A 55,144-nucleotide genomic window follows, 5' to 3' on the forward strand; every position below is an offset into this window, starting at 1 on the left:
CAGGTTCATTTATTGATTGATATCAGAGAGGAACCCCACTTTTCTGCAGTAATAAGGAGGTGAGAATCTCACTGTTTTTGCTCTTCTCAGACTCATCTATAATATTGATTCCATTCTGAGCACTGTGGTTTAAGAAAGACAACATATTAGCACAGATGAGTTTGTCAGATTAGCTTTGTCTTGGAAGACACAGAGACCATGGCCTAGAGAGGAAAAGATGCTAAATAGTAAATTTTAGAGGGTGGTGGGTAAAATAGGTGGAAGGGGGAGAAAACATAATAGGAATATATTCTATATTACTGTGGGGAGAAAGAGTAAAATGGGGTATAGATCTAAAAGAGCAGTCACAGCTCAAGTGGGATCACTCCAAAAGAAGCTCTGAGCTGTAAGCACTTACTTATAGGTGCTTATAGGTGTTAGGTGGAGAAGCGCAAGTCTTGGTTGTTAGGACATCTGCAGTGGTAACTCAGAGGGGAAGACTTTCAAAGTGTGTGAGGAACAGGCATCTAGAAATTGCAGGAAATTATAAACTAACTTAGTTTTCCTATCTAGACTCCTATTTGGTCAACCTTTACCTAGTTACTAGAGGGAGGGGAAGGGATAGGGAAAGGGATAGGACAAGCTTAAAGGAGGCAAGCACTGAAGGCAAACCTAGATTACTGTAGTTTTATCTAAAATCAGTCTATTTTTTAGAGCATCCCCAACTCTTTACAGTATCTCTTTTTAGTCTTTTTTTAGGAACTTAAAAGTTTTATTTTATATCCAAAATTGTACTTTAAACATCAATTTCTTGCTACCTCTACATATTCTTTTTTTTAAATTTGCATTCATTTATTTTTAGTTTTTAACATTCATTTCCGCAAAATTTTGAGTTCCAAATTTTCTCCCCATCTCTCCCCTCCCCCCACCTCCAAACACCTTCATTCTGATTACCTCTTCCCCCAATCTGCCCTCCCTTCTATCACACCCCTCCCTTCCTTTATCCCTATCTTCTCTCTTGTCTTGTAGGGCAAGATAGATTTCTATACCCCATTACCTGTATTTCTTATTTCCCAGTTGTATGCAAAAACAATTCTCAACATTAGTTCCTAAAACTTTGAGTTCCAACTTTTCTCCCTTCCTCCCTCTCCACCCATCCCCACTGAGGAGACAAGCAATTCAATATAGGCTATATATGTGTAGTTTTGCAAAAGACTTCCATAATAGTCATGTTGTGTAAGACTAACTATATTTCCCTCCATCCTATCCTGCTCCCCATTTACTCTGTTCTCTCTTTTGACCTTGTCCCTCCCCAAAAGTGTTTACTTCTAATTACTCCCTTCTCCCATTTGCCCTCCCTTCTTTTTAGTTTTCTACTCTGAATACTGGCTCTTTCCAGCTTTTCTCCCTTTTCCTAGCTCTTCCTGAATTCCTCAGAGAGGAAGAAAGATATTTCTATCAAGTTAATCCCCAAATCAATATCTCTCAATGACTTTTGTTCTCCTAAAGAGTCAAATCTAAACTCTACCTGTTTGTCAAAGTCCTCTATGATCCAGGCTGGCTGCACATATATATCCTTATTTTTTCACTATTCTCAAGTATATTTCTACTCTAGTCAGATTGGTTTCCTTATTGCCCAATGACTAGAGCATACTCATTTCTAACTTGTTACTTTCACCTATGTCAAGGATTCTTAATCTATTTTGTGTCATGGTCTCCTTTGGCAATCCTCTGAAGCCTATGGACCTCTTCACAGAATAATGTTTTAAAATGTATTTGTTTTCAAATAAAACAAAATGCATAGGATTACAAAGGAAACCTTTGTAATCTCTCTGTATCTGCTGCCCTCTCTGGTTTCAACTCTGTTGAACAAGATGTCCCTCCCAAGATAAACTCACCATTGTACTGTTAGCTTGAATTGACTCCACCTCCCTCACCTACCTCTCCTCTTTGTTGAGAGGACTGAAAGGTAAAGTTCCAAACTCCTCCCAATGCCTTCCTTTTATAGAGGGCAGAAACTGGACTCTCAGATCACTTCACTTTGTATCTGCTACCCTACCTGGTTTCAGCTCCACAGAACAAGATGCCCCCACACCTGGTACCCCTTGGGGTTCCATCAACCCTCCTCCCCCTCTAACCTTTCCTCCCTTTTTTTGTGTGTTGTCTCTTCCTTTATATTGTAAGCTTGTTTAGGCAGGGATTGTCTTTTTGTTAATTGTATATTCCCAGCCCTTAGCACAGTGCCTGGCATGGTGTGAAGTACTTAATAAATGTTCATTCGATTGGAAACCAAAGGTTAGTGAAAATACAGATGTATTTTTTTCTATCCAAATTCATAAGCCCACTGAAATCTATCCATAGACTCCCTCAGCATCCATGGACCCCAAGTTGAGTCCCTGACTTATGTTTCCTTTGCCTGGAAAGCTCTCCTCTCTCACCTCTCCCTAACAAAATCCTACTCATCCTTCAAAGCCCAGCTCAACACCTACTTTTTCCATGTTGACTTCCTTAACTATTTCACTCTTTATTGATCTCCCTTACTTCTGAATTTCTATGATATTTACAGCACATATTTTATCATTTATATATATGATACATATAAATATATGTATATATATGATGTTCTAAAAATCTTAATGCAGTTTTAAGCTTTAATAGCTTAAATAGATTTTTGGGATACTCTGTACTTATATTGTTCAATGTTCTTGGTCTATCCTTCTAAGTTCTCTTTGCAGAATTTAATACCGTTGACCACCTTCTCCTGGCTCTTTCCTCCTTTCTGGGTTTTGTAACACTATTCTCTCTTGATTTTCCACTACTCTGTCTGATTGCTTCTATTTGATTTCCTTTGTTGGACCATCATCCCTAAGTATGGAAAGGCTCCATGCAGAGCCCTCTTTTCTGCTCCCTCTGTACCCCCTCTCTTGTTCACTGTATCAGTCCCTCTTGGTGACTACCATATCTATATATCCAATACTAGTCTTTTTTTTGAATTCCAATCTCAAATCACCGTCTACTGGATAGGGGCAAATAAGTATCTCGAATATCATATCCAAAACAAAATTGGATTATCTTTTTCCCTCCAATCCACCCACCTTGCTGCTTATTTGAAGAATAATTTCACTGTGCCCCATGCTTCTCATTCTCCAAGTCCCCTTTGGAAGATTCAAAATAAGCAACAAAAGTATATGCATAGAATTAAAATAAATTGCAGACTATATGGGGGTGGTGATGAATTTCCATCTAACATGCACCCCTTCCCAAAGGCAGAGAATTTCCCCAAGCCTCTGTGTAGGTAGAGAAATTCCATTCTGACAGTTCAAAAAGAAGAAATCGAAACACAGTTTCCTCCATTCAATTCAATTCAATAAACATTTATTGACCTCTTACTTTAGGCCAGGCACTGAGGACACAGACAAAAAAGAAAATAGTTGGTGAACTCAAGATACTTATAACCTTTTTCCTTACAGATGATACTTGTACTGAAAAGGAAAATAGTAAATGAAAAGCATTGGATTTTTTTTTTCCATTTTATGGGTTCCGCAGTGATTTCAGTGATCCCAAAATGCTCCGTATTGAAAAAGTCTCTTTTTAAAACAACAGTATTCATTCTCCTTGAGATGCTAATTATGGCTTCTAATCATGAAAGATCATGATCTCAGAAGAATTAAATTTAGAAATAACCAGAAGGGTAACTAAAAGACACATGGAAGGTCTAAGTAAAGATGGCTCACATTTGAATACCATTTCACAGTTTACTAAGTGACAAGTATTATTATTCCTATTTTATAGATAAGGAAACTGTCCCTTAAAGAACTTACAGCTTACATAGTACGGTCACAGAGCTAGGAGGAGGCAGATGTCCTGAACCCAGGGTTTTTTGTTTTTGTTTTTTTACTCCAAATCTCTATGCTGCAGAATATTGCTTTTTTTAAAAAAAGACTTTTCACTGGAGAAGTAATGTAAAAAAACGTCAAGGAGATATATTTACCAGAAAACGTGGTGAGTCATATATTGAAAATGAAGGACTGACAATCTTAGTAGTCTATTGGCATCTCTGTGATACTAAAAGGACAGGAGGGAGGCCAGTGTGTTAGATAAATCTAATAGGGTGAATTTATGGGCAAATGTAGTGATGAATGGGATGTAAAAGCCTGAAGGGATTTTGATCTGCACTGATAGAGTGCCTATAACAGTGAAATCATGTATATGCCAAAGTACCAAACTGCCTTTTTTTTAGATGATGAACATGTACACCTCTTCAATGATTTTTACCCGGAAATCATGACCTCATACCTTCCATGACTCTAGATCACTCCAAAGGGGAACAGTAGCAGGAGAATCTGTTCATCACAAAAACTAGGAAGTTCATTAAGAACTTCCTTAGAGAGGTGTGGATCACAAAGCCTCTAGTCCTACCCTCATCCCTATTTCTCTATCCTGTGGTCACTCCAACCCTTGATTTTAGCCCATTTTTATATATCTGGGGAAATATCATCAGGTGATTTTGAGACTGTCCTTTGTCTTCTTCCTTTCCTCAAGTACTCTGCCCCTCTCCATGTTGTTCCTACCAAACGATTCCCTTAGGTGGATCAAAGGAAGGCCCTCAAAACATTAGATAGGTTACTAAAGTGGTTGTGGGAGTGTTCATCAGATGAAACACCAGAAAACAAGGATCCCAGTAAGTAAGAGGGTTGGGTGAGCTGTAAGTCTCAGGGGAACGCCAGCATCTCGAGGAAAGAGATGCAACTTCTCCAAGTCTGGCAAAAAGGCCCGAGCATCCTCTAGGGCAGCTTGAGCAGCCAGAGTGAAGTTGGGGTCACCAGAGGTCAGAACATCAAAGACACATGAATGGAAATAAGCGTCTTCAACAGGTAGTCCTTCTTTGCACAACTGCCTAGCAGTATCAAAGGTCAGAGCCCCTCTTCGCTGTCTCTCCGACCGAGAGAGTCGCTGGCTTGGGGGACATCCCCCTACACAGAGCTGTAGATCTTGCTCAGCGGAGAATGCTCTAGCCACCTCTTCAGCCGCCCGGATGGAGAAAGAGAGCTGACCAGCTGCTTGCCGAATAATGATTGTTGTGCCAATGTAGGCAGCTCGAATCTCCACTCGACTCCCGGGGGCCTCTGCTCGGATGGTCAAACTTGAACCTCCAGGACGATCACCTCCATTGACTGATCCATCTTCAAAAGCTGCTGGGAGATTGTTCACTTCAGCCTGGTAGACTTTTTGGTCAATACATTCCTGCATGTTCTTGAATATAATGGTGAGCTGTTTGGGGAAGGAGAAGAAAGGTTCATTTCTGGTCAGCTTGAGCTTTCCTAAAATCACCCTCTTCCTCAGCCCTAAATCCATCTGTTCCATGTTAAAACACCCTAGTCCTCTTCGCTGCACTCCTCCTTTCTCCTAGGCGTCCCTGAATACCAAGCATCCCTATTACCAGTTCAAATCATTCATTCCTCACTCCTCCTCCCTACAGTCTCAATCTTAGCAGTTTCTATAGGTGTGAGCTCTTTTAGAAACTTCACCATCTAAATTTTTGTTTACTGAGGGCTCTGACACTTCCACTTTTTCTTCTAGATTCCCTGGACAAGGAAAGTGACAAATAAGAAGGAGTAAAGGGAGATGCTGGTAGTAAAGGGAGTCGATGAGAAGGTGTGGGACAAATAGTTAATAGTAGTAACGGAGAGGGAGAGTCTGGGAGAGTAGCCAAGAATGGAGGGAGGGAACAGCAAAGGCATAAAATTATGACGGAATAGCCAATGAGGACCAGAGTGGCTAGTGTATATTTTGGGGGCAACCATTGCCAAAGAAACTAATCAGTAAGTGGTTGTGCGGGTCGTGGTAGTGGAACTAAAGCTGTTCATAAGGACTGACTGTCTATACCCTGACCTTCCCCGTGGCAGTGGCGTTGGCTCCAGTGGCCACCGGGTAGCTAGTAGCCTGGACGAAAAGGAAGTCGTTGTCCAAAAGAGGCCAGGAGCCTTGGACACGGCACGTGTGGAAGTGGTGGTGGAAGCTGCGTACGTGTGGATCCCCAAAGGCGGCACAATGCAGGAAGCCCGGGGGACGACCGTGTAGCCTAGAAAACCGGCCTTCATAGTCACAGGGGTCTGGAGCAGGAGGGCCAGAAGAAAGGGAGGAGCCAGAGCCAGGAGGGGCGGGACCCTGAGGAGGGGGTGGAGCCGTGGGACCCTGGCGGGAGCAGTTGTGTTGGATCATCAAATCTTCTATCCCGTGGACAGCAGAATGGAAGGCCAAGTCCCCTCGGCAGGTACGCGCAGTACGCCGTGTGCAGAGCGCATAGGATCGCAGGGCGCGACATAGGCCACCAGAGTTCGCCCCTGGGCCCCGGACTCCACCTCCCCGGTTCCCTCCAGCAGATCCCCCACTTCGTAGGTTCAACGTGGATGATACATACTCAGCGTTGCAGCGGAGGATTTTGCATTGAGAGTGAGCTGGTGGGGGGGGGGGGGGGGGGAAACGGGAGGCGGGAGAAGAAAGGGGGAAAGGTTGGGGGGAGAAGGAGGGGGAAAAGATAGAGAGTGGAGGATTTTATTGTCAGAAAGGCCTCACTCTATCCTCAACCTAGCTCCCAACACCCCTCCCACAGTTCATTAGTAGGGCCCCAACCTTCCAAATAGCATATACCAATTGAGGACCACCTCTTCAACCTCGGTTAAACAGTTGCCAATCCCTTTGCCTTTCCCTATGACAGTTGGACAATGCATGTAGTTCCTAGTCTTTCTGCTAAAGAAGCACCCTCCCTCAGCTAAGGGATCTTGCCAGTTTCTCCACCCCTCTTTCCAGGGTCTCTCCCTTCCTCCTCCCTCCTCCTTTCCCCGAGTTCTCCTTGATCTGTGATATACCGGTTGTAGTCCTGAGTTTGAATGTGAATGATTGGGATCCCTCAGGCCTTTACTGTATCCCCCTTTCCCCTTGCCTCCCCCAGACCCTTCCCTAACCCTCCCCTTACCATGTCCACAGAAGAGCAGCAGAAGAGTGAGGGTGCTTAGTGAGCTGCCACGGGTGGACCAGAGACTTGGGGAATGGCTTGGTTCCCTCATCCCTATCCAGCCAGGTCCCCCCTGGTCCCCAGGTCTCTTCCGACTGCTGGCTGGATCCCCTGGAAGGGACCTCAGTCAAAGAGAAATCTGGTTGGGGGTTGAGGTGAGAGGAGCCAAAGTCTGAGTGAGAAGGGTTATAGGGGATATATAGGGAGGTCAAAGAAATGATGGGAGGTAGGAATGAGAGGAGAGAACTGGAGATTTAGGGCTTGGAGAACCTTTCTGGCACTGTGTCTTCCTCCCATGGTCACCCCAGGGCCCTTGTGCAACACCCCAGTCAGAGGTGGAGGGAGGATGGGGGGCGGGTGTTGGGATGAGGGGAGCAGAGTCCACTGTACTGACCCATCCCAAGTTGACCAAACAGTAGAGGGGTCAAAAGACAAATGACCAAGCGGACAGAGCTACTCTGTTACCCCAATGGGCCCCTCAATGGGAATACAATCTGGGAACATTTCAGAAACACAACTCATTTCCTTATGGGTTTACTGAAGACCCAGGTGACCTGGCACGCCCTTCATACCTGGATCAGGAGAATGAAAAGAAGGGATAAAACTAGGAATATCTAAGGCCTATTTTGAATAGTGACATGCAGATCAGTTTCTTTTGGAACCTAGATCTACTAGGTAGGTGTTAGCCACCTGTTATGCTTTCTCCGTAGAATAACAAGTGCAAAATGAGTGTGTAAATCAATTTTTTTTTTTTCTGATCCAACAGCTCCTTTGCTTTTCCTAATATTCCGGTAATGCTTCTCCCAACCACTAACCCCTTCAGCCCTGCAAATATAAAATAATCTGCTCCTCCCTTACATTCAATACCTTTCCCTTCCCTGCTTTGGTAAAACTAATCGCCCATTACTAATCTGGTGGAGAACCTGGGCTAACATTGGGGTGGTGCAAGGGAGAGATTGTGCAGGTGAAGCATAGACTGGAGAGAGGCTGATAATTGTGAAGGGAGGTCTGTAGTTGAAAGTTGCCTCTTACACTCACAATTCAGAAGCTCTTTGGGTATGCCTGGAGGTGGGAATAGGGTAAGGGGTGTCAGTGCCCAAATATCTGAGTCTATAATTAGCTTTGGCAGAGAGAACCACAAAGGTGGAGACTTAGAGAACACCCCCTAAACCCCACCAGAAAGTCTGAGACAAACAGTGAGAATGGAACAGGAGGATTTCTGGCTGTGAGACCCAGGTGATGGGGGAAGGGTAGTAAGAAAGGCTGGGTATAGCCCTTTATTCTTTCTCCTAGAAAAACATCCCTCTCAGCCAAGTCATCTTACTAGACAATTTTTCTTCCCCTTCCCCCCTTGGCACAGAGTCTTCTCTGCTCTAGGATATATCCCATGTAGTCAGCATATCAGCATGCAGTTCTCATGCCAGCTTGAGGAGATTGGGACTACCAGCCTATGTAGCCTAGAGGAACTGAGGTTGGTGTCCATGATTCTCAGCATTAAGAAAAATGCAAACCCATATGCTAACCAAAACTTTTTGAAAGAAGCTTTAACTTTCTAGGGACTTACCTTTGTATCTAGAGGTCGTGTCAGACTGTTATCCAGTTTTCCATCCAGTGTTGCCTACTGTCTGTCAGCTTTATCCAAGGGTCCCATATCTCCTTTTCCATGTCCCTTTTCGCTCAACTCCAGTACCGAGCCCTAGCTACAGGCTGTCTGAGGCCAAGGAGCTAGGAAAGATTTGGGGGGTGAGGAGTGAACATACAACGAAAGGGATGGACAGCTGGGGATGGGGGAGAGAGGCTAAGTTGAGGTGGAAGGAGGCCTGACCACTGAGTTGAGAGTTTTAAAAATAGCCAGGACCATAATTCTGGGGGGAGGGAGGGAGCAGGAGAGCAGAAAGATTTGTAGTTTTGTGTGTGTATATGTGTGAGTATGTGTGTGTGTGTGTATGTGTATAGAGATAACAGGGGAAGGGGTCAGATATCCAGTTCCATTCTATATGAAGCCCCAGTCACCATCTCATCCAGGCAGTCCTTAGGGATTTCTAAAACATAGGGTCTTGCCCTTGAGGAATTGGGGCAAGTACTTGGATATGTCCCCTTTGGATATTGCTACCTGCTCTCTACAGATGCCATTTTGGTGTGGAAAGCAGCTATCATTAAATAAAAACTACTGCAGGAGATAAATCCCTCCCCCAAATTCCTCAACCCCCACTCCCCCAAGTCTATCAAAGTAGGGCCAAAGAAACCAGCTGCCCAGAGAAATCTGAGCCTGGAGTTGATGAGAAGCTGGGGCTGTTAAAATCTATTTTCCCCTGCCCTAGATCCACATTTAGCTCTGGTCTGTGCAGCTGCTGTCTGTTCTCCCTCCCCACTTTCCTTCTTACTCCTCTCCCCATTATTCACCTCCCCCAATAAAAAAAAGAGTCCAGCTGAATTTCTAAAGGAAAATAATAAAAAGTGTGAGTATGTAGGCCAGGGGAATCTCCCTGCCTCCCTCTGCCACCAAATCACACAGATAAAAATCATTATAGTACTTCACAGGGAAAAAGTAAATTATTTTTTTCCTTCTGAAAGGAAATCATTGTGTCATAAATTCAGAGCTGGAAGAGACCTTACAAGTCATCTGGTTTTTTTGCCTCATTTTACAGATGAAGAAACAAAGCCAGAGATCTCTTTTCCAAGGTCGTATAGGTAGTAAAATGGCAAAACTCCAATCTGAACTTCGTAAAACATTCCACTTACTTAGTTAAAAAAATTAAGAGTTAGGAACATAAAATTGCAAAATGGTTTTTTTTGTGGCTAATAGTTAATGGAGAAAGAGAAGAGGGAAATTGGAATAGTAACAGACAAAAAGAGGTTTAAAAAAAGACAATTTCATGGAGTAGCAGCTCCATCTTATGGCCTTCTAGTATATTACAGCTCAATATTTATATTCTTTTCTGGTCCACAGGCCAGCAGCATATCTTTGTATTTCCCCTACTGACCAGAAATAAGATTAGGGGCTAAATCTGCCCTATAGGCCAGAGATTTATAACCCTTAACATGGATGATTGGGCTAGGCATAGTGGCAAACGTCTATAATCCCTGCTATTGGGCATGCTGAGGCTTGTGGATCTCTCAAGGTTGCGATTTCTCAGCAGTAGGAGGCTAAATGGATTGAATGGATCCAATATAATGAACCTGTAATAGTAAGGCGATCTTTTTAAAACCTCCCTGATTGACTCATTATCACATTCACCAAAGTGACTGTTAACAACTTTTTCCTCCCTCCTCAAATTTCTCTCTGCCATCTCAGCTGAACACCTTGTTTCATTCTTCACCCCAAAAATGGAATCCATATGTCAAGAGCTCCCTCTTATCTCCTCCTCAGTTTACATTACTGAGTTGTATTCCTTAACTACCCACCTTCATTTCATCCTTGTGTCATATGAACTGGCCCTTCTCCTTGTCAAAGCTAACCTATCTACCTGTTCCGTTAATTGAATTTTCATGCTATCTTCTTTAGCAAATTGCCCTCCTTTTCATTCTCACACTCTAATTTTCAGGGTTTTTTTTTTTGTTTTTATCGATTGGCTGCTTCCCTGATGTCTACAACATACCCATGGGCATCACCATCCTTAAAAAGTCCTTAGATGATTCAACCATTTCCTCCAGATATCATCCCATATTTTTCTCTTTTTCACCAAACTCCTTGAGAAAGTCATCTAATAGATGTTTCTACTTCTATAGATGAGAGAATATCCATGAGAAAAAGATTTTCAACATCATCAAATGCTGTAGAGAATTCAAAAAGGATGAAGACTGAGAAAAGGCCATTGGATTTGGCAATGTAGAGGTCATTGTTAGTGTTAAAAAGTTTCAAGTCAGAAGCCAGACTACAAGTTAAGTGAGAAGAGATGATGTGGGAGCAGTGAGTACAAACAGGTATTTAGGAGTTTGTCTGGGAAAGGAAGAGGTATAAGACGATAGCTTAAGGAAGTTGATAGGGTTAAATGAGGATTTCCAAGGATCAGGGAGATGAGCATATTTTTAGACAGGGGAGAAGGCAAAAGTGGCTAGGGAAAGACTGGAAAATTAGAGGTGGGGGATGATTGTAGGGACAATCTATGAGACCAGATGGGAAGGCAAGGTTGGCCTTGGCAAGGAGACTAGAGTAAAGGAGGAGACAATGGGGAAGGGAATTGTCAAGGGCTTTGAGAGTTCAAGGAGAGGAGAAGAGGTCAAATTTTCTCCATTTTCTCAATAAAATATGGGGTGAAATCCTTTCCACACCATGCTACCTGCTGCTCCAGCCTCCCCTCTGCCTCCTGGAACCTGAATTCCCAGGATTTGGTTTGATTAGCTTTTATTTTACTTAGTCTTGATCTCAGGCCTAGCATGCCACTTTGGGGCCATCTATTCTTTGCTATATGTACCCCTTAACCACTTTCCATCTCTAATTATAGACTATAAGCTCTTTGAAAGCACGACTATCTTACTTGATTGTATGTGTTGTTGTTTGTTCTTCATTATTGAAGAGGACCTATGACACCATGGGGTGATGTCCTAGCTTGTGTGTGAATTGGATTTAAGTGAGACAGAGCTGCACAAAGTCATCAGCCTCACTCTCTCTTCCACAGTCATCAAAGTCTACAGCCAGATAAAAGTCAACACATCCATGATGGCCAGGATATAGTGGCTGGGATGCACCTTCATGTGTTTGATGTCCGATCAAGCTCTAAGTGCTCTATAATGCTATGTGGGGCATTCAAGAAGGGTTTACCAAGCCCTCTTCATCCACCTTTGGTATCCACCTGCTACCAACTCTTACCTGTGACTCCAGGAAGCTGTTATATTCCCATTGACCAGCCTCTGCTGAAACTGAATCAGCAGATGGATTAAACCAGGTTGAGGGTAACCAACAGGCCTCAGATCTGTCGGTGAGTTACAGGGATGTCTACCCCAAGCATGTGAAGACTTCTCCCAGTGTAATGGAATAGGTTTGCATTTGTATAATCATCACTTAGCACAGAGCCTGGCACATGGAAAGTACTTAATAAATACTTTTTTATTCTTTCATTTTGCTGAGATAATTGGAGAATGGTATGTTGTAGGGGACTTGAGGAGAGAAGAGATAGTGGGCAGCAGTTTCTTTTGAGAATAGAGAATCAGTTAGGATTAAGTTAAAGGATTAGGGGCTCAGTTTAGTTTTATACCACATATATTGCCACTGTGCTAGCTCAGGTCCTTATCACTTTGTTAGTCTCTTTGTATTCTCTAATCTAGTCTTTAGAGTGGCCAAATAGATTTTCCTAAAGTACAGGTCTGACGACATCCATCCAAGAGGTAAAGAAGTTCTAGTGGCTTTCATTTAACTCCAGGATATCATACAAAGTCTTTTGTTGCATTTTTAAAGTCCATTGTACTGTGGCTCCAGCTTGTCTTTATCCTTTCTCCCTGGCCTGCCATGTTTTCCCAACCCTGGCTTCCTTCAAGGTCTTGCTTAAGTGCCGTTTCTGATGTCTGGATCATTAAGTTGCTTCTGCTTTCTCCTGCCCCCAAGAGAATGCTTTTATTTTCTTTTGGTGTACACATATTTCTGTGTATATATGTGTATAAATACATATATATATATATATGTATGTGTATATCTTAAAAAGACTATCTACAATAGGTGCCTCCACTTTCTCTTTTCTCATTTTCTTCTTAATTCCTTGCAATCTGGCTTCAACCTTATCACTGAAACTGCTTTCTCTAAAGTTACTAATGATCTCTTCTTAGTTGCCAAATTGAGTGGCCTTTTCTCTGACCTCATTCTCCTTGACCTCTCTGCAGTCTTGGGTGCTGTTGATCATTTTCTCCTCTTTGATGCTCTCTTCCCTCTAGGTTTTTCAGATACTTCTCCCCTTACCTATCTGACTGTTCTTTCTCAGTCTCCTTTGCTACATCCTCCTCTGGATCACCCTCTCTAACCTTAGATGTCCCTCAGGGTTCTGTCCTGGGTTCCCTTCTCTTCTCCTTCTATACTACTTTACTTGGTGATCTCATCAGCTTGCCAATTACTGTTTATGTAATGACAATTCTGAAATCTACCTATCCTGTTCCAACCCTTCTGTGACCCAATTTCACATCTCCAAATGACTTTCAGACATCTCAAACTGGATGTCCACTAGACATCTTAAACCCAATTTGTCCAAAATGGAACGTGTTACTTTTCTCCCTAAACCCTTTCCCCTCCCACCTTCCCAGTTACCATCAAGGGCAACATCGTTCTCTCAGTCCCTCAGTCTCATAACCTAGGAGTCATTTTGGACTTCTTCCTGTCTCTCACCCCCCCATATCCAATCTGTTGCCAAAGTCTGTCAATTTTATCTTTTAAGGTCTCTTGAATATGGCCCCTTCTCTCCTCTGACACTGCCCCACTGTGATGCAAATCCTTCTCGACTCACACTTGGATTATTTCAGTGGGCTAATGGTCAACCTCCCCCAAATCTCTCCTCACTTTAATCCATCCTTCCTTCAGCCACTAAAGTAATTTTCTTAAAGTTCAGATCCAACTATGTTATGCTCCTCAATAAACTCCAGTGAGATTGCCTCCAGGATCAGATACAAAATGCTCTGTTGAGCATTCAAAGCCCTTTCTAACCTAGCTCCTTCCTACTCAGACACAGTATTTAGTCCTGTAACTCTAGCCTCCTGGCTGTCTCAGGAACAAGATATTTTATTTCTTAGCTCAGAGCCTTCCTGGAACACTCCTTCTCCCTCCTCCACTCTGACTCCCTAGCTTTCTTTTAAATCCTTTCTTTTACTGGAAGCCTTTCCCAACTCTTCTTAATTCTAGTGACTTTCCTCTGTTAATTACTTCGGTTTATCCTGTATATAGCTTGCTTTCTGTATATTTTCCTGAATGTTGTCTCTTCCATTAGATTATAAACTCTTTGAGGGGACAAGGACTGTCTTTTTTGTATTCCCAGCCTTGTACCTTGTACTTAGGCCCTTAATAAATGTTGATTGATTGATAGTATATACAGTATGTATATACACACACACAAATATATAGATATGTATTTATATGTGTGTGTATATTTATAATCCCTGTCCCACTGATACCTGGAGAGGAATGCCCCACCCTTAGTGAGGGGAGAGTGGAGTTGGAGAAAAATGAGAGACCTCCAACCTTAGCTACTCCCCTTTGGAGCTCCTGGCACCTCAGACTTTTTCAGGACTTTTCAATCAGTGCGTCACTTTGGGTGCTTCAGACAGAGAGAGAAGAAAGCTTTGAGAGAGAAGAAAGAAGAGACCAACCCCATTTCAGGTTGCTGAAGGAAAGACATGAGAGGAGCAGCCAGGCTCCATCATGTCCCTATTCCCAGCTAACTATAGTAGAATTGTTGGGGAGTTTCCCCTTGGGTGAGATCTGACACTCTCTTGGTTGAGCTGAGTTATCTCACTTCCAGTGACAGAGTTCCTTGACTCTGTATTATTTGGTATGTATTCTGCTATATGCCTTCTCTGATTCCTGTTTTGCCACTGATGTGGATAAATGGGTATCTTTGCTATTCTCTCTATGTGTGAGGAAGAGAGAGATGACTAGTTTAGCTACACTATACAGAATGTGGGAGAGGGAGTAGTACACAATGAATCTAGAAATACAGATTGTGAAGGATTTTAAAAATTAAATAGAGAAGTTTGTATTTGATTCTACAGGCAATAAGGAACCACTGGAGTTTATTGAATAGGGAAGTGACAAGGTCAGATCTGTGCATAAAGAAAATGACTTTAGCAGTGATAATGTTTAATATAAAATTTTGGAATAATCTCTTTGTTCTCTCTGAAGTAAACTCAGAGAGTGCCTCTTCCTATGTCAGCAAAAGCCAGCCAAGGCCGACTCTACATTCTTTAGGAGACCTTTAACCTAAGACACTATCTTGAATAATGGGACGTTTTCCATATCTTAATATTTGTAGACATATACTATGTTATGGCATGTTAATGGTAAAGAAAACACAGACATCTTGGGTCATAATTTCTATGTGAAACTTTGTCAAACTCTGTTATCTTATTGTATTTACAACCTATGCAATTAAGAAATTCCTTTCTAATGGTCTAGTTAGTCACTTATGGAGATCGTAAATCTGAAGGACACAGAACACTTCTTTGTCCTAAAACATATTTAAGGATGCCCAATTCTTTGTATTGGTAGCCAGAACATTTCTGGCTCCATAATGCATTATGTTACCGTTTTCTTTAATAGGGAATTGATCAATTAATTAATTAAATCATAAAATGTATGCATTTAGCCTGTTGCCTTTCTTTAACCAAGTTTTCAGGTCAACAGCAGCAATGTGGAGCATGTACTGAAGTGGAGAGAGGTGAGCTAGGGAGACAAATGGGGAAGTTGTCGCAATAATCTAGGTGAGGGGGGATAAGTACCTGCACTATCTCTATGAATACAGAGAGAGGGACACATGCAAGAGATAAAGGTACAGAAATGGCAACATTTGACTGTGTAGGGTGAGAAAATTGAAGAGTTGAAGAAAACACCAAAGTTATAAACATGGGAGACTGGTAAAATGGTGGTATTTTTCATTGAAGTAAGGACTTTGGAAAAGGGGTGGGCTTGTGGAGAAAGATAATGAGGCTTTTAAGAATACATGTTAAGTTTAATATAGTCAATATTTTCCCCAATTACATGTAAAAACAATTTTAACATTCATTTAAAAAATTAAAATTGTTTTTAATTTTTAAATTTTTTAAAATTTCGAGTTCCCTACCTGTCCCTTCCTCACCTTCCCCCTCATTGATAAGGCAAGTAATTTGATATAGGTTATACATGTGCAGTCATGAAAAGCATATTTTCAGTCAGAATATGTTGTTTTAAGATGTCTTTCTGATACCTATTTTGAAATGTCCAATAAGGAATTGATGATATTAGACTGAAGCTCAGAAGATAGACTTGAGTTGAATATATAGATCTGTAAGTCATTGGCATAGAGATGAAAATAAGACCTATGGGCACTGATGATGTCACCAAGGCAGAGTATAGAGAGAATAAGGGCACATGATAGAGTCTTGGGGCACAACCATAGTTAGGAGGCAGGATATGGATGCTGAACTAAAAAAGGAAATGGAAGTAATAATCCAACAGGTAAGAAGAGGACCAAGTGAGGGTAATTGTCATTAAAAATCCATAGATTAAAGAGTATCCAAAAGGATAAGGGGGTCAACACTGACAAATGCAGCAGAAAGGTCAGGAAGGATGAGAACTGAAAAAAAGACCATCAGATTTGTCAATTAAGATATCATTTGTACCTTTGGAGAGAGCATGCTATAGGAGAAACAATCCAATTCAATAAGCCCAAAATGATAAATTATTTACAGAAAATTTCCTATTTGACAAGAATTGCTGGGAAATCTGGAAAGAAGTATGGTAGAAATTAAATTTAGGCCAATAACTTATGCCACATACCACAATAAGCTCAAAGTGAATAATTAAGTTAAATAACGAAAGTTTTGAGAAATTTATAAGTGAGCCACAGTGTCACAGTTATAGCTTGGGGGTGAGTTCTTTACCAAACTAGATCATAAAAGACAATATAGATAATCTGGATTTTATGAAATTGAAAGACAACCATAGAAAAAACTGCCTTAAATGACTAATAATAAGAGAAATGAAAATTAAAATAACTTTGAGGCTTTATCTCACAACCAACAAATTGACAAAGATGGCAAATGATAGAAAATAGTCATTATTTAGAGAGACAGTGAGAAGACAAGCACCCTAATGCACTGTTGGGGGAGCTATGAATTATTCCAACTATTAGGGAAGGCAATTCACAATAATATGAAGAAAAGGATTAAATGTTCATGCTCTTTGACCTAGAGATTCCACTAGGAGGCATATATCCCAAGAAGGTTAATGACAAAAAAGTTTAATCTACATCAAAATATTTATATTTCACTTTTTGGAATAAGCAAGGAATTGGAAACAAAGTGGATCTGTCCAATGAGGGGTAGCAAAACAAATTGTGGCATGTGAATATAATGGAATATTGCTACACTGTTAAGCATGATGAATACAGGGAAAACATAAACTGATTCAGAGTGAAGTGAACAGAGCAAAGAGAAGTTAAGAAACTATGTACAAGGATTGCAATGAAACAGAAAAACAAGATGTAAGCTATAACAAAAGATAAAACATGATATTGAAAAGCATTTTCAAGAATAAAGTGAATATAATTAGTACATTAGAAAGGACACCGTCAATTGAGAAAGATTCTTTATGTCACATATATCTATTAAAAACTATAAGCAATTAACAGAATTATATGAGACCAACAGCCAACCCTTTATAAATAAGCAGATAATTTTCAAAAAAGGACCATTACCAATCATTTGGAACAATGGGAAATGGAGGAGATATAAATAAAAAGGATATCAATAAAATGTATTTTTATAAAAGTGATGATCACTTGGAACTATGTCTCTAAGTTACCAAACTGTATGTCCTTTGATCATTATGAGGCCTACACCCCAGAGATCAAGAAAGAGGAAAAGGACCCATGTGTATGAAAATATAGCAGCTTTGCATAGTAGCCCCTAACTGAAAACTAAGGGGGTGTCTGCCTATTAAGCGAATGTAATGTAATTCTATTACACCATAAGAAAGATGAAATGGACACTGGAAACGTTTGTATGAATTGCAGAGTGAAGTGAGTAGTGATAATGTTTAATATAAAATTTTGGAATAATCTCTTTGTTCTCTCTGAGGCAAGCTCAGAGAGTGCCTCTTCCTATGTCGGCGGAGGCCAGCCAGGGCTGACTCTGCATTCCTTGGAGACCTTTAACCTATGACATATCTTGAATAATGGGTCTTTCCTTTGTATCTTATTATCTATAGACACATACTATGTTGTGGCATGTTAGTGGTAAAGAGAATATAGACATCTTGGGTTCTATTGAACATTGTTTGCCCCTTCCTGTGTCAGTTATCTGTTTAGGGCAGGAAGCCTGCCAGTCACTAGTGGTGGGATTTCCTTCCTTGTCACCAAGACATGTGTTTGCCCAGCTTGGAATCCCAACATTTGATTGACATTGCTTTGTTGGTTATCTTGTCTTGCTGAATTTGTGGTTTGCTTGGTTGGGAGGGTTTCCTCCTCATGGCAAAATGTACTTAAGACAGTCAATTTCTGTACTAAGGCAGCCAGTTCTGATCCTGGCTCCATAGCACTATGTAACCGTTTTCTTTATGGGGAATTGATCAATTAATTAATTAAATCATAAAATGTATGCATTCAGCCTGTTGCCTTCTTTAACCAAGTTTTCAGGTCAACAGTAGACTATTAAGAACAGTTTTTATACAGTGAAATTACAAAGAAAAACAACTTTGAAAGCCTTTAGGATTGTGATCAATACAACAATAAAATGCGAGTGCCGAGGATTAAATATAAAATGTGCTACTCACCTCCTGCCAGAGAGGTGATGGACTTAAAATTCAGAACGAGCACACATTTTTAAACATGGCCAATGTGAGAATTTGTTTTGATGAATTATGCATACCTGTTATCGGGGTTTTGTTTTGCTTTTTTATTGTTTAATTGAGTGAACAGTGGGATGACTATATAACCTATATTGTTTAAATAAATTTAAAAAGAAAAAAGTAATTTTCAGGAATTTTTCATGTATTTATTATGTCTAAAAGCGCCAACTACCTGAGTAATAGGGGAAAGCGCTCCCTCTGCTGGCCAAATTTAGATCATCTGAACTGTACTGGAACTTCTCGCTCAAATGAAAGGGAAAGATGCCCACCTGCATCATCACACATGAACTCTCTTCATTATCAGGAATTTAGGGGGACAGTGTCCTTTGGTCTTAGTTTCCCTCTTTGGACTCATGGGAAGGGCATGGGTTGATTCAAAATGAAGCCACAGATCTCTATGGCGAAAGAAATAGTTCAGAGTGTAAGTGACTACAGAGAGAATCTGCCACAAGGATGAACAAAGAGGAAGGTTCTAGGTAAGTCATGGTAGTTCTCATGAATGGACACTTCTTTACATCAAATTTCAAACTGGCCGACTTCCACTTCTACTCTATTTCTGCCTTTGGCCAAAGCAGAACAATCCTAATCTTTTCTACCTGAAAATCTTTTAAACACTTGAAGATCTCTCCTCTGTCTCCTCTTAAGGTTAAACATCCCCCTCAGCAAAAACTAGTGTCTGCCATACATAAATGGCTACTAGTTGGCGAGAGAATCCTCTCAGGGGAAATCTGAGGAAGAAACCCATTTTGTTGATAGAGGAGGAGATAGCGAGAGTGCAAGTTGTCTCTTAATTGTCTCTTCCGACTTGAAATTTTGTGATAAGTCGAAAATTTACTTAATAGCCTGCTTTACTATTCATCTTCCACTAGTTAATGAAAATATACGTCTACATCCAGGCCATAGAAATAAAGTACACAAGAAAGCAGTTTGACTTCCCTTGTTTTTTTTTTTTAACCCTATAGCGACATTTCCTATCCCAGCCCCGCTGCTTTAAATTTCATTTTAGCCTTTCAGCATAAAAATGTTAGACGGGACATTGGTTTGGCACGTTTCTTTTCCTGAACGCAGGGGAACCCTAAAGAGATTTTTCCCTGGGAGTCAAAGGGGAAGGAGGCAAGTTCAAAGGATTATTCTGCACCCATGGCAGCATCACCCTTTGGGAATCGGGGGGGGGGGGAGGGGGGGGACTCAGACTTCTAGCTCTAAGGAACCGACCGGGGAAAGACCAACTGGGCTACGGAAATGCAAAGCGAATGCTTAGCCCTGTTTCCTCAATGCTTAAGTTCACCAAGAATTTTCTCTTGCAATCTCTAGTCAAAAGTTTTTCCCATCCGTCTGTTGTCCACGTACCAATGACCCTCCTCCCCTCCCCCCCCTTTCTGGAGTCCCAAGAACTGCTGCAGCCTGAGTTCCAGTTAGATTCCAGCGTCAGGAATCACTGGAGGGGTAGAGAACGTCCTCAGGTTTTCCTTCGAAGCCACGCAGCTCCAGGTAGGCTAGACCTTGACGCGAGAACTCCTAGTTTTGGAGCAAAAACTGCCTTTTGGATTAACTCTCTGGACTGGAAAGTGCACACATACAGTGAAACGAGATCCTGTTGTATTCGTGCTACCAGGATGATATAAGAGACGATGCTGTCGGCTTCCCTGGTGGTCTAGTGGTTAGGATTCGGCGCTCTCACCGCCGCGGCCCGGGTTCGATTCCCGGTCAGGGAAATTGCACCTTTTAGGTTACTTTTCTATCTCAGGGACCTTCCAAGCACTGAAGGAGAGCGACCAAGTAACAGAGATCGCCAGTATTTTCTTCTACCTGCTGAACACCAGAGACTAGCAACAAAGTTTCCAAGACGTTAGTTTCAATGAACTCTGCCGGAAGGAATGACTGAAAATTGAGTAGTCCCACTTTCTGGCAAGACACCGATTACCGCCCGGCCTTAGTGCACCCTGATATTTCAATCCTGAAGTCCCGGGGAACCCCAAACCATAACCCGCTAGGCAATGTTAGACACTGCAAAAGACAGCAGATCACATACAGGGAAATTTTTTTTTTTTCATTTTTTCTGGAGTTACGAAAGCAATCGGGACCGGAGGAGAAGCTCTGGACACCCTGCGTCAGCCCCTGCTGCACTACTTCAAGCCCGAGGAAAGAGGGTCTCTGAGAGAAGCCTGAGAAAGGGAATGCTGAAGCTGAAGAAGCTATTTCATACTTAATTACATCCCACCTAGAAAAGGGAGCAGAGACGAAAAAACGCCAGTTGAATAGTACACTTCAAAACTAGGGCATCTAATCAGTTCTTCTAGATACTGCTAAGAGAGTCAGATCTACACTGTTTCAAAGGAGAGGCAGCATTGCTGACTCTCTCTCGTCTCTTGGATCAAATACAAAGTGCTCAGCTTAACATTTCAATCCCTTAACAGGCGCCAGCCTGTCCTTTTGGACAACCCCATCACACCTCACATTCCAGTCAAACTAATTTAGCTCTCCTAAAAATGCACCCCTCCCCGCCCCCTTTTCTCGCCTTTGAGCGTGTAGAACTGTACTCTTAGAACCCTCACTTCTAGGAGAATTCTTTACTGATACTGATAGCTGTTAGTACTTTCTTCCTCTTCAAATGATCTTATATCTGTTTCACGGTTTACATATTATGTCTACTAGAGTGGAATGTAAGTGATTTGAGGGTGAAGCCTAGATTGGTTTTTGTTTTGTTTTGTTTTTTGTCCCTTGTCTTCCTTTCCAGTACTTTATTTAAATGTTTGGTCGAGGATTAATTAAGCCTTTACTATAGGCTTAGCACTGTGCTGTAAGCATCGACATTACAAAGTAAGGCAAAAACTAATGCTATCTACAAGCAGTATACATTTTGAAATTAAATTTTATTTAACAAGATTTTATTTTCTCTCCTGTCCACCTCCACTGGAAAAAAATTTTAAAAAACCAGAAAACTTTTGTAACAAATATGAATCGATAAGTAAAACAAATCCCCAAATTGGCCTATATCCAAAGATGTATGTGTCATTGGACCTATTTAGTCTATCGCCTCTCTATTATGAGATGGGTAGCATTTTTCATCAGCAGTCCTGTGAAGTCATATTTGACCATTGCTTTGATCAGAGTTCTTAAGTAGTTCATTTTTACAACATTGTTATCATAGAAGATACCGTGTTCCCCTAGTTCCACTTCCTTTACTCTTCATCAGTTCATGTAAGGCATCCCAGGTTTTTCTGAAACCACTTTCTTCCATTGTTTCTTAGAGCAGAGCAGCATTCCATTATATTCATATACCATACTTTCTTTAGCCATTCCCTAATTAAGGAGCACTCCCTTACTTACCAATTCTTTGGCACTACAAAAAGAGTTGCCAACAATTATATTTGTACACATTCATTTTTTTCCTCTTTCTTTGATCTTGTTGGAGTATAGGCCTGATAGTGGTATTTGCTGGATCAAAGCATATATGCACAGGTTAGTAACTTTTTTTTAAAGCATAGATCCAAATTGCTTTGCAGATGGCTGGACCAATTCACAGCTCTACCAACAGTGCATTAGTGTGCCTGATTTCCTGCAGCTCCTTCAACATGTCATTTTCCTTTTTTGTCATTTTTGCTAGCCTGTAGGTATGAGATGTAATTTCATAGTTGCTTTAATTTGCATTTCCTCTAATTACTAGTGGTTTGGAATTTTCTTTTTCATATATATATTGATAGTCCAGATTTCTTCCCTTGAGAATTGCCTGTTCATATGAATCTTTGACTATCATTTGAGAAATGGCTCTTTTTTTCTATCAAAATTAATTTGAATTAGTTCCATGTATTTTGGAAATGAGACTTTTATTTGAGAAACTTGCAGCAAATATTTTCTCCAGTTAACTGTTTCCCTTCTCATCTTTGTTGCATTGGTTTTTATTGTGCAAAAATTTTTTAATTTTATATAATAAATATTGTCCTCTTTATCTTTGTTGATCTCCATCCCTTGTGTGGCCATAAACTCTTTCCCTATCTATAGATCTGAAAGGTAACTTTTCCTTGCTAAGAGCTCATGTGCAAATGAGAAAGATGAAGAGGAGATAAAACTATCCCTGTTTGCTGATGATATGATAGTATATATAGAAAATCATAAGGAATCAGCAAAGATACTAATTGAGACAGATACTAGCTTTGGCAAAGTTGCAGGATACAAAACAAACCTTCAAAAATCAACAGCATTTCCATATAATAATAATAAAACCCAAGAAACAGTGTTAGAAAGGGAAATCTTATACCAAGTAATTACAAAATGTGAAAAATATCAGATTGAACTATCAAAGTACACAAAAGACTTTTATATATTCAGCGCAAAATTACTCCTTAAAGAAATAAAGAACAACGTTCTAATGAGGAAAAAAATCTATGTAAATAAATAAGTATATTCAATATTTGTATAAAATAGATGGAAACTATTTCTTTGTTATTTGGTGAAAGAACAAGGCTGCAGCAGCAGATGGCGCCATACCTGGAGATTAGAAATATTCCTATGTTGAAATGGATTTGTGATCACATTGGTGTGAGTACGCTCTCTAAAGGTACACACTCCAAATGCTCCATTCTTGCTTGATCTGTGCACCTCTCCTCCATGTCCTCCCATAATTTCTCTAAAGGGATTTCACCCAACATTTTGGAAGAAAATGTTCTCCTCTTGTTTTCTTGAGATCTTGTGGATATCAATGGAAGACTTGAGTATCCCTTTCTCTTGCTGTATTTTACTAGCCTATCTTTTCACTCATTTAGGTCAGAGACTGGACCAGCAGCAGACAGCGCCTCCAGCCGGGAGCAGGAATTAGGGGACATAGGGATAAAACATCCTGCTGGGAGTGATAGTTATCTGGGGAAAGGCAACTGTAAGTAGAGTGTCTCATGGCAGAGAAAAGTAATGGCTAAATACTTTACAAAGGCATGCAGGACCCACAGAGTCCAATAGAAAGCAAAACCTAAAGGGAAACTTCCTAAAGACTGTAAGAAAGGAGAAAAAAAGTCCAATGGCTAGAAGCTGTGAGTTACCATTCTGATCATGCGTTCTTTATATGGGTGCCTCCCTCTACTACCTTTGTACTTTAAGATTATACTCACTCTTCTCACACACTGCATATATTTATTTGAGAAGGTTAGACTTCAGAGGGGAAGAGAATATTTTTGTAACTATTGTTCTAACTATACCTTCTTAGTAAATGTTTTTGCTAAAAACTAATTAAATTTACTGGATGATTATCTTTGGAAGGTATATCTATGTTGGCCTATAAATGACAGTACTACAAACTCTGTTGAACTTTGAGAATAGTAATAAGCTGAATCTGGGAAGTTAGGTGACAATATGAGTTGGAGTTGGAGAAGTAACCTTGGAAGGGGTCCTGCATATATGTTTACTTATTTATAATAAATACACAGAATATTTTGATTTACTGATAATTACAAGTTTTCCGGCAAAACTCACACACAAAATATTTGCAGTTGGAGCTTCTGGAAAGTGTAGGAGTTTGTTTTTTTTTTCCCAAATGGAAGGAGATATTGAAGATTCTAGAGAAATTAGATTGGAGAATCCAGGAACTTTGTAGCTCTAAAGGCAGTGACACTGTCAGTTGTGGGAGCCAGTTGCAAGTATAAGACACTGCTACCCTCATCAACTATAAAATCAAATAATGTGTATAATAATGTTCAATAATAAATAAATTAAAGAACACAATATAATAACATCTGGAGTTTTGTTTGGACTGCTAATGTGTTTAAGGAGTAATTTGCCTACATAGAAGTTGCATTTAGCCTGAATGTGCTTGCTTCTTGGTGCTGCTAAAACCTGGTAAATTCATTCACTTTCCACATCCTCGTCCCCATCCTTCTGCCTTCATCGATGACTGGAATACTCCAATCTTTTACCCTTTTGGAGTTTCCTGCCTTTTAGAAATTTAGAAATCTTGTTTATTTGTTTGTTTATTTTTTTTGTCTGTACCTTTATAATGAGGTTTTTTTCTCCAGATAAAGAAAATCTGTTTTTGTTGAATTTTGACAGTGGAATGGGAAGCAGAAACATAGTGGCTGGTGGAGATTGTTTTTCAAAGTGTGTTTTAGAACAGAGAGGCCAGTATCAGCTTGATCAATAGGGAGGGGAAATTATTTCTTCCCTAGTTTGGGAGCTCTGAGTTTACCAGAGTCTATAAATATTCAACATAATTAGCTCCCTGAAATATCAGAGGGAAAGGACACAAGTAAACCATAACACCAGAAAATGCTCATGTCTTTGGTGACATAAAGAGGGAGGGAAGATTTCAAAAAATATTTTTAAAGGTTAAGAGAGAGATATTTGGTTTCAGACTTAATAAAGAGCCAGTGGGGTTTATTAAGTAGTGCAGTAACATGGTTAGGTCTAAGCTTTAGGAAACTCATTTTGATAACTGTAGAGGACAGATTGGAAAAAAGGGGATACTTGATGCAAGATGATCAATTAGAAGGTTATAGCAGTAATCCAGGTGAGAGGTTATAAGGGCCTGAACTGGGCTGCTGTGGGTGTGAGAAGAGAGAAGGGGACAGATGGGATAGATAGGAAGGCAGATTGACAACTAATTAGATTTACAGGGTGTGAAAGAGTGACAAGTGAAAGATGAAACAGACAGTGAACCTGGATGACTGGAAGGATTGTGATGCCCTTAACAATAATGGGAAGTTTAGAAGAAGGGTATGGTTGAATGGAAAGATAATATAATGAATTCTGTGATGGCTCACAAACCCATCGATGCCTACTCACCTTGTACTACTCACTCTGTCCCACTCAAAATGAAAAGGAAGGTGCTAGACTCTTACTTATCTATCAATGCTGCAGAGCATTGTCTGCTCTGTGAGGAATATTTGCCATAGGTACAAAGTGGGGAGGCGGGTGTGGATATGCTGGACTATGTACATGTATATATATGTAATTTTCCTAATAGCACCTAAGATGTTACTACTGTGGGTGCTGATCCTGGTTAGATTACACATGGCCTTCCTGAAAGGCCTATGCCTGACATAGGGGAAAAAGGGGAAGGAGTTTGTAGCTTGAGTGGATGGATAGGAATAAGTAAGGGAATGTTGCAGGATACAAGTGTTTTGTGTCATAGATAAACCCCATAATTAGCCATTTTGGGGAAGGTGAAATGTGGCCCCTATTTCTGATGAGGTGCTTGTACCTAAATTAGATCCTAGCCCTAGGATCATACCTCTCCCCAACCCAAAGACCATATCTCTGGCAATAACTCATGAGTAGGCCCTAATGAGGTAAACCTTCTCTTCCTGTTACAAGAACAAGCTGACCTTTGTGGAATTTCCCTTGTATGAACAGGACTATCTTGTACCAGCAGAACTATCATGTACTGGTTGCCACAGTTACTGTATACAATCCAGAGGTCAAGCTATGGACATAAACTCCCACAGTTATCTTGTTACAGATATAGACATACAGACTTGCAGATCCCTTAGAAGCCTTCCCCCCTCCACAGCCCCCATGCCAGTAGTGAATGGTGCCTGTGCCCAAGGTATAGAAGTTGTATGGTACCAGTTAATTAGCGTAGTTGGCATACAATACACTAAGTTTTTCCTATATGAGCTTTGACATCATTCTTGTTAGGTTTCAAGTTCCCTAAAGAGTCTCTGCCAACTTCATTAGCATTATAATAAACATTTTGCCACTTGACTGGAAGACTGCTTGAGTCCACAGATTCTTTCCAGACAACTCTGTCCTGAACCTTGGTATTATGGGGTCCTTGCACCCCTAAAACTGTATTTCTACTTTAATTGTTTGATTATACAACTTTTGAGATTAGATCATGGTCTCCAGGGGACCCTGGCCTCCCACTGGCCCAAACTCCAAATGAGGTGTCTGAGGTCACTTGAGAATTAGCATTAGGCCTTTTTCTGAATTTCCAGGCTTTTGACTTCTAGGTATGGTGCCTGAGGCCAGATCCCAGGGAGATACTGGGTGGACAAGAAGGAGTTAAAGAATCATGAGATCCTAGATTTAGAGCTGAAAGGGACTGTAGAAGTCATTTAGTCTGACAACCTCATTTTGTAGATGGGGAAACTAAAGCTAAGAGAAGCTTCAGTCAGAGATGACTTTTGAGCAGAGATGTGCCATGACTTCATGGATGTATAAGTGGGATTGATCAGAGTAATTACTTGATGACATTGATTGAGCTGTCATCGCTCATGAGCTGTCATCGCTTTGTTTAGGGGTATCTGGTGACCGTCTTCCCATGAAGAGTATGGGCATGCCCATAAGAGCCTGGTTGAGACAACAGGGATCATGGAGCCCCTGATTTCTAGTGACTGGGACTGTTGCCAAGATGATTGGTTAATTTGCATCTAGGAGGACAGGTTTGGATTGGGGAAACCATTCTGTGTTGGGCAGTCTATAAAAAAAGAGCAAACAGACTATGTTCCTTCAGTCTTTCTATTTTCAGCACAGTTCTGTGCAGCAAAGAGTTCCTGAATGGGGGAAAGGAAACAGGGTGAGGAAGTCTCTGTGTTCACCCAGCATCCTCTCTCCAGGAAATAGAAATGTCTGCCTTAGGTCAGAAGTACACTGGAGTTACATATGCTTTCTTTCTCACAGCTTTCTTTTCCACTGTCTCAAAGACATTTCCTGAGAATGGTCTTTCCAAACCCAAGAAACAGCAGCTGAGGCAGACAGCCTTTGTGAAAAAAATCCATGTCAGAAGCAAAAGTGCTTGCCCATTGCCTGCAGGGTGGGGTTCACCTACAATGTTTTTTAAAAGCATTTGCTTGGACTACACATAATCAATGTTCCTGAACCTCAGCTTCTTGAATAGAAGAGCAATGGTGGTGATGGTGGTGGTTTGAGGTTCTTATATATGATAGATTAAAATGAGTGAGAGTAGGAAAACCTATTGGAAGATAGGCAATGTTCCCAATCAGTAACTCTCGGTATGGGTTTCAGAGTAGTGACTGCAATAATACAGAGAAGAGACATGGAAGAAATGTTGCCAAGGCAAAATCAACAGGATTTGATAATTGATTGGATTTAAGTAGAGGCAAAATGACTTGATGGACAAAGAGTCTGCGACTCAAGTCTAGAAAATCTGGGTTTCAATCCAGCCCCTGACACATACATACTGGTTGTGTGACCCTGGGCAAGTCACTTAACTTTTAGTGCCCCGGAGAAACACTAAGATTATAACTTAGTAGAGGAAATTCCTCAATTCAATGAAATCGAAGACCTGGTTTACTTAAAAGAAAAGTGAGGAAATGGAACGAATGAAAGGAAACCCTAAAGTTTTGAACATAGCAGGCTTTGTTAATAAATGAAATGAATGGTGTTTCTTTAGATATAATGTCAAGAGGAATAGTATTCCCCAGGATTAGGAACACAGCGATTAGAGTAATTATTTTGACAAGATTCTACTGAGAGAGCTGGGCAGTCACTGGCATCAAATTATTGAGCTATATTCTCTCTGGCCTCATCCAACTGAACTACATGTCATATATACACAGCCCCATAGTCACCCTCCACTCCTGAGACCACTTTCTCTCAACAGGGCTAGAAGATTACAAACTCACCGTACATCCCAAAATGACGTTCATCACAAGGGCAAAATGGTTTGGCTCAAGATTCTACTTTTTTTTGGTTCATTTTTTTGAAACCTACAAAATGAAGACCAACTTAAAACTGAAAACACCTTAGGGAACCTAGGCCTCTGCGTTATTGAATATAACTTAGAATCACTTCTTTCTTCAGGGCGTTGGTGGTATAGTGGTGAGCATAGCTGCCTTCCAAGCAGTTGACCCGGGTTCGATTCCCGGCCAACGCAACTTCGTTGTTTTACAAATTGACTTCTGTTCTCTTTCAGCAGAGCTGACATCACATGCAAAAAAGAAACAGATGAGACGTGTTTTTTTAACTGAACGGACGCTGGTTGATATAATGTTCAAATAAGACTGAGAGTCCAAGAAAAGGAAAGTACACCATCAGATATTGAGAAAGCACTGTGTGCAGAACGCTGGGCCAGCATTCAAATATCTGTTTCCTTCAGTGAGCTGCTCCCTCCACGGGTGCAGATCGCACTGAGAGAGTAGGTGGCCATCCAGAGTCTCTGGCTGAAAAATTAATCACCTTGCAGCCAATTTGGTGATGAATCTCCCTGAATTTACTAGGCTGTCTTGTGCTGCCGGTTCTTTTCCAGCTTGGTAGAATCTGCCAGTGGGTAGTACCTGTGGCTACAGATTTATAGAATTTAAGGACATTTACACTGTGCGATGAGAGGTTGAAATAATTAAGAAAACAGTTTTTTTTTTCCTTTCGGGAGATTTTTTAGCTGTTTAGGAAGGGAAAATATATGAGTCAAAAGGAATGAAGAACATTGATAAAGAAAGTGTATTATCCTCAAGTGGTAACCATTCATTTAGGGAAAACCGAGTGAAGGAGAAGAATTTCTGCTTCTTCCATTAGGGAAAGTTGGATTTTCTAATTAGTATTGGATCATAACGTCACTTCTAGGAGCCTTATTTCTTATCAGCCTTTCACAGATGAAAAGAATAAGAAGAATGAAATATTGCTATGTACTAGAAGAAGGAAAAGAGAAACTGACACATGAACTATGTTAGTTTTCAGGGAAAGAATTCTAAAACTACCAAAAGATTAAGATTCCCAAGCCTTGGCTCTGCCCAGGATGAGAGCCGAAGTGTGGAGTTTAGAAGGGAACCAGAGAGGAACTGCCAGGTTTAGCAGAAGGGAGTAAATTCTAGGTTGATGAAAGGAACAATTTAAGTCTTAGTCTATGATTAGGCAGGCTAAGATCTAGTTCCTCTTGTTTCTTAGTGGTCTAAGAAACCAGTGAGTACTGAGTATGGAATTTTCGTAGAAATGTTGGGGACCGTAGAAAGAAAAGCTATTTTGCTCATAAGATAGCATCTGTTCATGGTCTTCTGGAAAAAGAATTAGTGATAGAAATCGGAGAAGAAAAGAACAGAGATAACCTAGAAGAGAAAAAGAACACTTTTTTTGAAGACAATTGCTTTGAATCATGGTGAAAAACTATCCTTGCAAAAGTCTCGTCCGTCTCTTCAGTGGCGAGCCGTGATCGTATAGTGGTTAGTACTCTGCGTTGTGGCCGCAGCAACCTCGGTTCGAATCCGAGTCACGGCAAAGGGACTTCCTTCTTTTGTGTTCTGGCATCTGAAAGTCGTGCAAAGGGCTATAATATTCCTCTCTTACCAGTGTGAACTCAAATTTTTATCGACCCCATAGATATATTGCGAATTCGTATCTTACAGTGAAGAGTAAACTGTCTCCTCAGTCTCAAGATTTTAGAACGCGGAATAGTAAATAAAACCTCACTTTTATACTGTCTTAAGGCTTGTTAAAAGACCAATACACTTGGGAAAAAGGCAAAGCAGCAGCTGTTCGAGGTTCGGGTGGAGTTCAGAGGGGCAAGGAGCTACAGTAAACTAATATATAATTATATTCGGAGTGACTGAAATGACGAAGTTCGTTTTTGCAGATTCATTTAGCTTTCTGCGTCCCCCGTCCTTTTTTTTTTTTTTTTTGCTTGTTTTTGTATCAAAGCAAGGAGCACAGTGCCTGGTACGGGGTAAGCGTTTAATAAATGCTTGTTTCCTGCCTACCTGCTTCCTCTGGAAACCGCTTCAATGAAAGAACCTTTAAAAAAAGTATTAGAAAGCTTTAGGTTATTTGTACGACAATTAACGTCACGAGAGAGAATCCTCACCAGTGAGAAACTCCATTTTCCTTCCTTAAATTAGAAGCTTCACTTGTGGTTGGGCCCAGGAATATCTCTAGGGTCTCTCAATTCTTTTATCTTGCGAAAGCAGTGCCCCTTCTTAGCTCCTAAGTCCTTATTAAATGGTAACTGATGATATTAAATGGTAAACGGTGCTTCCATAAAACTCCCAGCGCTGGTAACTGATTAAATGGTAAATTCACTGAGAGCTGAGCCGGGATCAGGTTAAGCAGAACTGTTTGGGAGACTCGGGAATCAGGGTTCTGTGTTGGTATTTCCCGTCCCATTAGCCCCGTTGCAGCGAATGCTTGCTTGACCAGACCCAGATCCTGCAGAAGAACGAATGTCTTTGAAGGCCCGTGTTATTAGAGAGGGTGAAGCTGAGAGTACCCAGAGCCCTTCTGGACGCTGGTCAGTTTTCTCCGACCCTTAGCTCTTCCTTCCCATGTCTGGCTAGTGAACTGAGACAGAAATGCTGGCTCGCTCGGGAGTAAGGAGTGCAGGGAGTGACCCACGTCCTGGGAATCGCAAAACTTCCCATTCCGTTCACCGAGAGAAAGGTCTAGTGCGTCAGCCTTTCTCCAGCTCTCCCTCCTCCCAAGAAGAAGCTCCTCCCCCCGCCCCGGAACTGTGCTGCTCGGTTCTATCGCCCGATTTCAGTACCAGAGAATTCGCGGAAAGAGGAAGTGAGTGATCCCTGCGAGAACTGGCAAGAAAAGTAAAGAGGCAGAATTAACCCATTTATAGAGAATTCACTAAGTATGGGATGTAGAACCGTCCTTTACCCCAGATCCAACGCTCCTTCCCCGTTGGACCCAGCGCCCCCCTCTCCTCCTGCGAAACTTTGTCTTATTAAAGTGCGAAGGCCCAGGAGATCCTATTGGGATTTCCATAATTGGGAAACATGACAACCAAAGTATGCAAGAACCAGCATTATTCACTTTACGACCTGTTTCATTTACTTTCCATTAAGCAAATGCATTATCCCATGCTTTTATTTTCTTCATGAATTTTGAAGGAGACCCCACAAAAACTCGTCGCCCGGCTAGCTCAGTCGGTAGAGCATGAGACTCTTAATCTCAGGGTCGTGGGTTCGAGCCCCACGTTGGGCGCAAGAGAGTTACGTTTTGCAGAATTAAAGTTTTCTTTTGTGTTTGCATTAATAGAACGCAACTTTTAAGTGTCTAGTAGCGCTAGTCGTTGTGGTAGGTGCCGAGAATATATCGAAGAGTCTGTGAGACCCTCTGTATGTGGTTCAGTGATTCAGATTGCCAATGATTTATGTCCTCTCGTTCTGTGCGCCCCTTCTTCTGGTGCTCCCATAAAACTCCCAGTGCTGGAGAGTGGAATCTTTTTCTTGTATTTGCATGGCTTACTAAGGTCTGTGTGTACAAAGACAAAATCAGACTCTGCCATTAATTAGCTTACTTTAGTCCTGGGGATACCCCGTAAAAAAGAAAGACTTGGCTGAAGACGTGCACTTAGGCCGGGCCTTGAAGAAGGATTTTTGTTGGCTAGGAGTTTTTGTCTTTCGTGGGGGCGAGATCAGCACAGAAAAGCAAAGCAGTCTCTAAGGACTGGAATCAGGGCTCTTGTTTATTACTTCCGGTCAAACTGCAATCACACTTAGAGAAAGGAGTTTTGTTCGAGAGGGCTAAGGGCAGGGATCTGTGGGGTTCTGCAATAAACTCATGGTAGAGCATGGCCACTGGGCGGTGCTGTTAACCTTTCTCTTCTGGCGAACTCAACTCCTCACCTTTTCCTCAATGGAAAGAAGAGGAATCCGGAAACCAGGAAAATCAGGGTGCAGTCTTAGGGCTAATCAGAACTTTATTAAACTGGAGTATTTGGAAGCGTTATTCCTTTTGGGGACCTGCGACACTTTAGCTAGAAGCCCCACCTCACCATCACAATTTATATTTATGTGAACCCTGCGTTACTCTTTCTGGGAGTGAATTTCTACAAAATTCCTGCACAAGGGCCTAGGTTACAGGAGCACAGGGTTAAAGGAAGCTGGGGAAGAAAGAAGGCAACAAATTGAATTTGAAAGAATTCTAGGCAATGATTTTTCACAACTAAAGGTGGCGCACCTCTCTTTGACTCAGCGACTCTCTACTATTCTGTATCCTAAAACACATTTAATGTTATTCTGAGAATATTAAGGAATCCCAGTTTCTATGGGTAGCTTTTTTTTTATTGGTCAGAATGCGGAAATGAATCTTATAAGTAGCACCAAGGCTTTTTACAAGGTGGTGCAGTGGGTAGAGTGCAGGTCGTTGTCAGAAACTTGTAAATTCCAATTCAACTTCAGACAAGCTGTGTGGTTCAATATAGAAATCTTAATTTTCTCATCTGTAAGATGGGGATATAATAATGTCACCTATCTCCCAGGTTTCTTGTGAGGATAATAAGCATGTTGCCAAGTAGCTATCTATGTTTTACTTGGGGTTGATTCTCATTTTGAAAGGTTACATTCGTAAGAGGAACACCTTTCTATAAAATGAACTTCCGTGTCTGCTATAAGCCCTGTCCAAGTAAGATAGTCAACCTTATGATTTTTTTTTTATTTATAAGTGCCCAGATTGACTTGAAAGTATATTTGTGTTGACACATATGATTTGTAATCCAGTGTTGGTCTGTTTCTTAAATCTGTGGTTGCCAAATGTTTTTTGATCTTTGAACTCTTGCCAGTTAAAAAAAAATTTCAGAGAACATCTCTGTTCTAGTCTCCTGCTTTGGTACTTAAACTCTTGGGTTTGATGGAGGAAGACCTCGGACCCATTTTTCTTTCTAGGGTACTCCTGTAAGAGCCATATTCTCACAACTCGTGAATACTGGCCAGTGTGTTTCATATGTCATAGTCAGTTAGGAGAAAAAGTTAGCTTAGGGCAAGGGCAATTTCTAAAATGGCATAGTATAAACTGTAGCTACAAATTATTCTTTCCCATAAACTTGGGTACACTCTATCATCAATACACACTACATCTTTGAGAAGAACAGTTCATACTTCGTGAAGAAGATTCTAGTTTCAGGTAACTATCTCTGTATCTTTGTCTGTCTGGAGAATATGTCTCTCCTGGGATCTCTCCTGTCTGGACTCTTTTAAACTCTCAAAGTACCTTCTGGGTGGGTAGATCCATTGCTAGAGTCCATATCTGAAGAGAATGAGGAGGAATGAAAATTCACATCCCCTTCTCCTCCCTTCTCCTCCCCACGTGAAGAGTGGGATTCTTCCTATACAGCTGACTTTGATAGTCAATAAATATTTAATAAGTGCCCACCATATACCAGCCATTGTGCTAATTGCTAAGGATACAAAGAAAGACAAAAGACAGTCCCCATCCTTGAACAGTTCACAATCTGATGGGGCAGACAGCATTACAAACTATATATGTCTGTCTGACTCTCTCTCCCCCATATGTGTAGTGTATCTATATATCTCCAAGGGATGGACCCCCTTCCACCAGAGACCTGTTCCACAAATGAGAATCTATTAGAAAAGACTTGAGTGAATGAGATTTCCAATTGGACACACAATAACTCAGTTCAACCCAGAGTTCTAGATTTCACTCAAATGGAAATTCCCTATTAAAGTATAACAAATTAATTAACATATTAACTGTATGTGACAATAACTAAATCATTTAGTCTCTCAACGTCCCTAAATACTACATAAAACTAATGCAAATTAAGGTAGATCAGAGAAGATACTTTCATGAGAAATCTTTGGCGGCTAGGTAGTCGTGGCCGAGTGGTTAAGGCGATGGACTAGAAATCCATTGGGGTCTCCCCGCGCAGGTTCGAATCCTGCCGACTACGGGGGTTATTTTCCCTTCCTTTGAAAACTATTTACAAGAATTTATTTTACGAAATAGATATTTAGAACTTCAAACTGAAATAGGCACTCAGTTGGTTGGATGTTGCCCTTCGTCTTCGAAGAGGACAAAAATGATATCATTTGTAAAGTGAAATTTCAGTACGTCCTACTGTGGCTGATCAGACCAATATGAGTTCCGAATGCTCTACCACAGAGTGGGCACAGATAGTCACTTTGAATATTTGGGGTGGATATCCCAAATCTGCGCATCCTACGTTTACTTTGTGCTGTCTCAATTCTGCTTTGCTCAAAGAGCACAGCACCCTTTCTGATGTGGGCACGCCATGCCGAGCTGTCCTGTGCCAGTGTCTCCCATGTTGCACAATCAAATCCAAAGTTCTTGAGAGAGATCTTGAGAGTGTCCTTGTATCACTTCTTCTGGCCACGATGTGATCGCCATGCAAGTTCTTCATAAAATAGTTTTTGGCAAGTGTATATTTGACATTTGGACAACGTGGCCAGATCTTTGAAGCATAGTTTTAGTATCTGGTACCTTATCATGCCAGGTGATCCTCGGAATCTTCCTAAGACAGTTCAAATGGAAGCGATTCAGTTTCCTGGCATGGCGCTGGTAGACTGTCCATGTTTCACAAGCATATAACAATAAGGTCAGCACAATGTCTCTGTAGACCTTCAGTTTGGTAGTCAGTCTAATACCTCTTCTCTCCCAAACCTTTCTTCTGAGCCTCCCAAACACTGAGCTAGCTCTGGCAATTCGTGCATCGACCTCATTATCAATGTGTACATCCCTAAAGCACACCACCAAGGTAAGTGAACTTATCCATAGCATTCAAAACTTCTCTCTTTGTTCCAGTTGATGGTTCCACATATGGATGGTGTGGTGGTGGTTGACTGAGGACATGTGTTTTTTTGGTGTTAATTATTAGGCCAAAATTAGCACAGGCAGCAGAGAATTGATACATACTTTCTTGCATCTCCGCTTCAGAGGCTGCATTGAGGGCACAATCATCTGCAAACAGACGATCAGGCACCAACATTCCCTTCACTTTGGTCTTGGTTTGTAACCTTTTCAGATTGAAGAACTTACCATCAGGACGGTAGCTGACCTTGATGCCCCGTTTATTCTCATTGAAAGCATTTGTCAACATGGTTGAAAACATCATGCTAAAAAGTATGGGAGCAAGCACACAGCCCTGTTTCACTCCATAGGTGACTGGGAAGGCATGAGAGTTTTGTCCATTATCCAGAACCCAGGCAAATATGCCATCATGAAATTGACGTACATATATTGATGAACTTCTCCGGGCAACCAAATTTTGACATAATTTTCCATAAGCCATCACAACTAACAGTGTCAAAATTTCAGTCACCTTTTGTAGGAGCAATGGTCTCCCTACCTTGTAAACCTCAGCTGGAATAGAAAAGAAACAGCCTAAGTCAAGTGCTTAGGCACTCAGTAAGTATTAATTGAATAAAGTTCCTAGCCTGGTGAAATCATGGTCTCAATCAATGTACACTTGTGGTGTGGTGTGTGTGTGTGTGTGTGTGTGTGTGTGTGTGTGTGTGTGTGTGTGTAGAGGAAATAAATGCATCTACATTGAGCACTGATTTCCCTTTCCATTCCATATCATTCCATTCCATTCCCTTTTTCAGAGTCTAATAAAAACTTGAGATGATTCTCTCTAGAGATCCAGAGTTGCAGGTTAAATAAACAAACAAAAACCGAAGATGACAAAACTAAAACAAAAATAGGAACCTTATTTTTTTTAAAAAACAAAATTAAGCTCCCAGTATTGAACCCAGTCCATTCTGGTATGCGGTCTAGAGCTAGTGGGGTAGGAGAAGGCAAATGTCCAGGATCCACTGGGCTCAGGAGTGATAGTAAATTTGTTGCACAAATAATCTGTACACATACTCTGTTGCAGTAAAGGAAACAAAGATGGGAAAAGAAGGGGAAAAAGTCAGAATGGGTCAATATAAGGGAAGAAATCCTTGTTGGAGTCCAAACACTTGTAAGGGATAGGACCAGATCTGAGATTTCACTGACACAGGGAACTCTTCGATTAACTAACTTAACCCTCTACCAACACAGGTCAACACCTTCTCGGCAATTTATAGTTTTAAAGAGCTGTCTAAAGTGCTGAGAAATTAAGTGACTTGCTCAGGGTCACATAGTCACTAGGTGTCAGAGGAAAAACTGCATCCAACCCTTTTTGTCTGTCTCTCTTCCTCCTCCCCGCCATAAATGTATGACCAACAGGGGGAGTGCCTGAGCCAAGATAGGGCAGGAGCCCTGACTCTGACAACTAGTCAGCTGTGGCCTACATGAAACAGAGAACTCAAGCTTTTGCAAATGCTTTGGCTCTGATGTCCCTGATCTATTAGGTTAAACAGCTCCAAGAGAAGCCTGTAGCTCCAATATAAACTCAGGCAAATTCAGGACATTTCCAGCTTCCTGTTTATATAGGTTCTTCTTGGTATGTCTAAATTTCAACTAATACCGAATGTATTTGTTAATAAATTGCTAAATCTCCCTCCACTCCTAGATTGCAGTGAGGGGAAAATACCCATTCTTCCTTTAAGGATTTTCCTCTGTATGTCCCTCCCCCTATCCCTCTTAATAAACAAACTGATTTGATAAGTAACACATTTTTATAACAATAAAGTATAAAAGAAACTGAAAATTAACAATGAGAAAATAATTTGCCCAAAAGAAAGGAGATACTCTCCCCTCCACATTCTTTTGAATTGTGAGGGGAAAAGTAGGAAGCGAAAGACTGACTGTCAGATGGGATGGTATTCTGTTCCAGAGAGATGGGAAAAGAAGTTAATGGTATCATTAACTGCTCTGATGTTTTTCATCAGCCCCATGGCCTGTTGGTCATGGTCTGATCTTACTGAAATGTACCTGATCATTGTCCCTCTTGGTTTGTAGTTTTGTCTGTCTGTGTCACTCTGCTCTGCTTGACTCTTTTCCTTGATTCCATGTGGTCCACTCAGTTCTTTGCTCAGACAATTCCAGATATAGTCCTGGCTTTTCCGGCTCTATCCCAGTTGTTAGTTTTTCCACTATGGCTGCTGCTCCTTGCTCAACTTCCCTCTCCTACCTTCACTGGCAAAATAGCCTGCACCCAATATGACTGCCCTTTAGCTTTTCCTTGGAAATCTGTCCATGGTCAAGAACATAAGAGAAGAAGTGAGGTATTATCTCTCTGGTCTACAGGCAGATACTAAAGGGAATGACTCCAGTGAAAGGGCAGAGACTGGGGTATCAGAGGAAGTCAGAGATAAGGAGTCCTTTAATAGATCCACCAAAAGAGTACTAACTTCTTTCTAAATGTCCTGAAGGGATTAGGATGATTCACATAAGAAAAGGAGGCAGCTAGACTCAGGGTAACAAAGAGCACTGGGTCTGGAGTCATCTCGAAGACTCAAGTTCAAATTCAACATCACACTCTTACTAGCCTCATCGTCCGGAACAAGTCACTTAACCTCTGTTTCCCTTAAACTACCAAAGAAAGAAATGACAAAACACTCCATATCTTTGCGAAGGGAAACCCCATGGCTCCATGGGGTCATGAAGACTTGGACATGACTGAATAACATCAAAGAGAAAGTTTGATTACAGAGAATCCTTGAGGGGAGTGTTCAAAGAGAGACTGAATAGCTTCAGAAAAAAACAATTCTCCAAGTGCTGGAAGAAAGTTGAGTGACCATTGTTCTATTTAATGAAGCGAACTTTTAATGAAACCATTACGTAAAGTCTGGGCCCTGGCTCAGTCTTGACTACGAAATATTCCTTGTTCAAAAATCCTGTAAAGTGGTATTTCAAAGAGATGTGTGTGGAAAGATATCAGAAGATATGAGAACACTCTGTCAGTTCGAATAGTTCTCTCTGTGATGAGAATAAGGCTTGGATTACAATAATGATAAATTAAAATGTAAAAATATCCTTCTGCCTACAACAGAGTATAGTATTAATACTTTTCTTTGAGGGAAAGGGAATAAGCATTAATACAGTACCTTTTATATGCCAGGCACTTTACATATATTATCTCATTTGATTTTCACAACAACCTTGCATAGGTAGGTGCTATTATTATCCCCATTTTACAGTTGAGAAAACTGAGGCATAAACAGAGGTGAAGTGACTTGCTGCATGATGATGGAATTTGACCTAAAGTTTTCCTGCCTCCAGGTCCAACAAATTATATGCATTGTACCACCTGGCGTAATGGGAGTCTAGCGCATATGCAGAACCTATCAGTTTGCTTGACTGATGCAAGTACTCCAGAAGGATAATGCTTGGGAGGTATTTTGAGGAAAATCATGACATATGAAGAGTTTATATGATCAGAATTGAAATTGTTTATGCATGTGCCAGTCTTCCACTACATACATACATGTGTGTAATATGTATACATAAATGAATACATGTTTTGTATTAATACTCAAAGGTGCAAGCTGTGTAGGATTTGTGTGGTGCATTACACATCAAACTTCAATCTTTCAGGCTATGTACAACTGGACTCCCTCACCTTATTCACTCTGGACTCCTACAGTGGCTTATTAAATATAAAATAAACTGAAGAAACAAAACTTTTGCTCATCTCTTTATAAAACCCTTTAATCTCCTAGGTTTAAATACACATCAAAGTCCATACAATTCATTAGCTATAATAAATATATAAATATCTATAAATATATAAATAAATAAGATATAAAAAGACGTAATTATTTATACTGTTGGACGTAGGAGAGAGATAACAAGCAGTTACCTCTAGCAACTACAGCTAATGTTGATTTCTTAATTTTGGAAACACAATTCTACCATTAAACTCTCTCAGCATGCCAGTTAAAGTCTTTTCTCAAGAATTCTCCTCATGTGGAAAATGCCATCCACATCCAGAGAAAGAACTGCGGAGTCTGAATGCAGATGGAACTATACTATTCTCTCTCTCTTTCTCTCTCTCTCTCTCTCTCTCTCTCTTTCTCTCTCTCTCTCGTGGTTTTTCCCTTCAGTTCTGGTTCTGATTCTTCTTTACAGTGTGACTAATGTGGAAATATGTTTAATATGATTGTAAATGTGTAGCCTATATCAAATTTGCATGCCGTCTTGGGCAAAGGGGAAAAGAGGGAGGAAGGAAGTTTAGAACTCAAAAATAAAAGTGAATATTGAAGAACTAAAAATAAACAATAAATTTTAAAAAATAATTTTCATCATGTTTCTTCAAAAGATAATAGTTAAATTACTTCTCTCAGGAAAGTCTTGTCTCCTTGTTCCTCATTTACTATCTCTCCAATCACGATAGAATAACCTTCTTCTCGTAGATTAAATTGTAATTTCTCCAAATTCCATTCCCACTTAAACATATAGTAATGGCATCCAGACTCTGCAACATTAAATATGTATGTGTATATGTATGTATTTGTATGGACTCTGCGCACAGCGATTCACTCAATGTATAACGAATGATTGTTGAAGGTGGAGAAAGGGAAATGAGCCGGGAATGTTATAGAGCCAGTTTGATCAGGCTTTCCAGTCGATGTTTTAAATTCAGGGTGAATATTTTCACCTTCGAAAAAAAGCAAACAAATGTGCTACAAATGAGGACTTGAGTGATGGTTTGTGAATTGTCTACCATTAAGAAAATGAGGAAGAGAATGTTAGTAATGCCAGTTACACTTACAAGGATGTCGTTCATAAATTCCGCCCTTCCCATTCCCGCCCCCTACACACCTGATCCAACATTTTTTAATGAATATCCCTGGAAATGACAGCTCTTGGAGCTGCTGTCCTCACAGTTAGTTGTGAAGAAGGATGAATTTGAAATCTGTTCTTGCTTCTTTCATTCTTTTTCTGGAATCACATTTATAATTGTCTCCCTTGCCCACTTTCCCTACCTCACCTGTAGAGTTTACAAAAAAGCTTTGCCAAATTAGTCCGGTTCTTTTTACATCCTTAAGACAGATTACAGGAATTATTTACATTTTCTAGATGACCAAAGTGGAGCTAAATTGAAGGGTAAATGCACATAAGAGAACAGAAAGAAGGTTCAAAAGAAGCCCAGACAAACAGGACAGCTTCGAAAGGTTGTATTTATATATTTAAGAGAAAAGTTGTACATAAGTGAGATCTGGAGTTTTATGCGCAATTCTCTTTCTGTTTTACTCTGTATACTGAAACGCCCATTTTATTTCGCGTTTGTTAGGATCCGAATAAAAGGACATTTAAAACAACTTATATGGGTCAAGGGAACGGTTTGCTTTTTTTCGGTTCTCGGAGACAGAGAGGAGAATCAAGATTTTTTAAGACTCCCTAGTCCTTCACAACTCCAAAAGCAGTGGCCCGTACGGGGATCGAACCCGCGACCTTGGCGTTATTAGCACCACGCTCTAACCAACTGAGCTAACCGGCCCTCCCTAAAGCGAACTTGAAAGTTGAATATAAAGAGGACAGACACCCTTCTGCCGCCAACATGTGTGACTGTGCATTGTTGGCATTCTCGATAGAATCAGCTGAACACACCTTGGGGAATAGTTTGGACCCCGTCCCTCCCAGGCTCGGCTCAGTACAGCACTGGTCCAAGAAGCGCCTCTGAAAACGGAAGTCTCTCCCACTTCGACTCCAGCTGCTTTTCCAGAGCGGTCCCTGCGCAGCCTTAGCGGAACAGCCAACATGGGCTCGAAATCGAATCACCCCCATTCCACAGCCACCTCATATGCTTCCTCCTCCCCCTTACCCGCCATGCACACTTGCACAAAATACCACACCGATCTCTAGCCCGCTCTCACTCACACTCTCTCCCACAGGCCACTTCTCCCGGGCACCCCATCCGCACCACCCTCACTCCGGCTCTCCCAGGACTTGAGCTCTGGAAGCCAGGCCCTGTTGCCTCCGCGGCCGAGGTTCCGCACATATTGAGTGCTTCAGCCCCGCTGGGGAGAAGGCAAAGGAGAGGCCTGGGAAGTGTGGGAGAAGATAGATTTTAGAAAAGAGGTGACCATGAAAAGAGAGAGACAGAGACACAGAGATAGAGACAGAAACAGTCAGAGACAGAAACAGGGAGAGACAGAAGGAGGAGACGCACAGAGACGGGGAGAGAGAGACACAAGACAGAGATAGACAGAGAGACAGACAGAGACAGGGAGAAGAGACAGACAAACTGAGAACAAGGGGGGAGAGAGAGTAAGAGATAGGGAGGGAGACATAGAGAGAGACAGAGACAGAGACAGTGAGAGAGGCACAGACAAAAACACGGAGACAAAGAGAGAGAAAGAGGACAAATAGATACAAGGAGGGACGGGGAGAGACAGACACATACAGAAAGGCAGAGACATACAGAGAGAGTCATAAATGGCCTGACACTAGGTTTGTGACCCTGGGCCAGTCATTTAACTTTTTTGACTCAGTTTCTTCAAGTGCAAAATGTGGATCATAAAAACAACTACCTCTCAGGATCGCTGTAAGTATCAAAAGAGATAAAGTTTGTAAACATAGTAGTGTTCAGAACATAGTGGGCAATGCAATAAATGCTTATTCCCTCCTTTCCTCTCTTCTTCACTCCCTAGGTGATAAAGGTCTAAGGGGCTTGCTGTCTGTCATAGGCTGTCTCTTCTACTCAACTCATCCACTGTATGGTTATGATGCACAAAAACTTCTCTGTTTCTGTCTCTTGTGTGCATTCTTTCCTGATTTCAGATGAATGAATAGCAGAGATGGAATGGATTAGACTTGGACCTTATTAACTTTGAAAGGTTGGAAGAGCCACCAGAGGTCCAGCAGATGGAGTCCATAACAATCTTCAGATAGCCGAAGGAGCTGAGCCTAGTGCAGAGTCAAATTAGCTTGACTTAGCCCAGTAATAAATCAATCCAACATTGAACACGAGTGAATGAAAGACTTCTCTACTGCATAGGTCCTACTCAGAACTGGTCTTGCGAGGAGGAATGTTTTGTAATAACCATTTTAAAATTAGGTCCACTCTCCTAAGGACCACTTTAGAGAAACTGTGTGTGTTTTGGTTTGAGGGAATTTTGGGGTATTTTTCTTCTTGATAACAAATATCCCTTTGTAAAAGCTAGTTGGGGAAGTGAAGTGGCAGCGGATAGAGCACCAGCCCTGGAATCAGGAGGACCTGAATTCAAATCTGCCCTCAGATACTTGACACTTATTAGCTGCGTGACCCTGGGCAAGTCACTTGACCTAGATTGCCTCACCCCCCCCCCAAAAGTAAAAGCTACTTGATGTAAATTGGTTAGCGATATTGGAGAGATATTAACCGGTGATTGATACTGGAGTAGACACACCAGAATGGGAACTTATAAATGATAATATCAGAGCACCCCTTAGGGTTAGGAGAAGCTCAGGAGACGATGTACCTACCAGTGCAAGTGGGGTTAGAAGAGCAAGCACCAGAGTCTATGCACATGTAGGTGCTCTTCTGATGTAAACCTTGAGCCCTTTACACCTAGACTGCTGGAGGGATTCTTATTATGACATTCTCTAGCTTTCAGAATGACTTAGAGGAAAAAAAAACCCAAACTGTCCATTTCCCCATCTGTTTTAAGTTATACATCCAGTTTTCCATGTGTTTTCTTACAAGTCCAACCAATCCAATCCAATCAACATTTACTAAGCACCTACTATGTTTCAATTGCTGTGACAAGTACTGAGGATAAAACATGAACATAGGAGAAAGTTTTTTTAATGGCCTAGAAAACCTGAACAGTCAAGCCCAAGTGCTTTATCTCTTTGGGGAATCTCCTAAATGTCCATGGCTTGGTCAAGCCTTCCTTGATAAATTCTTACTTGGTTTCTTATAAGACTGAGCCTGCTTATCCTATTGTGGGGGGAATTTAAAATTCAATTCAGACTATGGCAGTGGTAGACATTGTTTTGGGAAGTTTTGAACGCCTTTTAGTATGAGGACCAAGAATAACATTTCCTGGAACTCCAAGGGGATTCTCTATGGCATAATGACCCCTGGAGAAATTTTAATGTGCCCTATATAGAAAGGAATATATCTGAACCTTCTGTGGGATTTCTTTTGGGTTTCAGAGAACTCTGGAAACAACTTTGAGTGTCTTGTGCTTATTTGAAGGACTCAAAAGATTTTGGTGTGCCCTATGAGGAAAGAAACACCTTGGGATTTTGTCTGGGTCACTAGTTGGAGTCCCTGTATGTTTTAGGATTCTTGGAGATAATTCTCTCTGTGGTGAGACTCCAAAGGACCTTTATAACTCTAAACCCAATTTATGAGTGTGATTGGGGTTGGGGGAGGAGAGGTGAGTGGCCCTTAGTTGAAAAGGGAGAGGGTAAATATCCTAATCACTGACTGAATGACCTGTGTTACATTAATTCTCTCAGTGGCAGACTTGTCCTTGTCAATAAGCCAGAGCAGGAAACAGACACAGGAGCAATTGTAGTTTACTACCCTTGGAGCAAAGGCTACACTGAATGATAAGCAATAGGTCAATGAATCCAGAGAACCAGTTTCAGCTACCTTATACAGGATCTAAATACAAAAACAGGACCAGTACAATGGAATTTTACAGAGTGTGAGAAGATAAGGATTTCTTTATCAGAAAAGAGATAGTAGAAAGGGAAGATAAGGATATTAGGAAACAGACTATATCAGAAAATAGCAGAAAGGGAAGGTACCGATATGTTTATCAGAAAGAGCAGGGAACTAGCTAGTTAAAACAGGAACTGAGGGTGATATCTTGGGCTTGGTTCTGCAGACTTCAGCAAGGTATGTGACGTGTTCATTTTAAGCAGATGGCATTAGGAAGATCAAGATGGAGTCCTAGTGAGAGATTTTCTCATCACTCCTGAGTCACAGTATAGAAATCTAGAACTAGAACAACTGACCCCAGAGAATGAAGTAGGAATAAGGCCATAAATCGACTGGTCAGTTCATCTTCAGTTATTTTTCTTGGCAATCTGCTTCTGTCTTTCTCTTGTGCTTGGGGAGCCAGAGCCTGGACCAGTTCCCCTCCTCCCGATATTTTCAGTCATCCAGTCTTGCAATGTCTCTTATTCCCCCAATCATATTTTTGCCTTCCATGGCAAGTGAGCCTCCTGGGACCTCACAGGGTATAACATCAACACCTGCTACACGACTGGACTTTAAGGGAGGAACTTGAACAGTTTAATCACCCATCTCCTTCAATGGACCTTTTTTCAACCATGGATACTCTCCTTGATCCATTCCTTATTGGTTAACTTATCCCCACATCCTCACACCGTCCCCATCCCAGTGACTTTGAATAAACCTAACATTCATACCTTTGCTCCCTACTGATGACACAGCATCCCAGACCACACTTTCCAGTATTGGTTGGATTTTCACTCATAGCCTTCCTCCCTTCAGCCCTGCCCTCAAATGATCATGATGACTTCCTATTATCAATTCGAGAAACATCTCTTCCTTTGATGTTTATGATTTAGATTTAACACTCAATTCAGTTCTGAATAGTAATTATCTATAGAACATTCTCCTTCCTCTATTATTTTAGTTGAATCACGGTCTTTCCTCTCCATCTCAAGCCCTACTTCCATATTAGGAGACAAATATATATGTGTGTGTGTGTAAGTATGTATATAAATACACATATAGATAGCTGTGTATATATACATATACATACACACATATGTATATGTATATACTCCCTCAGTGGCCCTAACTTCCTACTTCCTCAGTTTACTCAATTCCCATTACCCACTCCACCATAGCCACCTCAAGTACAAATAAATATGTTCATAACCTTGAGTTTAACAATGGTCATTAGATTACGAGCTCCTCGAGGAAAAGAACTATTTTTTGCCTTTCTTTGTATGTTCAGTGCCTGGTACACAACCAACACTTAATAAATGCTGTGGACTGACCAACTCACAAGTTTTACAGTCTGTTCATAAACTCTGAAATTCCTTTATCTGATCATAATCTTTTATCATCCCATTTTTTCCTGTGCTTTAAGATTCATAATCATGTTCTTCATCCTCATTGTAATCTCTGTTGCTTTCATACCTCTGTTCTTTCTCAGGTCTGCATCTCTTTGTTGGCTGCACTCTCCTACCTTCCTTACCTTGACCGCTTATTAAATCAGTTCAACTCTACAAAGAAAGTCTTTTCTCACTTGTCCTATTGCGTATTACAGCTAGCTAAATCTTAGATTATTTCATTTGCCTCCTTTGTTGAACTTCTTATCAATTACTGAACTTTCTCCTGCTCCTGAAAGAAACTGGAAAAAATCATGAGCCTGTGCTGAATGAGTTCACTACAAATTTATGTTACATAATTTGAAGTGGGTCCTCAGTGCACCAAGGCAATTTCACATCTTCCTAATTGATTTTCTATCTCACTTACCACAGTAGCCATTTCAAATCTTCTCATTTCTCCTCAAGTTTTCCATGGCACTCCTTCCCTAACCCTTTAAGCTGAGAACTTTGATATATACTTCAATTTGAAAAAAAAATGAGGCTATTCTCTGAGAACAATTTCGTTTCCTTTTCATCTCATATCACTCTAACATCTTAAGTTATTGTCTTTATCTTCACCTAGTTTTACATGAGGAATTGGCTCTCTTCCTTACAAAAGCAAGCCACTTGATCCCATCCTCTTCCATTTTCTCCAGATTGTTACCTTTATCATCCCATCCCCATCCCATCTCTCTAATCTTCAATCACTTCCCATCTACTGGTTCCACCATAACCAATTTCATTAGGAACACTAAAAGAAACTCATCTTTGTATTTTGCTTTAAGATTTATAAAATAAGACACAAATGAGACAATTAAAGGTTAATACAAGATAGTAGAATAGGGAAGCGTGTGAACAGAGATAGTGAAAATAGCTTAGGTGACTGAAATGATGGGGTTGGTTTTTTCATGGAAGCAATTATGTTTGGGTGTCATGAAATAACCAACTCAGTTATGAAGCTTGAAAAGTATAACAGAGATTTCAGGGTTAGTTCATGATAATAGCCTCAAAATTTCCCTGTGATCTCCTAGCATTGCTTGGAGAGATGGGAACAGAGGAATCCAGACCTAAGTCCCTCTTCTCTTTGACTATTGTTTGTGACTATTTGGCTCTTTAAGAAATATTTGGTCCAGAAGAACTCTGGTTCAGATCATAAAGCATTCTCGATGGTCTTTATTTCTTTTGCTTATATTTTTTGTCTAATTTAGAAAGTGCTCTCAACTAGCTCTGTAAGGTTGTTAAGTTTGGAGAACAAACACCGGCAGTAGAAATGAGGCAGCCAATGATTTTCTGATTTCAGGGAGCAGAAGGGGGTTTCATGCTTAGCAATGGAGATGGGAAAAAACTTACCAGCTGCCCCTAGGTTCAGAACTGAGGGAAGGAAGAAGTCTCTGAGGGGGACTCTTAACTAAGTTGAATTCAATTCACTCCACAAATTCCCCAGCAGCATTTTCCTAATCCATTCTTTTAGTTGTCTTTCTGGGAAGGAAACAAGTATGGACAAAAAGAACCAAAATCATCAATTTTTTTTTTGTAAATAATATGATGACATACTTAAGAAGAAACAAAATTGCTATTGCTCCCCCTCCTCCCCCCCCCCCATAATATGATAGTATATCTGTTTCTTCTTTGCCTATGGTTATTCCCTCAGCAGAGGAGTCTGAAATTCAATTCAGACTACTTTGTTAGTGGTAGGCACTTTTTACAAATTTGGTTCAGTTCCCTATAGATTTGAGAAATAAGATCTTTATCAGAAAAACTTGCTGTTAAAATAGTAACCTATAAATGTAATGTAATAACAAAACAAATTAATAAGACTTAAAGAGTACCCTGGAAAATCAACCAATGGTAAAAATGGTGAAGGGATATGAACAGGGAGTTCTCAAGGCAAGAAATCCAAGCTAGCGGTAATCATAAGAAAAAAATGTGCCAAATAATTAATAATTAGAAAAATGCAAATTAAAGTAACCATGAGGTTTCATCTCAAATCCCTTTGTGACTGCCAAAGTTGACAAAAAAATAAAATGACACATGTTGGAGGGGCTGTGGGGAAACAGCCACCCTCATAAACTATAGGTGAAGCTGTGAATTAATAATGGCCTTCTGGAAAGCAGTTTTTCACTGTGTACTCAAAAGGTACTAACTTATGTAGGCACTTTAACTTAGACAGAGATCAAAGAAAATGAAAAAGGCCTTATATGTACAAAAATACTTATTTATCTTTTAAAAATTATATTTCATTTTTCCCAATTATATGTCAAGACAGTTTTTAGCATTCATTCTCTCTCCCCTCTCCTCTTTAGAAAATGGTAAGCAATTTGACATAGATTATATATGTGCAATTATATAAAACATATTTCCATATTAATCACAGTTGTGAAAGAAGAAACAGATCAAAAGGAATAAAAAAATAAAAAAAATCAAGTAAGTGAAAAAAGTATGCTTCAATCTGCTTTCAGAGTCCATCAATTCTTTATTTGGATGTGGATAGCATTTTCCTTCATGAGTCCTTTGTACTTGTCTTGGATCTTTGTGTTGCTGAGAAGAGCAAAGTCATTTATAGCTGATCATCACACAATGTCACTGATACTGTATACAAAGTCTTCCTGGTTCTGCTCATCTTATTTTACATCAGTTCATACAAGTCTTTTCAGATTTTTCTGAAATCTGCCTGCTCATCATTTCTTATTGCACAATAGTATTCCATTACATTTGTGTACCACAAATTGCTCAGCCATTCCCCAATTGATGGGCATCCCCTCAATTTTCTGCCACCATGAAAAGGGCTGCCATAAATATTTTTGCATATGTAAGTCTTTCCTTCTTTTTTGGATCTCTTTGGGATATAGACCTAGTAGTGATATTGCTGGCTCAAAAGATATGAACAGTTTGGTTGTCCTTTGGGCATATTTCCAAAATGCTCTCCAGAATGGTTGGATCAGTTCATAACTTCACCAACAGTGCATCAATGTCTCAATTTTCCTATATCCTCTCCAACATTTATCATTTTCCTTTTTTATCGTATTAACTGATAGGTATGAAGTGGTACTTCAGAGTTGTTTTAATTTGCATTTCTCTAATCAAAAGTGATTTAGAGCACTTCTTGATATGCCTATAGATAGCTTTAATTTCTTCATCTGAAAACTGCCGTTCAGATCCTTTGACCATTTATCAATTTGTCAAATGGCTTGTATTTTTGTAAATTTGACTCTATTCTCTATATATTTGAGTTATCAGAAACACATACTGTAAAGATTGCTCCCCAGCCTTCTGCTTTCCTTCTAATATTGGTTGCATTGGTTTTGTTTGTACAAAAGTTTTTTAATTTAATATAGTCAAATTTGTATTTTGCATTTTATAGTGCTCTCTATCTTTTGTTTGGTCATGAATTCTTCTTTGTACATCTGACAGGAAGGCTATTCCTTGCTCTTCTAATTTGTTTATGGTGTCACTTTTTATGTTTAAATCATGTACATTTTGACCTTATCTTGGTATATTGTGTGAGATGTTGGTCTATACTCGATTTGTGCCCTATTGTTTTCCACTTTTCCCAGCAATTTTTGTCACATAGTGAGTTCTTCTTCCAAAGGCTGGAGTCTTTGGGTTTATCAAACACTAGGTTACCGTGATCATTTAGTACTGTGTCTTGTGCACGTAATCTGTTCCACTGATTCACCACTCTGTTTCTTAGCCAGTACCAGTTAGTGTATGAAAATATTTGTAGCAACTCTTTTGTAAATTAAATTGGTGCCTATCAACTGAAGAATGGATGAATAAATTATGGTATTTGAATATAGTGGATAAGGTAGCTAAGTGATACAGAGAATAGAGTGTTATGTCTAAAATCAGGAAGATCTGAATTTAAAATCCACCCTTAGACACTTACTACCTGTGTGACCTTAGGCAAGTCATTTAACTTCTGTTTGTCTCAGTTTCCTCAACTGTAAAATGGAGATAATAATAGCCTCTGTTGCCCAGGGTTTTTGTGAAGATCAAAAGAGACAATATTTTTAAAGTACCTGGCACATAGTAGATACTATGTAGACGCTAGCTAGTATTATTATTATTGTTGTGCTATTAGGCATTATATAATTATATAATTACCAATTATACTATATTATTAGCATTATGCTAATAGAGATTATAAAAGAAATGGTCTCAAGGAAACCTGGAAAGATTTCCGTGAATTGATGCAGAATGAAGTGAACAAAACCAGGAGAATCATTTATACAATAAATGGCATTAAAAAAACCAGCAACTTTGAAAGACTTGAGAATGCCAGGCAACAAAATAATCAACCATGATTTCATAGAACTAATGATGAAACTACCTACACCTCCTGACTTAGAAGTGGTCTACTGACATGCAAAATGAGACATATTTTTGTAAATGACCAATGTGGGATTTGTTTTGTTGGGCTATACTTATTTGTTACAATGCTTTTGTTTTTCTTTTTCCTTTGTGGTGGAGGGGGTAGGGAGTTGAAGTGGAAAAGAACAAAATACTTGATAATAAGATGTTACTTGCAAAAAACTGAAACATTTATTGTAAAAAATAAGTAGCTAGAAAAGGAGGTAGAGAGATAGAGATATGCATACATACGTACATACATAAAGTGGGAAAATTGTACTGGATCACTTTCAGTTCTTACAATTCCATTTTTGGAGGGTCCCCTCCAGCTCTTAGTATGATCCTATAATTTTTGCCTGAATTTATATCAGAGAGTATTTTCTTTAATAGGTAAATTGAAAGACACTAAATAGCCAGCAGTGAACAAAGTGAAAAATTAAATTAACTACATCTTTAATAAAAAATAAATGATTTATTTCGAAGTCTGCTGTCGGTCTGCAGACTTGTTAGTTGTCAACTGAAAGAGGTCCTGACTCGGGAAACCAGTTGCAATTGTAAGTGTGAGAGGGTTTTGTTTTACTGGTACTTCCTGACTCTGTGATTTGTGAGTAAAGTGTGCCAGGAGACAGCTGAAAGAGGTCTGAGAAATCTCAGAGCATATCCTCAGCTATGGAAATAACTTTATCTGTGACAAAAATTAATATGCAATTATAAGTGTCACATTGAAATTGCTTTATAGTACTCAGATCAAGATGTAGGAAAAGAAAGCCCCTAAGGCGGCCGGTTAGCTCAGTTGGTTAGAGCGTGGTGCTAATAACGCCAAGGTCGCGGGTTCGATCCCCGTACGGGCCACGTTTGTTTTAACAACTCATCTGTACAATTCATTTGAAAGAGCAATTATTTGTCCCAGTCATACCCCCCTTTATTTCAGTTTGCGTTTCGTATTAGGTACTGTGGGAAATTAGGCATGCAATCCTTCCTCCTCTTTGCTCATCTGAATACAGAATTCATTTCTTATTTTACTTACGGTGCAGCAGAACACAGAATGCTATCATCTGAGCAAATCTTTAAGGGGATAACAATAAATTTAGTAAGGAAGAACTTTCTAATAATTATAGCTAATCAAATACAATAGTGAGTGACGACTCTTCCAGTAATTCCGAGGGAGGCTTCTTGTTCAAGCAGAGGTTAGATTATGTAGTCTCTGAAGTCACTTTCAATTCAGACTCAGTGATTGTGAGCCAGTGTTGTGGGGAAGAGGGGAAGGAAATGAAAGCTTTATCGGAAAGACACAACTATATTTGTATTCAAATTTCTCCTTTTCCATGGTGTTTTGAAGTCAGGATGAAGCTGAAGTCAAGATAAAGCCTTTGACACGAGGTGTGTGTTTCATTTTCCCCAACTGTAAAAACTGATCTCCCAGGCCTCTTGTGAAGGTCAAGCAAGGTAACATTTTTTAAAGCAAGATACATGATACGTTTATTGTTCTGTTGAGTCTGACTCTTCGTGAGAACATTTGGGGTTGGAAAAGATATTAGAGTTGTTTGTTTGTCACTCATTTTACAGATGAGGAAAACTGAGGTAAGCAAGGGTGAGCGACTTGCCCAGCATCACACTGATAATAAGTGTCTAAGGACATATTTGAACTCAGGTCTTCCTGACTCAAGGTTGGGCACTCTCTCCACTCCATTGCTCCCACTTGACAGATGGTAGGACATTCCTAAACAAACGCTTATTTCCTTTCCTAGTGACTAGCCTTGATTCTTCAGACTAGGCTACCATGCCTCAGTTGCAGTCTCCTCAGTCTGCTCCTTTGGGCCCCTTCTCAACTTGCAAAATTCTTCCTGGAGCTTCGGTTTTAGGGAAAGATCATGACTAGCCATCCTTCATGTTCTGGACTTAGTTGCCATGCTTCCATTCGGTATCTTCCTTTCTCTCTCCTCCTTTTCAGCTCCCCTTTTATAGTGGGATCTTCCCTTATTATAAGTCTTCCCTTATTAGAATGTGAGGTTCTTGAGAGCAGGGACTTTTCTTTTTGCTTTTCTTTTCCTCACCAGGGCTTACTTAGCACAGCTAACTGGCACACAGGAAGCTCTCCAGCTTCCTGTCTACAATGAGAGTGACTCAGAATGTAGACAAGAGTAACTGAAGTGGCTAAAGTGTCTGAAGTGCTTGCTTGTGCATTGGCTCTGGGAAGTTCCCAGAAGCTGCAGTAGCCAACCCCTATTTGAGTCTCTCCTGATTCAGCTTCTAAATGAATCGCCTAGGTCTGAAACTGACAACTGCATGATTGGGGAAAGATGGACAAATCCGAGCCCACTCTCTGTTTTTAGACTCTTTCCTCCTGCAAGTTATTCGCGGGGCTGAGACACTCTTGGTCTTTGTCAGTCTGGAAGCCAAAATCGCTTTTTGTCAGGAACTGAGAGGGGTTGGGGGTTTTCCTAAGACAGTAGAAATAGGAGGCGCGGTGAGGTTGTAGATGAGAACAGAGGGATGGAAGGGGAAGAAAGACGTAGCTCATGAAGGTGAACCGGAAGAAAGAGTTGAAAGAAGAATGAATTTCAAATTCAGGTCTTCTCACAAAAGTGGGGGTGGGGCTTGGAGGTGACAGCCAGAAGTATTCTGGAACCATTCACCGCCTGGAGGAAGCCAATTGTTAAAATTTCAGTTGTGAGCATTTACGTCTCGGAAATCATCAAATGCTAGAAATCAGCACTTGGTTTTTTGTTTAACCGATTGTCTAGACAAGGAAGTGTTGGAAAAGATGGTAATAATGCAGGTTGGGCTTAAAAGTGTGTTTTAGCATATATCCCCCCTCAAGCTCGTTGTTAAACCTTTATCAGCACATCAAGATGCCATTTCTCTTTCTTCATCATCAACGATCATCGGACAATTTTTGCAAAGGAAAGCCTCTAGGCATACACAAAGGAGCAAGCGAAAGCATTTGCCATAGAAAGCATTTCAGTCTTTTTGGGGTTGGAGGGGTTAGGACATTTTCTTAAAATAACAACAGGAATGAGCACCATCTCGATGAGTTATGAGATTTCTGCTCCCCACTGGGAGCCAACACTTTTGTAACCTGGAAAACTCTGGCCTGAGGCAGAGAGATCTGAAGCAAGTTCAGCCAGCACCCTTCTGTGAGTAATAGGGATGGAGTCACCACGTAGAGCAACGGATGGAGGGTCTGAGACATGTATCCGGGAAATTGGCTGAAGAAGAAGCTTCAGAGGAAACCGCCCGAGAAGCGGAAGATTGAACTGGAGGATTGGTGAGGGAACAGAACAGAGTGAAAGTGTCAGGGGCAAGCAAGAGCTAGATAAAAGAATCTTTTTTTGTGGCTGAGATGGAGCTACAGTCTCTATAGAGGAGTTAGATACTGGGACTTTAGCTCAGGGCGATGTCTCTTGGGAGCCAACGATGACAAGACTCTACAGTTCAGTGTTCGATATGCAATATGTTTCTTATATTTACAACGCCCATAGTTATAGTTATAGTTATATATAAATATATGCATTTCTCACGGAAGTAAATTTTTCAGGGGGAAGTAGTAGCAGGCCTACAAATGGTTTCTATAGTGTAGTGGTTATCATGTTCGCCTCACATGCGAAAAGTCCCCGGTTCGGAACCGGGGGGAAATAGTAGGTTTTTATTCCTTGCCCATCCCATAAGAAGATAAAAATAACATCCCTGAATGGAAAGTGTCTGCTTTCTTCATCACTCATGCTGTCATCGTTGGTATCTAAGTGCACATTTGTAAGCAATGGACGACCTTGGGGTCTTTGATGTTTAACCAAGCTCTTAGCTATCCACAATGCCTGCTTCAACTACATTCTTGGCCGTTGGAACAAATGTTCTCACCTGCCCATTTCACCAGGGGAAGTCTTCACTTCCTTGGGGTAGACATCCCTTTAACTCACCAACAGATTTGAAATCCCTCAGTTACCCTCAACCTGGTTTAGCCTTTCTGCCAAGACTGTTAAACAAGGTGTGGCCATGGTGCAGGCTACAGTTTCTTGGAGCCACAAGTGAGAGTTGAGTGACAGGTGGACATCAAAGGTAGATGAGCCGCCCTGAATAGGACTCAGCAGCCATCACAGCAGAGGTATTACTCCTCCCTAAATACCTCAAGTGTGAGGGGAATGGGATACACACGCACAGACATTCCTACATATAGGTATATATACATACATATATACATACACATATATATGTATACACATACCAGCCTACCACCTAAGGGACAAACTACCACGCCCACCTTTGTATTGAAAGAGTTTGCCCTATTTTTCTGATGGGATAGGAAGACAAACTAATAGTAACAGACATTTGCCTCCCATATCTTGGCCCATGTTCCTCTAGACTTGGTCTAGTGTTTTAAAAAATATTTTAAAAAAGTATTCACATGTGATATTTCATAACCAAATCACAATTTCATCTTCTATCTAATTTTGAACACCTTCACTAATGGTGCTGCCAGAGTAAGGATAGCTAGTCACCTCTTACCCCTCTTAGTGTTCTGCGGAATACCTGTGAGGACTTGGTATATATTTCAAATCCTGTCAGTTGGAGGCCCCATTCCAGTGTGTTTTCCCCAATATCAATCACCAAATGGCAGTTAGTATCTCCCTTATATCATCAATACACTTGGTGATTAGCATAATATCATTTAATCAATTAATATCAGTTACCTTTTACAAAGGCTACTTGCAGAGAAGAGTAAGAACAGAGATCCAAATCTAATACTAGGGAACATATTCTCCATATAACTCCTCAGTCCCTGGAAAAACTAGACTCAAACTAAACTTGGATTCTACAAAACACTGGTCTCATAAAATTTACTTCCATATTGTAAGTGATGTAGTCCATGGACAAAATCATTTCTTTGCTTCAAGAAACCAGTAGTTTCACTGTTGATTCACTGACAGACTGGATCAGACAGTTGCTCAGGATTATTCTTCAAGGGACTTAACAGCTCACACACTCTGGCACTTTCCTGACCTTTTCAAGGTCACAAAGCCAAGGTCTAATTCTTGGATCTCCAATATTCCATCTAAGGCAGAAAAGAATAGATACCACATGTTTAATACGATAGTACATGTATAGCCTATATCAGATTGCCTGCGGTCTTGGGGAGGGGGGAAGTGAGGAGAGGGAGAAACAAAATTGGAACTCAAAATCTTGTAAAAGTGACAATTGAGAACTATCTTTATATGTAACTGGAAAAAAATATTAAGTGGGAGGGAAAGAATAGATACTACAGGGAAAGAAATAATGCTTGTGCCATTTGTTCATGGTTTCACATGGACCTAGGTAGTGAGAGTACACTGCTGTTGTCTTCCTACTTGGCTTACAGCAGTAACTGTTTCCTTGTTAAAATGAAGCCAGACAAGAAATATGAAAGATGAGACAGAGACGGAGAGAGCAAGAGACCCACAGAAAGACAAGGAGTGAAAGAGACACAGAAAGAGATAGAGGCAGAAACACAGAGACAGAAGAGAAAGAGACAGAGGCTGACACACAAAGAGAAAAACTTCCTTCCTTCCTTCCTTCCTTCCTTCCTTCCTTCCTTCCTTCCTTCCTTCCTTCCTTCCTTCCTTCCTTCCTTCCTTCCTTCCTTCCTTCCTTCCTTCCTTCCTGCCTGCCTGCCTGCCTGCCTGCCTGCCTGCCTGCCTGCCTTCCGTCCGTCCCTCTGCGTCTCTCTCTGTCTC

The 55,144-nt window shown here is 40.5% G+C and overlaps 1 protein-coding gene, 1 long non-coding RNA gene and 7 other non-coding genes across 9 annotated transcripts; 7 read left to right on the forward strand and 2 right to left on the reverse strand.

The window, feature by feature from the left end:
• Positions 1–3,337: 3,337 nt before the first annotated feature.
• On the reverse strand, positions 3,338–8,638 carry HJV (hemojuvelin BMP co-receptor). The gene is made up of 4 exons (XM_072644655.1): positions 8,559–8,638; positions 6,956–7,133; positions 5,872–6,437; positions 3,338–5,250 (listed from the first exon to the last, which is right to left on the reverse strand). Exons 2-4 carry the CDS (start codon positions 7,044–7,046, stop codon positions 4,630–4,632), a joined length of 1,278 nt encoding a protein of 425 aa, XP_072500756.1. The 5' UTR covers positions 7,047–7,133; positions 8,559–8,638; the 3' UTR covers positions 3,338–4,629.
• LOC140527602 (uncharacterized) lies at positions 6,351–12,052 on the forward strand. The gene is made up of 2 exons (XR_011974869.1): positions 6,351–6,432; positions 7,538–12,052. It is a non-coding gene; the product is annotated as an uncharacterized lncRNA (long non-coding RNA).
• An 8,103-nt stretch (positions 12,053–20,155) lies between these two features.
• On the forward strand, positions 20,156–20,227 carry TRNAE-CUC (transfer RNA glutamic acid (anticodon CUC)). The gene has a single exon. It is a non-coding gene; the product is annotated as a tRNA-Glu (tRNA).
• Positions 20,228–28,263: 8,036 nt separating this feature from the next.
• Positions 28,264–28,335, forward strand: TRNAG-UCC (transfer RNA glycine (anticodon UCC)). The gene has a single exon. It is a non-coding gene; the product is annotated as a tRNA-Gly (tRNA).
• Positions 28,336–29,597: 1,262 nt separating this feature from the next.
• TRNAH-GUG (transfer RNA histidin (anticodon GUG)) lies at positions 29,598–29,669 on the forward strand. The gene has a single exon. It is a non-coding gene; the product is annotated as a tRNA-His (tRNA).
• A 1,634-nt stretch (positions 29,670–31,303) lies between these two features.
• Positions 31,304–31,376, forward strand: TRNAK-CUU (transfer RNA lysine (anticodon CUU)). Its single transcript has one exon. It is a non-coding gene; the product is annotated as a tRNA-Lys (tRNA).
• A 2,625-nt stretch (positions 31,377–34,001) lies between these two features.
• Positions 34,002–34,083, forward strand: TRNAS-AGA (transfer RNA serine (anticodon AGA)). Its single transcript has one exon. It is a non-coding gene; the product is annotated as a tRNA-Ser (tRNA).
• Positions 34,084–40,447: 6,364 nt separating this feature from the next.
• On the reverse strand, positions 40,448–40,521 carry TRNAI-AAU (transfer RNA isoleucine (anticodon AAU)). The gene has a single exon. It is a non-coding gene; the product is annotated as a tRNA-Ile (tRNA).
• Positions 40,522–50,214: 9,693 nt separating this feature from the next.
• On the forward strand, positions 50,215–50,288 carry TRNAI-AAU (transfer RNA isoleucine (anticodon AAU)). The gene has a single exon. It is a non-coding gene; the product is annotated as a tRNA-Ile (tRNA).
• Positions 50,289–55,144: the final 4,856 nt, after the last annotated feature.

The sequence above is a fragment of the Notamacropus eugenii genome, chromosome 2 (assembly GCF_028372415.1).
Source record: "Notamacropus eugenii isolate mMacEug1 chromosome 2, mMacEug1.pri_v2, whole genome shotgun sequence".
Classification (NCBI taxonomy): Eukaryota; Metazoa; Chordata; class Mammalia; order Diprotodontia; family Macropodidae; genus Notamacropus; species Notamacropus eugenii.

Coding starts and splice junctions, on each gene's coding strand:
- HJV (XM_072644655.1), bottom strand. CDS start 7,046: ATGAGGGAACCAAGCCATTCCCCAAGTCTCTGGTCCACCCGTGGCAGC. Junction 6,438..6,955: donor GCTGCTCTTCTGTGGACATG/GTAAGGGGAGGG, acceptor CCCCCCCACCAG/CTCACTCTCAATGCAAAATC. Junction 5,251..5,871: donor ACGCCACTGCCACGGGGAAG/GTCAGGGTATAG, acceptor TTCCCCAAACAG/CTCACCATTATATTCAAGAA.